This window comes from Triticum aestivum, chromosome 4A (genome assembly GCF_018294505.1).
Source record: "Triticum aestivum cultivar Chinese Spring chromosome 4A, IWGSC CS RefSeq v2.1, whole genome shotgun sequence".
Classification (NCBI taxonomy): Eukaryota; Viridiplantae; Streptophyta; class Magnoliopsida; order Poales; family Poaceae; genus Triticum; species Triticum aestivum.
The window spans coordinates 14,411,515-14,483,603 of record NC_057803.1 but is presented as its reverse complement, the minus strand read 5'-3'; positions in this window follow the sequence as shown (position 1 = coordinate 14,483,603).

Here is a 72,089-nt window from a genome sequence, read left to right as displayed (position 1 = left end):
CCAAAATACTTGACTTCCATTTGTCCAAAAATGGATGTACCTATATACTAAAACATGTCTAGATACATATATATTTTGACAAATAGAAGGCATGTATTGTGCAACGGAGGGAGTAGAATGGATGCAAGTTTTTGTATTGGGAAGAAGAGTACATCCATATATTGATAGAGCGCAATTTAGTAGATGTTCTATCACTTTTAGCTAGCACAGAGGCTAGAGATGAGATTGGTGCACTTGTTGATACTCCTACTAGAATAGAGGCTAGACATGAGACTAGATGCGAGGAAGCAACGTCTACTTCTTTACACTCGAAGAAGAAAGAAGCACGCAAGATCGAGCCTCCGCAGATCAACAATGAATGCATCGAGAAGGCACTAATCCAACTTACAGGAGTAGTAAAATGTATTCTTGTGGTTCTTGTTTTCTTTGGTCTTGCTTTTCTAGTCAAAATTATCGTTGGAGTTCGTGAAAATGGAGGTATGTTTGGGGTCGTGCATTGGAGTTGGCCTTACAAGTGGGACCGTAGTTAAGGAAACCGACTATTGGCAAACCCCCACCTCGCCCACTGCGCGATGGCTGAAGTTAGAGAAACGACGAGGTTGAAGAGATTGGTCTAGCTCGGACTCCAAGAAATAATATGGTGTTAGATGGATGTCGTGGTGGTGGCGTGTGCCATACTCCTGGACGTGAATGCTTGTTCTGGCACATGCCACCCTACTACTCCTACTACTTACTCCTACTATATAGTACTAGTATTGAGGATTCGAGGTGCTGGTTACGTACAGTGAACATATTAACATATGGCTACAGTAAAAACACCAGCCCGACGCGCGAAGCATGTGAAGCTAGTACAAATAGTGTACTATTATTGTTGATTGGCCTCATCCGATAACCTGTTGCAATGCATGTACAATAATGTATTCGGAAAATATATTTTTGCCTGGTTGCACCACTCACTCAGAGAAGCGACTCAAAAGCCATTCATAAATTTAGTAAGTTTATCACAGGCATATCATTTTATTACATACAACATGTCATCAACCCACATCGACAACGAGGATACATTATAAATACTAAAGTATTCACCACACAACAAATAACAAGCAATGAAATGAACTTCAACTCAACCAATCCTCGGTGTTGGAAACGCGTGCTTTGAACCACAAGTGATTCTCTGGGACGGGCCATCGATTGTCGATCTGGAAACCAACGCAGGACTGATCATCCAGGCTGAAGTGGCCTACTATATCAGTACCAGGGTAAGGAACCACCCAAATGTCCGAGGTATAGACACAGTTGCTTCTCATAAATGGTACTATTAACGTTCTGTCAATAGCAGTTGGATCGCCTTTCACCATCATCGGATAGTTTTGTCCAAGGAAGAGCGAGTTTTCTCCAAGACTATCAATTCTGTACTAGGGAGAAGGAGTTGGCGCTAGAACACTAGTATCCATCCTGAATACCATGCAACGGGAGTTGGAATAGGTCCGGAGAGTGCGACCATGGGAGACTACACCTGCTTGCTTATAAGTAACATCATCAGTGGGCTGTATACACACAAGAAGAGGTGATCCATCGGAATTAGTTGCCAGGCGCCACAAAGTATATGGGCGCTGCTCGTCCTCATGCTCGTGATCATCACCATCGTCATCTCCCCCTTGGTTATAAAAAAATTATAGTATAGGTGGTGGGATGTTCACAGGACCTTGGAAACACAAGAAGAAGGTTAATTAGTAAAGGGAAACTTGCTAACCCACATGCATGTGGATGAAACAATTATAATTATGATGGAAGACAAACGTACCGAAACTACAAGGATCCCATGCAAAAACAGTGCCACGAGTGGTGGCAGCAAACACAAGGCCCTCGTATTGAATTGCATCACAGTACTCATCCGTGTACAGAAACTGATTTTTGAGCAATATCCATCGAGTCGAACCACCAAGGACGGCAACAAGCTTGTCGAAGATAGCAACAGCTTGATAGTTGTTGTAATTCCAAGAGCGGTTGGGAACTCGACAAATTGCTATCTTCCGTAGAAGACAGTCACCATGATCGTATTTGAACGTGGGTAAAATACCGGTGTGCTCAACCTTTGGGCAGTCTACTGAGATTTTTGGAAGTGGAACCCGGTCATGAGTGTACACATTCACAAGTTCCCACTCACAGTTGGACCCAATGTAAACAACCCAATCTCCATTTGCGCTCGCCCAAGCCTTGCCCTCAAGCGATGGCATCTTAACATCATACGTATCATTATCAAGCAGCATCAACTGGCACAGGGCGAGGCCTCCGTCGTACCGGCACCAGTCATCAGGGTCACGGCGAAGAAGATAGGGGAGATCAAACCGCTCCTTGACTCTTGGGTTCTTTGTAATGATGTTATTAGTTGAGTTGAGAATGGGCTTGAGCGAACCTGCCATGCTAGCCGAGGTGATGACGTCGCATCGATCAATGAGTTCCTCCACCAGGTCATCTTTCAGATCAGGGCAAGAATAACGGGGTCGTTTCCGGCCTGTTCCCTCCATGGAGAAGACGATCGAACAATGGCAGAAGAAAGGGTGAAGGGCTGAAGGAAAATGGAGGAGGGAGAGGAAGAGCGTGCGGCAACAGTTCCAAATCGAGAGGGAAAGGCGAAGAGTCGATGGACAGTTGTGAGTTTTCCATGGTTCACGAAGAGGCGCCCCGGCCTACATGTCTGTTCGGAAATACTCCTACTACTCGCTGTCGTCTCTCTGATATGTTGGAACAGGACCACATGTCAACGAAACATGGTGTGTAATTTCTCGTGCAAAATGCGATCTGGCCGCGTTGGCCCGAGGTGCCGCATTAGTTATCGACTTTTATTTTTTTAATGGCGTGCCGATCAGTTTTGAAGCACGATTAACTGGTATTGTACGCAGAGAAAATATAAACTACTCTACCACTACTCCACCTCCAGTACTAGTAGTATAAAAAAGATATATAGGCTGGAGCTTGAGCGCTTTCTTGCTAAGGGCTGCCCACTTGCTTCTCACACTACCACCCTCTCTCCAGATCTAAAAAAGACGGCCCCTCTCTCCCTCCTCACCGGTGGTCACAGATCCGCCGGGGAAGAGAAGGACGTGCAGCGTTGACGCACTCGTCGGCGGCGAGCGAGGTCACGCACTGACGACAAGGCCGTCCTCTCAGACCTAGCGCCCGCGCGGGATGGCCTCCGTCTCCAAGCTCGCTGCCGTAGTGTGTGTGGAGGACGACAACCATGAGCAAAGCCACTTCCCGCCGACCCTCAGGTATGCTACCTCTTTTAGAACCATAACCTTGTTCTATTGCCCCATCTGCCATGTCGTTGCATGTGAAGGTTTTTCCACTCCACCATCTTCCCAATTTGCTATCCTCTGCTCTGCTGGCCACGCAGACGAAAACCATAATTTGCACCATTAAAGGAAACCCTACTTCATGCAGACTAATCCATGTCTGGGTTGAATAAGGAAATGAAGGGAGACTGTACTGTCCAAGAGAGTAGGCAATGAACCCGCATCTAGGTTGAAAAGGGGAAAAATCAGTAGCTAAGATATGAGTCTCGTGTCTCTTGGTTGAAGAAGGGTAGAAAGGCATGACAACGCAATAAAGAATGACCAGGTCGATCGATTTGTTGTCCTCGCATAGGAAAAAGGTGGCTAAAGAGAACAAAAATGGGACGTAATCCACATATGCTGCCTGGATATTTGTTGCTCTGGGCAACCATACCTCCCTCACCACTCTGTGTTCGTGGAGGTACATCGTACTAGTGCGCCCACTGTCCAAATGGGCCTCCCATGCTCTTATTGCCACTATTTTTGCTGTTAGTATAACGCCAGCAGTCAAGTCAAGCAATGCTACTGCTAAAGTGATGCCACATTTACTAATGCCGCTCTCAGTCTAATGCCACCGATAAATTTAAGCAATGCCATTTAATGTCACTAGATAATTTTAGGGTTAGCTGTTGATTGTGGATGTATTAAAGATTTTCAGCTAAGGCATTCTAATGCTGTTGCACAGCCAGTATACCAACGATGAAACTTGTTACTACCTTCAGATTTTTGCACTATTAATGCTTATAGATTACATACCTCACTTTCATGAGATAATTTAATTTTTTTGTACAGTGTCACCAAAATGCCAAGGCGCTGATGTCATTTTATTTTGGTTAAATTGCACAAACAATTATGAAGACAAGAGGAAAGGTCAAGAGTGGGCACCTCCTCCTCCGGCTGTTCTCTTGATTCGTTCAATCAAGTTTTTATGTTTGATCAATTATCAAGATTGGGATAGCAAATTTAAAGGTCCCCCCCGAGTTCGAAATGATATTTACCTTGGAGGTACATGGTTTGCAATTTTTTTATGCTGTCATTAGTTAATAATGCTAGTTACCTTCAGACTTTTGTATTTGGTTTAATGCTCATGCACAGCTAGTATACCAATGCTGAAACTTGTTACCTTTACATTTTGTATTGTTAATTCTTATAGAAACCTTCCAGTGCTAGAGTTTATTGAAATATGTTCAGTAAAACCATTGTACTGTACCCTGTACTAAACTAACTACTCTACTGTTGCACTAGCCACTGGATTAGTGTATATTTGTAGTATTCGAATGGTGTTGCATTAGCGTATGGACATAAATAAAGTGTGGCAAGCTTTCCCAGATATGTGCTCAAGAAAACTACTACCTGTTTTTCTAAATACTAGACGTTTGGGTACTTTAAACTGAGCCGCGAAAACGTCTTATATTAAGGAACAAATGGTGTAGAGTTCACTCAAATTATCCCGGTAAAGCTAGTCACACCTTTGTTAAAATTAATGTTCATTATGTTATCGGAGGAGGTTTGTATGTTTGTCTGTAATGCCTGTCGACTACATACCTGACATCATGATTTAATGTTAAGTCATTTCCTTTTGTACAGTGTCACTGAATTGTCAAGGCGGTGATGGCATTTTATTTTAGTAGAACTGCACAAAATTTTCTTAAAAGAAGAGGAAAGGTGAGGAATGGCTTAGTTTTTCAGAAAAAACTAGGTATGCCTTCATGACATCAGCCGATGTTGCTTTATTTATTCCTTCAGACAGGTGGTTAGAAACAGTCTTGCTACTGGAATGCTTATATTTGTGAGTCTATGCTTCAACTAGTGCCACTTCTAGAGTAATCACACTTTCAATATCTATGCAAACAGGGATGCTCAATTTTAGTGGAACTGCACAAAAAGTCCAACTAGTTCAACATTAGGAGCATGTTTTTTTCAAAATCTTTATATCCAATTGGTGGCACTATGAGCTGTCATTACGAAGGTACATGGTTTACTACTATCTTGCTACTCTTTTTGTACTGTCATTAGATAGTAATACTAGTGGTTTGCATGTGAATTTATTGGCAGGGTGGACCTATATTGGAGGTGTAGGACATGATTCAATGATTGGATGCTCAATTTCGGTTGTATCGATTTCACCTCTTCCATCACTACGAACATAGATATCCTTGGTCTGATGAAGAATAGGCGCTATATTTCTGCTCTGAACCATCAAATCAATTTAGTATGAAATTTTCTAGGGCAAAACATAACTGTATCAGATTGTCCAGTGCAGAACATGACAGATGCTAAGCGGAAGAGACATGTTTAAACCTAAAATACAAGGTGTGGTATATGTTTACTAGCTGCTTGATATTTGTGCAGATAGAGATGTCTGCCCGTTGCCATTTGGCAAACAAATAAAGTGTCCGCAATTTTGGTTGAACTGCACAAGAGACTAGTATAGTCACTGCATGCAGTGCCATTTGAAAATAGACATAGAAAGATTGGATAGTCACTTCATGGACTGCAGAAAAGTAGTACTATGCTATTTATTGGCCTACACTAGGTGCTTCATTGCTTTGGTCTGATTATACAATGGGCATCATTTTGCCTGAGTTAAAGTTTGTATTCCAAAAATAGTCTCGCGATGTGATCGAGAGTAGACCAAATCATATTGCAGTGGATGTTCCTCCATCATGTGTGGTTCATTCTCATGGTTCCAGCTATTGGTGAAACCACTTACGTTTGCAAGAGGAATTGTAGACTTCACAAACAAATTTGTCTTTCAGTCTGTACTGAATGTTGTCCAAGAGAAGCATCCTTGTTAGTAGGAAGAACAGATGTTTTTTCTAGATCTTTGCTTTTGGAGCTACATATTTGTATATGATCTTTGAATCATTGAGATGCATTAACATGTTGATCTTATGTAGGGGAATCGTACTAGTTAGTTTTAGTTGCGACGCAAGATCCGAAGTGACTGATCTTTGCTTTTGGAGCTACATATTTGTATATGATCTGTGAATCATTGAGATGCATTAACAGTTACTTATTTCTGTTCGCTCAATGTTTACAAGTTACTGATCGATCACTAGCTAGCCTACAAATGCGCTCCTGGCAGTTTTATTTGCGACGCAAGATGCAAAGTGGCAGTTTTTTGAATAAAAATGCCTACCTCTGAAGAAACTGACAAGCTACACTATCGATCTTACATGGATAAATAGCGGATCACGCACGTACTACCTCATTTCCGGTTTGTAGGGCTCAATTCAAGAAACGACCTAGTCGATCCTACATGAATAAATAGCGGATCACGCATGTACTAGTACCTCCTTTCCGGTTTGCAGGGCTTAATTCAAACCTCTCACCAACCAAGGTACTCCCTCCGTCCGGGTTTATTAGTCCCGTGAGCAAAGCGGCAAGACCAAGGCATGGCAATAATTAATGGCATGCAGAAGTTTAAGACTAATTAATTCCAGCATTTTAAATGGCTGCATGCGTGCCCTCGGCTGCGACTCGTTGCATGCTGCTTCGTGTACTGCCTGCGAGCGATTCTGAGTGCCTACATGCAGTCGGCCGTAATTAAGGCAGCTAACTGATGCGAAAAAAGATATGCTTTAATTGTTGCTGGCTTTTTAAATCCGTGGAATCATTATTGACAAGGAGGGAGATGATTCGAGTGCACTCGTTTGACCGCCATGCCGGCGTGCGACCCAGATGGGACGGGACGACACAGTTATAATTTCAGTTTCTCTAGTTTTCCACGACAAGCTGGCGCGCTAAGCCATTATGCATTGAATTCCGATGGCTGTCGCGCTACCTTCCGCCTATAAGTACTATTTCCCGGCCTTCTCCGGTGCCACCGTGACCGAACTCTCCATATCCTCATAAGCCCCCACCGGCCCGACGTCTCGCCACGTCCGCCATGACCCCGCCCGTCCACGGTAAACGACGCCGGAGGCAGTCACCACCGGAACTAGTGTTCGGGTTTTCACCGAAAGGCAGACGGAGGGAGGAGGAATTCTATATGTCTTTAGATGGCAATGTGGAGATCGAGGAGTTGTTGGAGCGTGACCGCATGGCGAAGGAGCAGGAGTTGTTGGAGCGCGACCACCTGGCGGAGGAGCAGCGTATCGCCGATTTGCGCCGCCAGCGGGACATGGAGCTGTAGCGCACCGACGCTCTGACTCGCGAGCAGAGCGCCCGCAACTGGGCCGACTACTTAGAGGTCGGCGCCCGGCAAATAGCCCTTGAGGCTGTCGGGCACGCACGCGTTCGCGACGTTGATTTTTACTACCAGCTCATCAAGTGGGTTTGCCGCTTGGAAGCCGAAGCTTCGGTGGACCATGCCGGCATGGAAAGGGCCAACGCGCGCGAGCAACGCGCCCTATCGCACCTCTTGCAAGTCTGAGGCGAGGCGCACGATGCCGGTGCCGGCGTTTAGCATGTAAGACAGATGGCGACCGACATCGTCTAGTTAGCTAAGAGTAAGTTAGTACTTGTATGCTACTAGAGTATTAGTGGGAGTAGATAGTTAACTTGGCTATGATGGTTGTCAACGTGGAAGTTCAGTACTCTATATGTGGATCAGACTTGTTACTTTGCTCTGAATGTTGAACTTTCCGTTTGAACGTATGGAATGGGCTGTTATTTTTTTAAATGGGTTTTATTTGTCCTCCACGGGTTTAGAGGCTGACTTGTGGGCCTAGAAAGTTGACGCGTACACAATCAGGAGATGATTGTACATGGAGAAGATGACAGCAGGGACCCGCCAAGGTCATGGCAGTACGCAAGCAAGTGCCTCCTCATTTCAAGCCAATATAAAAATGGCTCCTCCTAGTGGGTTTCTGACATCTGGGTCCCATGCCATTGTCAACGTAGTCAATAAACAAGAGAATTGCACAACGAGCGGCTGACACCAGGGACCCAGTAGCTTGCCCAGATATTTTTGTTTTGGGTTAATTTGATAAATGCCACTCCAAATCTGGTGTATCCGAGAAATGTCACTGCAATTTCCAAACTTTGAAACTGCCATTTCATGCCATTTCTAGTGGCATTTTTCGAAGTCTGGAGTGGCGTTTTGCAAAGTTTGCAAACTGCAGTGGGCGTTTTCAAAGTTGCAAAAATTGCAGTGGCATTTTTCAAGTTTGGAAATTGCACGATGGCATTTTTATGAATCGCCATAATTGGAGTGGCATTTATCTAATTTGTTTTGAGACGGAAGCAGGGGTGTCAACTGGGCTGTGCGGGACACTCTGGCCTGTCTAGACAACCTTTCTTTTATGTTTACTTACAGACCAGCCAAGTAGTTTTTTTCTTTCTGAAAATGGCTAGCCCAGTTTTTTTGTGATTTGTCAAGTAAGTCGCTTTATCAGGCCCGTTGGGCTGCAAATCTTTCAAGACGAGCGAGCTTCATTTGGCTAGCCGAGAAAATGGCCTATCAGTAATGAGAAATGGGGATGTACATTTTTAAAACACATCAAACCGCAATTCGTTTCAAATATCTTTTTTTTCATTTCGAGATTTTAATGCATTGATTTTATGCGTGGACAATTTTATTGGATTTTATATTGATATACATTTTATTTTTAAAATCAGTCTGAATGTGGCTTGAAATTTCGGGATTAAAAACAGTTCAGACCGGCACCCGACATATGCAAAATTTCGTATAATTTTTAACCGTAGGCCACAATCATGGGTTGTAATGCTTAAAAAAAGAATATGGGCTCCATAAAAACCCATAAGATATTAGCAAATGGGCTGTAATTATTTGGAAATAATGGCCAGATGGGTGCTTTGCTTGTTTTCCACAGATTTGAGCTTTCCATCACAGATGGCCCTGTTATATTGTTGGATGTCCATGCCAACCGGGCCGTCGCTGCTTTCTTTCAATCTCTACCCTTCCTGCTCCAACCGCTCAAACAAGCGCCGGTGGGATGCCTGCTCCCCTACTTCCCCAACCGGGCCGACTGTTTCTGCCGCGCAGCCTCACCGCCCCACCGTACTCCCATCGCTAGCCTAGCCATCCCTCTACTCACCCACACCTGCTGTTATTCTCCGGCAACGGCAGACGAACCAGTAAACCCTCGTACAGTCGTCCTCCCCTCCACGTGGGAAGCAAAAACAACTGCCGAGTCTTCCCTGCCTCCGTGTCGTTCCCTTCCTAGGCCTCATCGTCGTCCACCACCCTGGTGCTCTCGGCATGGCGTGGTCGACGTGGTCAATGACCGACATGCATCTGAAGTGGACTGTACGTGGAGAGGCTGACAGCTGGGTCCACGGCCGAACGCAAGGAAATGCCTCCTTATTACGCGTAAAATAATGATTCCTCCACCTGACATCTGGGACCCACCGAAAGGGCCTCTGTATTTCACGAAAAAAAACGTTACCGCCGCTGACAGCTCGGACCCACCAGCTATATCTTTGCACGGAAGGAAGTACCTCCTTATTACGCACAAAAAAATGAATACTCGCCCTGCTAGCTGGGACCAGTATAGTGGGCCTACTAAGTTGACGGGGACGAAGGGCTTGTCAACTTAGTCAATATGCATGATTCTAGCTTGGACTGACCGTGACGATGTCCATCAACAGCCATAGTGGCTTCTTTAACCTCTGGTCGTCTTGCCCCAGTCTCCAAAGCAGCGCCGGTCGGGCCGCCTGCTCCTGCTCCCGTGGCCAGCTGTGCTACCCGGAGGCCTCACCGCCCCCATACTACTTCCCCACGCTGGCCAGGCCATCCCTCCACTCCACTCACCCACACCCCTGTTAATTTTGCGGCGACAGTAGCGCAGCCGAACTAGTGAACCCTCGTACTCCTCTCCGCGTGGCATCCACTGCTGCGTCTTCCCCGACTCCGCGTCGTCCCCTTCCTAGGCCTTGTCGTTGTCCCACGCGGTGGTGCTCTCGCACCGGCGTGGTCAATGTGGTCAACGACCGAATTCCATCGGAAGAATACTGTACGTGGAGTGGCTGACAGCTGGGTCCACGGCAGCCACAAGGAAGTGCCTCCTTATACGCGGAAAATAATTATTCCTCCACCTGGCAGCGGGGACCCACCGGATGCCCACCAGTATTTCGTTAAAAAAACGTTTGCCCCTGACTGCTGGGACCCACCCGACGGGCCACCGTATTTCGTGAAAAAAAACGTTCCCCTGCTTATCAGCTCGGACCACCGGAAGTGCCTCCTTATTACGCACAAAAAAATGAATACCCCTGCTAGCTGGGACCCACCTTGGTGGGAGGCTGACTTGTGGACCTACTAAGTAGACGGGGACGGAGGCATTGTCAACTTAATCAATATAAACGATTCTAGCTCCAGTGACCGTACGATGTCCATGGCCAACGGCCATAGTGCTTCTTCAACCTCCGGTCTTCTTGCTCAGCCGCCCCAAAGCAGAGCCGGTCGTGCCGCATGCTCCTTCCCCCTTGGGCCGGATGTGCTGCCGGCGGAGGCCTCACCGCCCCCTACTATTCCCACCACTGGCCAGGCCCTGCGGCGACGGCAGCCTCACACCGCAGCCGAACCAGGTAACCCTCGTACTCCTTTCCGCGCGGGCTTCCACTGCCGCGTCTTCCCCGGCTCCATGTCATCCCCTTTCCCTAGGCCTCGCGTCATCCACGCCCTCGTGCTCTCGGCACGGCGTGGTCAACATGGTCAAGGAACGACTTCCATGGACGTGGCCTGTACGTGGAGAGGCTGACAGCTGGGTCCACGCCACAGCAAGGAAGTGCCTCTTATTACGCGGAAAATAATGATTCTCCACCTGACAGCTAGGACCCAGCGGACGGGCCACTGTATTTCGCAAAAAAATTGTTTCCCCCTGACTGCTGGGACCCACCAGCTACATCTTCGCATGGAAGGAAGTGTGTCCGGGCAAAAAAACGATTCGCCCCCCTGACTCCTGGGACCCACCAGCTACATCTTCGCAGGCAAGGAAGTGCCTGACAGTCGGGGACCCACCTGGTCGAAGCGTACGTAGCGTTGTCATTCTGGTCGCGAACGTGTACGTACATATATACTGGTGGATGTAGAGGCGCGCATGTGTCGTAGTAGAGGCACGTACATGTCGTAGTAGAGGCGCGCACGTAGCATGTACACATACGTACAATGGCCAGGGTGCAAGAAAGAAAATACGGCCATGTATGTGTACATACGGGTGGGGTCTCGAACGCCTACTCGCGCATATGTACGGGCCAGGGCTCGTGTATATGGCTGGGTCGGAACGGAGAAACAGTGTCGTCGTGTTCATGGGGAGGCAACGGAATGGCGTCGTGTTCATCAGGAGGCAACGGGACGCGTGGAAGCCAACCGGCTGGGTCGGAACGGAATGTGTGGTCGTGTTCATCGGGAGGGCTTGGATGGAATAGCGATGGAAACGAGGCCTGGCGTACCGGACAACAGAGGAAACGGACCTCCTACGTTCGGAACGGGGGTCCTGTTGATCCGGAGGGGTCTGGCGTACCGCCAAAATGAAGGAAATGGACCTCCTACGGTCGAAACGGGGGTCCTATTAATCGGGAGGGGTGTGGCGTACCGCAAAACGGACGAAACGGACCTCCTACGGTCGAAACGGGGGTCCTGTTAATCGGGAGGGTGTCGCGTACCGCAAAAACGGACGAAACAGACCCTCCTACGGTCGAAACGGCGGTCCTGTTCATCGGGAGGGGTGGGCCTACCGCAAAACGGATGAAACGGACCTCTTACGGTTGAAACGGGGGTCCTGTTCATCGGGAGGGGTGTGGCGTACCACAAAAACGGGACTCCACGGGATACTGTTCATCTCCACCATCGACCTCCTCCAGCGTCCACGGGCTACCGTCGACCTCGGTCCAGCCTCCACGGGCTCCTGTTCATCAAGCCTCCACTGCGCGTTACTTCCACCGGCTACTGTTCAACCACCCCTCCACGGGCACCCCTCCATCGTCTACTGTTCATCCAGCCCTCCACACCACGGGGTCCTGTTCAACCACCCCTCCACGGGTACCCTCCACCATCTACTGTTCATCCAGCCCTCCACCACACCACGGGGTCCTGTTCATCTAGAGGCAACGCCACCGCTCACTGTTCATCCAAACCACCCCGCTCGGGTTTCAGTTAGAGCCCAACACCTCGCTCGGGTTCAGTTGTAGCAGTAGTGAAGGAATCGCTCGATCGGGTTCAGTTAACAGCCATCGATCGAATCGCTCGGGTTCAATAACATGTAGCATGCGGTGCAATTGGCTCGGGTTCAGTTAGAGCCCAACACCTCGCTCGGTTTCAGTTAGAGCCAACGACTCGCACCACACGCGTACGTGTACGAGAGAAACGCGCATCGCTCCGCCCTCGGACCTCCCACCATAAACCGGGAAACTCCCCCGAAATTTTCCTGCGCCTCGTTCTACGACGGTTCTTTTCTTGTCATGGATGGCCCAAAGAATGTCATGCAAACTGAGTCTCCGGCCCGCCCAGGACGAAAAGCCCATTTTCTGTCATGATTTTTTGTGATACAAGTAGGAGCCCACCACAATCTATGATGATACCGGGTTTTGTCAAATTATCGTCATAGAAGTGTCATATGTATGACAGAAAAAAATTCGTTCGGCCCAAAATGCCACGGATGTGTCTTTTTTTTGTAGTGATAGCCCCTCCGATGAAGTGTGAGTAGTTTACTGCAGACCTACGGGTCCATAGTTAGTAGCTAGATGGCTTCTTCTCTCTTTTGGATCTCAATACAATGTTCTCCCCCTCTCTTGTGGAGATCTATTCGATGTAATCTTCTTTTGCGGTGTGTTTGTTGAGAACGATGAATTGTGGGTTTATGATCAAGTCTATCTATGAATAATATTTGAATCTTCTCTGAATTCTTTTATGTATGATTGGTTATCTTTGCAAGTCTCTTCGAATTATCAATTTGGTTTGGCCTACTAGATTGATCTTTCTTGCAATGGGAGAAGTGCTTAGCTTTTGGGTTCAATCTTGCGGTGTCCTTTCCCAGTAACAGTAGGGGCAGCAAGGAACGTATTGTATTGTTGTCATCGAGGATAACAAGATGGGGTTTTCTTCATATTGCATGAGTCTATCCTTCTACATCATGTCATCTTGCTTTAAGGTGTTACTCTGTTTTTAACTTAATACTCTAGATGCATGTTGGGATAGCGGTCGATGAGTGGAGTAATAGTAGTAGATGCAAGCAGGAGTCGGTCTACTTGTCTCGGACGTGATGCCTATATACATGATCATACCTAGATATTTCTCATAACTATGCTCAATTCTGTCAATTGCTCAACAGTAATTTGTTCACCCACCATAGAATACTTTTGCTCTCGAGAGAAGCCACTAGTGAAACCTATGGCCCCGAGTCTATCTTTATCAAATTAATCTCCTACTACTTAGTTATTTCCTTTGCTATTTACTTTGCCTTTTATTTTACTTTGCATATTTATCATAAAAAATACCAAAAATATTATCTTATCATATCTATCAGATCTCACTCTCGTAAGTGGCCCTTATAGGGATTGACAACCCCTATTTGCGTTGGTTGCGAGGATTAATTTGTTTGTGCAGGTACAAGGGACTCGCGCGTAGCCTCCTACTGGATTGATACCTTGGTTCTCAAAAACCGATGGAAATACTTACGCTACTTTGCTGCATCATCCCTTCCTCTTCAGGGAAAACCAACGCAGGTGCTCAAGACGATAGCAAGAAGGATTTCTGGCGCAAAAGAATTTAATGCTATGATTGAAGAAAATTGCTTAAGATTGATGATTTGGCTAGGAACATTGATAGAATTGCTCCTTGATGTTGATTCTTTTGAAACTTAAATCTATTCCACCTAAGCATTGATATCAATGAGTCTCTCAAAGCCATCAGAATTTCCATTGATGAGTGCAAAGAAAGAACTGCTAGGATGCGTGCTAAGAAAGATGCCTTTATAAGAGCGTGTTCTTCTAGTTCCTATGTAAATAAGATGAAGATCTAAAATTTATTGATGTGTCCCCTATTAAATCTTGTTTTTGAAATATGAATCTTTTATAATAATGGGACTGAATATGATCCACCTTTACGTAGAAGGGTTCCAAGAATTCATAATTGTTGATCTGATGCTAAATTTGATAAAAGTGGGGTTGAAGAAATTAAACCCTAGATGTTGCTAAACCCACTATTATGGATTTCAAGGAATTAACTATGAAAATTGCTTCTTTGACTGATTGTATTTCCTTGTTGCAGTCCGTGCTAAATTCTCCTCACGCTTATAGTCAAAATAAAAGCATTTACTTAAACATATCGTTGATGCCTTGATGCAATCTTATGAAAGAAAAACTTGAAATTTGAAGTTTCTATCCCTAGAAACTTTATGATGAGTGGGAACCAACTATAAAATTAAAATTAAAGATCAATGAATGCTATGCTTTATGTGATTTGCGTGCTAGTGTTTCCATGATTCCAAAGACTTTGTGTGATTTGTTAGGTTTCCGTGATTTTGATGATTGCTCTCTAAACTTGCACCTTGCGGATGTCCACTATTAAGAAACCTATGGAAGAATTAATGATGTTCTTATTGTTGCAAATAGGAATTATGTGCCCGTAGATTTTATTGTTCTTGACAAGATTGCAATCCTTCATGTCCTATTATTCTTGGTAGACCTTTCCTTAGAACGATTGGTGCAATTATTGATATGAAGGAAGGAAATATTAGATTCCAATTTCCATTAAGGAAAGGCATGGAACACATTCCTAGAAAGAAAATTAAATACCTTATGAATCTATTATGATAGCCAGTTATGGATTGCCTACCAAAGATGGCAATACCTAGATCTATTCTTGCTTGTTATGCCTAGCTAGGGCGTTAAACGATAGCGCTTGTTGGGAGGCAACCCAATTTTATTCTTATTCCTTGATTTTTTCTCCTGTTTAGTAATAAGTAATTATCAAGCCTCTGTTTTGGTTGTGTTTTTTGTGTTTAATTAGTGTTTGTGCCAAGTAGAACCGTTGGGAAGACTTGGGGAAAGTCTTGTTGAACTTGCTGTAAAAAACAGAAACTTTAGCGCTCACGAGAACTGCTGTAGTTTTTATTTGGAAAGTTCTATCTAGTTAATTCTTTTTGAAGATGATTAATAGATAAATTCCACACGTCCAGCAATTTATTTTAGAATTTTTGGAGTTCCAGATCGTGCGCTAGCTACATATTACTACAGACTGTTCTGTTTTTGACAGATTCTGTTTTTCGTGTGTTGTTTGCATATTTTGATGAATCTATGGCTAGTAAAATAGTTTATAAACCATAGAGAAGTTGGAATAAAGTAGGTATAACACAAATATAACTAAATAATGAGTTCATTACAGTACCTTGAAGTGGTCTTTTATTTTCTTTCGCTAATGGAGCTCACGAGATTTTCTACTTAAGTTTTGTGTTGTGAAGTTTTCAAGTTTTGGGTAAAGATTTGATGGATTATGGAACAAGGAGTGGCAAGAGCCTAAGCTTGGGGATGCCCATGGCACCCCCTAGATAATTAAGGACACCTAAAAGCCAAAGCTTGGGGATGCCCCGGAAGGCATCCCCTCTTTCGTCTACTTCTATCGATAACTTTACTTGGAGCTATATTTTTATTCGCCACATGATATGTGTTTTACTTGGGAGCGTCTTGTATGGATTTGAGTACTTTGCTTGTTAGTTTACCACAATCATCCTTTCTGTACACACCTTTTGAGAGGAGCCATACATGATTTGGAATTTGTTAGAATACTCTATGTGCTTCGCTTATATCTTTTGAGTTATATAGTTTTGCTCTAGTACTTCACTTATATCTTTTAGAGCACGGTGGTGGATTTGTTTTAGAGAAACTATTGATCTCTCATGCTTCACTTAGATTATTTGAGAGTCTTAATAGGCATGGTAATTTCTTAAAATCCTTAATATGCTAGGTATTCAAAGTTTAAGTAAAATTTCTTAAGAGTGTTTTGAATACTAAGAGAAGTTGATGCTTGATGATTGTTTTGAATATGGAGGTAATAATATCAAAGTCGTGCTTAGGTGAGTATTGTGAAATGAGAAGATACTTGTGTTAAGTTTGCAAGTCCCGTAGCATGCACGTATGGGTAAACGTTATGCAACAAATTTGAAACATGAGGTGTTATTTGATTGTCTTCCTTATGAGTGGCGGTCGGGGACGAGCGATGGTCTTTTCTTACCATCTATCCCCTAGGAGCATGTGCATAGTACCGAGGTTTTTGATGACTTGTAGATTTTTGCAATAAGTATGTGAGTTCTTTATGACTAATGTTGAGTCCATGGATTATACGCACTCTCACCCTTCCATCCTTGCTAGCCTCTTCAGTACCGTGCATTGCCCTTTCTCACATTGAGAGTTGGCGCAAACTTCGTCGGTGCATCCAAACCCCGTGATATGATACGCTCTTTCACACATAAACCTCCTTATTTCTTCCTCAAAACAGCCACCATACCTATCTATTATGGCATTTCCATAGCCATTCCAAGATATATTGACATGCAACTTTCCATCATTCCGTTCATCATGACACATTCATCATTGTCATATTGCTTAGCATGATCATGTAGTTGACATGGTATTTGTGGCAAAGCCACCATTCATAATTCTTTCATACATGTCACTCTTGGTCCATTGCATATCCCGGTACACCGCCGGAGGCATTCATATAGAGTCATATTTTGTTCTAGTATCGAGTTGTAATCATTGAGTTGTAAATAAATAAAAGTGTGATGATCATCATTTTCTAGAGCATTGTCCCAAGTGAGGAATAAATAAAAAAAGGCCATAAAAAAGGGAGAAGGCCCAAAAAAGAGAAAGGCCATAAAAAGAGAAGGCCCAAAAAAGAAAAAAATGAGAGAAAAGAGAGAAGGGACAATGGTACTATCCTTTGCCACACTTGTGCTTCAAAGTAGCACCTTAATCTTCATGTTAGAGAGTCTCTTGTTTTGTCACTTTCATATACTAGTGGGAATTTTTCATTATAGAACTTGGCTTGTATATTCCAACAATGGGCCTCCTCAAGTGCCCTAGGTCTTCATGAGCAAGCAAGTTGGATGCACACCCACTAGTTTCTTTTCTTGAGCTTTCATACATTTATAGCTCTAGTGCATCCGTTGCATGGCAATCCCTACTCCTTGCATTAACATCAATCAGTGGGCATCTCCATAGCCCATTGATTAGCCTCATTGATGTGAGACTTTCTCCTTTTTTGTCTTCTCCACATAACCCCCCTCATTATATTCTATTCCACCATAGTGCTATGTCCATGGCTTGCGCTCATATATTGCGTGAAAGTTTATAGGTTTGAGATTACTAAAGTATGAAACAATTTCTTGGCTTGTCATAGGGGTTGTGCATGATGAGAGCATTCTCGTGGGATGAAAATGAAACATGACTAAACCATATGATTTTGTAGGGATGAACCTTTCTTTGGCCATGTTATTTGAGAAGACATAATTGCTTAGTTAGTATGCTTGAAGTATTATTATTTTTATGTCAATATGAACTTTTGTCTTGAATCTTTCGGATCTGAATATTCGTACCACAATTAAGAAGAATTACATTAAAATTATGCCAAGTAGCACTCCGCATCAAAAATTCTGTTTTTATCATTTACCTACTCGAGGACGAGCAGGAATTAAGCTTGGGGATGCTTGATACGTCTCCAACGTATCTATTTGATTGCTCCATGCTATATTATCTATTGTTTTGGACATTATTGGGAATTATTATCCACTTTTATATTATTTTTGGGACTAACATATTAACCGGAGGCCCAGCCCAGAATTTACTGTTTTTTGCATGTTTTTAGGGTTTCGAAGAAAAGGAATATCAAACGGAATGAAACCTTCGGGAACGTGATTTTCTCAACGAACAAGACTAGGGAGACTTGGACCCTACGTCAAGAAAGGAAACAGGAGGCCACGAGGTAGGGGCGCGCCTACCCCCCCCCCCCCCAGGCGCGCCCACCACCCTCGTGGCCCCCCTGTTGCTCCACCGACGTACTCCTTCCTCCTATATATACCTACGTACTCCCAAACGACCAGATACGGAGCCAAAAACCCTAATTCCACCGCCGCAACTTTCTGTATCCACAAGATCCCATCTTGGGGCCTGTTCCGGAGCTCCGCCGGAGGGGGCATCAATCACGGAGGGCTTCTACAGCAACACCATAGCCCCTACGATGAAGTGTCAGTAGTTTACCTCAGACCTACGGGTCCATAGTTAGTACATAGATGGCTTGTTCTCTCTTTTTGAATCTCAATACAATGTTCTCCCCTCTCTCACGGAGATCTATTCGATGTAATCTTCTTTTTGCGGTGTGTTTCTTGAGACGATGAATTGTGGGTTTATGATCAAGTCTATCTATGAATAATATTTGAATCTTCTCTGAATTCTTTTATGTATGATTGGTTATCTTTGCAAGTCTCTTCGAATTATCAGTTTGGTTTGGCCTACTAGATTGATCTTTCTTGCAATGGGAGAAGTGCTTAGCTTTGGGTTCAATCTTGCGGTGTCCTTTCCCAGTGACAGTAGGGGCAGCAAGGCACGTATTGTATTGTTCCCATCGAGGATAACAAGATGGGGTTTTTTTCATACTGCATGAGTCTATCCCTCTACATCATGTCATCTTGCTTAAGGCGTTACTCTGTTTTTAACTTAATACTCTAGATGCATGCTGGATAGCGGTCGATGAGTGGAGTAATAGTAGTAGATGCAGGCAGGAGTCGGCCTACTTGTCTCGGACATGATGCCTGTATACATGTTCATACCTAGATATTCTCATAACTATGCTCAATTCTGTCAACTGCTCAACAGTAATTTGTTCACCCACTATAGAATACTTATGCTCTCGAGAGAAGCCACTAGTGAAACCTATGGCCCTCGGGTCTATCTTTATCATATTAATCTCCTACTACTTAGTTATTTCCGTTGCTATTTACTTTGCCTTTATTTTACTTTGCATCTTTATCATTAAAATACCAAAAATATTATCTTATCATATCTATCAGATCTCACTCTCGTAAGTGGCCTTATAGGGATTGACAACCCCTATTTGCGTTGGTTGCGAGGATTTATTTGTTTTCTGCAGGTACGAGGGCCTCGCGCGTAGCCTCCTACTGGATTGATACCTTGGTTCTAAAAAACTGGCGGAAATACTTATGCTACTTTCTGCATCATCCCTTCCTCTTCGGGGAAAACCAACGCAGTGCTCAAGAGGTAGCACCTATCTCCGTGGTTCCCCTCCCTACCGCCAGCGCCAAACTTACCCGAAGTGTGGATGTAGTCGGCGAGCTCCGCTGGAGGTCGGAGGCATGGGTGCTGAGGCATCGACTCCGCTCGATGCTCCTGAGGTGCCGCCCCCGGGAGTCCGCGACTCTTGCCCTGGGGTGACAGCTGAGGGGGCGACGCAATCCGCTCCTCCTGAGGCTGCAGCCTCTAAGGTCTCAGATGGTCATCATGAGGCGGAGCCAGTGGGCTCCCCTCAGCCCAGCACTCCTGAGGTCGTCTCCTCAGGTGCCCGACCAGTCGCGCCCTGCGCTGGTGGCCGCGTCCAAGGCTTCGGCAGGCTCCGTCTGGACTTTGAGGTGCTCTGCAAGAGGAAGGGGTCTCCAAAGCTGCAGCAGTGACGCCTTCCGGCCGTTGAAGCAGACGAAGTATATCGCCATAGATGAGTGAGTACCTTGTCTTCATAATTTCTCGAGTGCTGCTTCTCCTCCTGACTGTGGCTCCTTAGGGTCCCTTCTGCTAAGGCGGCAGAGTCTCCTGGGAAGCAACCTTCTCCTGTCTCGAATTCCCCGCTGGCCTTGAGCGCCTGGAGCCTGTGCCTTTGCCGTCTCTCCTTCGTGGCCTCACCTAGGGTGCGGCAAGTGTGCCAAAGGCTCCTCCTCTGGTTGTGGACAGCGGCTGGATGACCTCGATCCTGGCTCCTTCTTCTAGCAATGGGCCTCAACCCATCCGAGCCCCTACCAAAGCCTGGTCGGTGTCCTGGGAGGCGCGAGCCCCCAGCCCCCTGCCAAAAAGGGGTGAGCCACTTCGGATCCCGTCAGCTACCCCCGCTGCGGCGGACGGACCCGATTGCACGCTTAAGTTTGCGCACGAGCGGAGTGTCGTCCGCCACGAGCTCTTTCAGGAGGCAATGGCGCGATGAGCCGTCTCGGCGGAGAACTCATGGACATCGACGCTTGCCTTGAAGAAGAAGGTGTCCAGCTGGTGGAGGAGTGGCATCACCTGAAGAAGCTATCAACCTCAGGCGCCTCTAGCGCGAGCACGCCGATGCGAAGGCCGAGGCATCCCTGGCAACCTCATGAGAGGCTAGCGCCTGGGTCTTGGAGGAGGCCATGGAGGTGGACAATCATCATGCGACGGCCGAGGAGCGCAGGCAGGAGCTCCAGGCCTTGAACGCCTCCCTGGAGCGGCAGGTGGAGGCGTGCAGAGTTGCCCTGGCGTCGATGAAGGGTGCTTCGTCCAATGAGGAGGAGATCTAGAGGCGCGAGGAAGCACTGATGTTGGAGGCCACAGAGCGCAGCCTTGAACATGAGCGGTTGGAGATGAGGGAGCGCCAAGTCGCCCAAGCAGAGGATGCTGTCAGTGCGCGCGAGGCCAGGGCCCAGGAGGAGGTCGACCGCAGGGTGGCCGAGGCTCGCGCAGAGCTTGCTGGCAGGTACGACCTGAAGTTGAAGCTCATGGAAGCCGATGGTGTGGGCAGGACCGCTGCCCTCAATTCAGGGCTGGCTGAGGCGGAGCAGCGCAAGAAAGCCGCCGCAGCCGTCCTGATCTCAGTGCAGGCCGAGCTGGCCTCCGCCCGTGCCGAGCTGCTCTCTCTTCAGCAGCGGGTTTCCAGCGCTGAGTCCCTCGCGCAGCAAAGCATATAAATAAAGTACAGCAAGATGGCCCAATCCTTTTTGTAGCCAAGGACAAGCCTGGACAATTTCTTATATAGAGAAAAGCGCTCCCGAGGACACATGGGAATTATCGTCAAGCTAGTTTTCATCACGATCATATGATTCGCGTTCGGTACTTTGATAATTTGATATGTGGGTGGACCTGTGCTTGGGTGTTGTCCTTACTTGGACAAGCATCCCACTTATGATTAACCCCATTGCAAGCATCCGCAACTACAACAGAAGTATTAAGGTAAACCTAACCATAGCATGAAACATATGGATCCAAATCAGCCCCTTACGAAGCAACGCATAAACTAGGGTTTAAGCTTCTGTCACTCTAGCAACCCATCATCTACTTATTACTTCCCAATGCCTCCCTCTAGGCCCAAACAATGGTAAAGTGTTATGTAGTCGACGTTCACATGACACCACTAGAGGGATAACAACATACATCTCATCAAAATATCGAACGAATACCTAATTCACATGACTACTAATAGCAAGACTTCTCCCATGTCCTTAGGAACAAACGTACCTACTCACAAAGCATGTTCATGTTCATAATTAGAGGGGTATTAATATGCATAATGGATCTGAACATATGATCTTCCACCAAGTAAACCAACTAGCATCAACTACAAGGAGTAATCAACACTACTAGCAACCCACATGTACCAATCTGAGGTTTGGATACAAAGATTGGATACAAGGGATGAACTAGGGTTTGAGATGAGATGGTGCTGGTGAAGATGTTGATGGAGATTGACCCCCTCCCGATGAGAGGATCGTTGGTGATGACGATGGTGATGATTTCCCCCTCTCGAAGGGATGTTTCCCTGGTAGAACAACTCCACCGGAGCCCTAGATTGGTTCCGCCAAGGTTCCGCCTCGTGGCGGCGGAGTCTCGTCCCGAAAGCTTGCTTATGATTTTTTTCCTCGATGAGAGACTCTATATAGCAGAAGATGGGCATCGGAGGACCACCAGGGGCCCACGAGGTAGGGGGCGCGCCCCCACCCTCGTGGCTAGTGGGTGGCCCCCCTTTGGTACTTCTTGCGCTCAGTATTTTTATATATTCTGGAAATAACTTCCATGAAGTTTCAGGACATTTGAGCTGTGCAGAATAGGTCTCTAATATTTCCTCCTTTTCCGGCCCAGAATCCCAGCTGCCAGCATTCTCCCTCTTTATGTAAACCTTGTAAAATAAGATAGAATAGGCGTAAGTATTGTGACATAATGTGTAATAACAGCCCATAAATGCAATATATATTGATATAAAAGCATGATGCAAAATGGACGTATCAACTCCCCCAAGCTTAGACCTCGCTTGTCCTCAAGCGAAAGCCGAAATCAAAAAATATATCCACATGTTTAGAGATAGAGGTGTCGTTAAAAATAAAATACGGACATGAGGGCATCATGATCATTATTAGAACAGCAATATAATATATATATATATATATATATATATATATATAGGGTCACGCTATTCGTCACCTTGGGTGAGGAATAGTTATTCTTCACCCTCTCTCTATTCTGACATCAATGCACCATATTTTTACGTTTCGTAAATTATGTCTTATTTCATACATAAAAAGAGAACTTAAGAAAATATGTACTCGCCTTAAAAAATATTTTATGTTAAGTAAAATTACGAATATAAAAACATAGTGTAAAACATACATAAAATGTGATTTTTTTGGTCTTATAACCTATATTTTTGTTTTTATACAAAATTTTACATGTTGAATCAATATGCATGTAACTATTTATATTCTAAACGTAATTTATGTATAAAGCGATAGTAAGATTACCTCGGGCGAAGAATAACTTATTTTGCACCCTGGGTGATGAATAGTAACACTATATATATATGTATATATTGTCATATGATCTCTTATGCTAAAGTAACAATTCAATCACAATTTCAAGTATGAATCATAAACTTCATTGAGAACCAACAAACTCTAATCTGAGTCAGAGGAAATTGCAATTTATCATAGCGTAGGAAATAGTCAATATAAGAGATTTTCAGCAAGTCCACATGCTCAACCAGCTTTTAGTCTTTCACAATTGCTAACACTCACGCAATATTTATGGGTATGAAGTTTTAATCGGACACAGAGAAAGATAGGGGATTATAGTTTTGCCTCCCAACATTTTACCTTAAGGGTAATGTCGACAATAATAGTTCATGAAGACTCACATCCAATTAGCTATATATATCAGGATCTTTCCAACATATTGTGCTTGCCAAAGGATAAAATGTAAAAAGGAAAGGTGAAGATCAACATGACTCTTATGTAAGGTAGAAGATAAAAGTAAAAGATAGGCCCTTAGCAGAGGGAAGCAGAGGTTGTCATGCGCTTTTATGGTTGGATGCACAAAATCTTAATGCAAAAGAACGTCACTTTATATTGCCACTTGTGATATGGACCTTTATTATGCATCCCGTCGCTTTTATTTCTTCCATATCACAAGATCGTATAAAGCTTATTTTCTCCGCACTAATAAGTCATACATATTTAGAGAGCAATTTTTATTGCTTGCACCAATGACAACTTACTTGAAGGATCTTACTCAATCCATAGGTAGGTATGGTGGACTCTCAAGGCAAAAGTAGGTTTAGGGATATTTGGAAGCACAAGTAGTATCTCTACTTGGTGCAAAGAAATTGGCTAGCATGAGAGGGAAAGGCAAGCTCAACATGTTGGATGATCCATGACAATATAATTTATCTCGGATGTAAGGAAACATAACCCATTATGTTGTCTTCCATGTCCAACATCAACTCTTAGCATGTCATACTTTAATGAGTGCTCACAATCATAAAAGATGTCCAAGATAGTATGTTTATATGTGAACTTCTCTTTCTTTATTACTTCCTATTCATTGAAACGATGACCAAAACTATGTTTGTCAACTCTCAACAACTTTTATTCATCATACTCTTTATATGTGATCTCATTACTTTCCATAAGATCCATATGATCTCTTTGTTTCTTTTCATTTCTTCTCTTTATTTATTCAATTCCCTCAAGATCATAGCAAAATAATCAGGCCCTTGACTCAACACTAATCTTTATTATATAGCTCACGGACTCGATTACATAGAGGGATCATAAAGCAAAACTCATAACTAGATCATACTAAAACTTTATTCTACTAGATCAAGATATTATCAAAAGGATCGAACTAAGAAAAACGGTAAAGATAAAAGTTGTGATGGTGATACCATACCGGGGCACTCCCCCAAGCTTGGCAGTTGCCAAGGGGAGCGCCCATACCAGATACTCAGTTCTTCTTTGTTGGTGAAGAAGGTGGAGTTGTTGATGATGTAGGCTTGTCGTCCCTCTTCCAAGGCATAGGCTCACCATCATAGAAGGATGATCGAGTCTCCTGAATCCTCAAATCTATAGCCGAACTCATCCTCTTGAATCTATATTCATACTCATAGTTTTGATTTTCCAGGTCATAGATCCGGGCTTGGAGGTGCTCGATTTTCTCATGGAGCTTGAAGATGGCCTCCCCGATGCCCTTGACGTCCAGCTTGTGGTTGTTGGTGAACTCCGTGATCATAATGTGATTGGAGTCGAGTCCACGCTCCACCATCTCCTGACACTTGAAAACTTGTTGCTCCAATGCCTCGAGCCTTGCCTTCGTGCTTCCGGTCTTCCTTGGTCCCTCAACATCGCGTATGTGCAACAACCCCTCATGCATCTCAATGGTTTGAGGGTGTTGCAGCACCTCCGCGAGGTAGAGGTTGATGACCTTCTCGAAGAACTTGTCCTTGGGGGCACTTGAATATGACATGATGACCTAGATCTATCAGAAAAACAGCTCAAAGCAAAGACAATAGATATTTGCGTGATACGGTGGTCAAAACCTTCGGGAGATTATATAATGAATTTTTACCGACTAAAAGAAGTATCATGCAAGAAAACGAAGTCCGGAGAACACACGAGGTGCCCACGAGGTAGGGGGCGCGCCTAGGGGGTAGGGCGCGCCCTCCACCCTCGTGGAAGCCTCGCGCCATTTCCGGTCTTCTTCTTATTTTCCTATTATTCTAAATATTCCAAAACGGAGAAAAAGTGCCATTAGAACTGTTTTGGAGTCGGTTTACTTATCGTACCATATACCTATTCCTTTTCGGAGTCTGAAACGTTCTGGAAAGTGTCCCTTCTATATTCCTCCGGGGTTACGGTTTCAATTATATTAGTTTCAACATTTATAGGATTACCTGAGATATAATGTTTGATTCTTTGACCGTTCACCACCCTCAGATTTTTGCCTTCAAAGTTGTTGATTTTTATGGCACCGGAACGATAGACCTCCTCGATAACGTAAGGACCTTCCCATTTAGAGAGGAGTTTGCCAGCAAAAAATCTTAAACGAGAGTTGTATAGCAATACATAATCACCTACATTGAACTCACGCTTTTGTATCCTTTTATCATGCCATGTTTTAACTTTTTCTTTAAACAGTTTGGCATTCTCATAGGCTTGGGTTCTCCATTCATCAAGTGAGCTAATGTCAATAACCTCTTCTCACCAGCAAGTTTGAAGTCATAGTTGAGCTCTTTAATAGCTCAGTATGCCATATGTTCTAATTCGAGAGGTAAGTGACAAGCTTTACCATAAACCATTTTATAAGGAGACACACCCATAGGATTTTTATATGCAGTTCTATAAAGCCCATAATGCATCATCAAGTTTCTTGGACCAATTCTTTCTAGATCTATTAAAAGTCTTTTGCAAAATTAATTTGAGCTCTCTATTACTCAATTCTACTTGACCACTAGACTGTGGGTGATAAGGAGATGCAATTTTTTGATTGACGTCATACTTAGCAAGCATTTTATGAAAGGCACCATGAATAAAATGTGAACCACCATCAGTCATTAAATATCTAAGGACTCCAAACCTCGGGAAAATAACTTCTTTAAGCATCTTAATAGAGGTGTTATGATTAGCACTACTAGTTGGAATAGCTTCTACCCACTTAGTAACGTAATCAACAGCGACTAAAATATGTGTATACCCGTTAGAGGAAGGAAAAGGTCCCATATAATCAAAGCCCCAACCATCAAATGGTTCAATAAAAAGTGAATAATTCATAGGCATTTCTTGATGTCTACTAATATTACCAATTCTTTGACATTCATCACAAGACAAGACAAACTTACGGGCATCGTTGAAGAGAGTAGGCCAATAAAAACCGGATTGCAATACCTTATGTGCAGTTCTATCTCCAGCATGGTGTCCTCCATAAGCCTCGGAGTGACACTTGCATAGGATATGTTCCTATTTCATGCTCAGGTACACAACGTCTAATAATACCATCTACTCCTTCTTTATAAAGATGTGGGTCATCCCAAAAGTAATGTCTCAAATCATAGAAGAACTTTTTATTTTGATGGTATGTGAAACTAGGTGGTATAAATTTAGCAACAATATAATTAGCATAATCAGCATACCATGGAGCAGTTCGAGAAGCATTTATGACATTTAATTGTTCATCAGGAAAGCTATCATCAATAGGTAGTGGGTCATCAATAACACTTTATAACCTAGACAAGTTGTCTTCAACGGGGTTCTCAGCTCCCTTTCTATCAATAATATGCAAATCAAATTCTTGTAGCAAGAGAACCCATCTAATAAGTCTAGGTTTAGCATCTTTCTTTTCCATAAGGTATTTAATAGCAGCATGATCAGTGTGAATAGTTACTTTAGAATCAACAATATAAGGTTTGAACTTATCACACACAAAAACAACTGCTAAAAATTCTTTTTCGGTGGTAGCATAATTTCTCTGGGCATTGTCTAGAGTTTTACTAGCATATTGAATAACATTTAATTTCTTATCAACTCTTTGCCCTAGAACAGCACCTATAGCATAATCACTAGCATCACACATAATTTCAAAGGGTAAATTCCAATTAGGTGGCTGAACAATAGGTGCAGAAATTAATGCTTTCTTAAGTATTTGAAATGCTTCTACACAATCATCATCAAAGACAAAAGTAATATCTTTTTGTAATAGATTAGTCAGGGTCCAAGAAATTTTTGAGAAGTCCTTAATGAACCTCGTATAAAAACCGGCATGACTGAGGAAGCTTCTTATACATTTAATGTTCTTGGGATATGGCATCTTTTCAATAGCATCAACTTTAGCTTTATCAACTTCAATACCTCTCTCACAAATTTTATGCCCCAAGACAATTCCTTCATTAACCATAAAGTGGCATTTCTCCCAATTCAGAACAAAATTAGTTTCTTCACATCTCTGCAAAACTCGATCAACGTTGCTCAAGCAATCATCAAAAGTGGATCCATAAGCGGAGAAATCGTCCATGAAAACCTCACATATCTTTTCACAAAAGTCAGACAATATATCCATCATGCATCTTTGAAAGGTAGCAGGTGCATTAGATAAACCAAAAGGCATACGTCTATAAGCAAAAGTACTGATAGGGCAAGTAAAAGTGGTCTTTGCTTGATCATCAGCTGACATGGGTATTTGAGAGAAACCAGAGTAACCATCTAGAAAGCAAAAATGTGTATGTTTGGATAATCTTTCTAGCATTTGATCAATAAAAGGTAAGGGGTAATGATCTTTTTTAGTAGCCTTATTTAATTTGCGGAAATCAATTACCATTCTATAACCTGTAATAATTCTTTGCGGGATCAAATCATCTTTATCATTAGGAACAACAGTAATACCTCCCTTCTTAGGGACACAATGGACAGGACTTACCCACTGACTATCAGCAATGGGATAAATTATACCTGCCTCAAGGAGCTTTAATATTTCCTTTCTTACCACCTCTTTCATCTTAGGATTCAGCTGTCGTTGGTGATCAATAACTGGTTTGGCGTCTTTCTCCAAATTTATTTTGTGTTGACATAGAGTGGGACTAATGCCCTTAAGATCATCAAGAGTATATCCAATAGCAGCATGATGCTTCTTCAGAGTTTTCAATAATTTTTCTTCTTCATGCTCTGAAAGGTTAGCACTAATAATAATAGGATATATCTTCTTTTCATCAAGATAAGCATATTTAAGAGTATCAGGTAATGGTTTAAGCTCAAACACGGGATCACCCTTGGGTGGAGGAGGATCCCCTAGGATTTCAACAGGAAAATTGTGTTTCAGAATGGGTCCTTGTTTAAAGAATATTTCATCTATTTCCCTTCTTTCATTCATAAACATATCATTCTCATGGTCTAGCAAATATTGTTCTAAAGGATCATTAGGAGGCACAACAATAGAAGCAAGACCAATATTTCATCGTTGCTAGGAAATTCTTCATCGTGGGGTTGTCTACGACATTTAGAAAAACTAAACTCATGAGACATATCATCCAAACCAATAGTAACAACATCCTTCTTGCAATCTATCTTAGCATTAACAGTATTCAAGAAGGGTCTACCAAATATAATGGGACAAAAGCTATCTTGAGGGGAACCAAGAACAAGAAAATCAGCAGGATATTTAACTTTCCCCCACAAGACTTCAACATCTCTAACAATCCCAACTCGTGAAATAGTGTCTCTATTGGCAAGCTTAATTGTGACATCAATCTCTTCTATCTCAGCAGGTGCAATATCATGCATAATTTCTTTGTATAAGGAATGATGTATTGCACTTGCACTAGCACCCATATCACATAAGCCATGATAGCAATGATCTTCTATTTTAACAGAAATAACAGGCATGCCTACAACAGGTCTATGTTTATTTTTAGTATCAGGCCTAGCAATTCTAGCAGCTTCATCACAGAAGTAAATAACATGCCCATCAATATTATCGGCCAAGAGATCTTTAACCATACCAATATTAGGTTCAAATTTAACTTGCACAGGGGGTTTGTGTGTCCTAATATTACTTTTGTTTACTACAGTTGAAACTCTAGCATGATCCTTTATTCTAACAGGGAAAGGTGGTTTCTCAACATAAGCAGTAGGAACAATAGGATCGTTATAAATGCTAGTCCTTACTTCAACTTGAATAGGTGCAACTACTTTTACTTCAATGAGAGGATTATATTTAAAACACTTCTCCTTAGGGAGATCAACATGAGTAGCAAACGATTCACAGAAAGAAGCTACTATCTCAGAGTCAAGTCCATATTTAGTGCTAAATTTACGGAAAACATCAGTATCCATAAAAGATTTAACACAATCAAACTTGGGTGTTATACCTGACTCCTTAGCTTTGTCGAAATCCCAATCTTCAGAGTTGCGTTTAATTCTCTCCATTAAATTCCATTTGAATTCAGTAGTCTTCATCATAACGGAACCAGTACAAGAAGTACCGAGCATGGAGCGATTGTTGTCAGAAAGCTGAGCATAAAAATTTTGAATAATAATTTCTCTTGAGAACTCATGATTGGGGAATGAATATAACATTGACGTAAGCCTCCCCCAAGCTTGAGTGATGCTTTCTCCTTCGCAAGGCCAAAAATTATATATATAATTACGATCACGATGAACAAGATGCATAGGATAAAACTTCTGGTGAAATTCCAATTTCAATTGCTTATAGTCCCATGATCCCATATCATCACATAGCCTATACCATGTCAATGCATCCCCCTTCAAATATAAAGGGAAGACCTTCTTCTTGATAACATCATCGGGCATACCTGCAAGCTTAAATAATCCACAAACTTCATCCACATAGATTAAGTGTAAGTCGGGATGCAATGTTCCATCTCCTGCAAAAGGATTAGCTAGCAGTTTCCCTATCATACCCGAAGGAATTTCAAAGTAAACATTTTCAGTAGGTTTAGTAGGTTGAGGAGAAACTATTTGCTCTACCGGTCGGGTGAAGATACCCCGAACAAGACCCTCAAAGGATTACTTTCCATTGTAACAAGTGACAGTAAATTTCAGCACACTATATAAATTTTTCCTTACCAAATTCCACCTACCAAAGGCGCTTCACTCCCCGGCAATGGCGACCGAAAAGAGTCTTGATGACCCACAAGTATAGGGGATCTATCGTAGTCCTTTTGATAAGTAAGATTGTCGAACCCAACGAGGAGCAGAAGGAAATGATAAGCGGTTTTCAGCAAGGTATTCTCTGCAAGCATTGAAATTATCAGTAACAGATAGTTTTGTGATAAGGTAATTCGTAACGAGTAACAAGTAACAAGTGTAAATAAAGTGCAGCAAGATGGCTCAATCCTTTTTGTAGCAAAGGACAAGCCTGGACAATTTCTTATATAGAGAAAAGCGCTCCCGAGGACACATGGGAATTATTGTCAAGCTAGTTTTCATCACGATCATATGATTCGCATTCGGTACTTTGATAATTTGATATGTGGGTGGACCTATGCTTGGGTGCTGTCCTTACTTGGACAAGCATCCCACTTATGATTAACCCCCATTGAAAGCATCCACAACTACAACATAAGTATTAAGGTAAACCTAACCATAGCATGAAACATATGGATCCAAATCAGCCCCTTACGAAGCAACGCATGAACTAGAGTTTAAGCTTCTGTCACTCTAGCAACCCATCATATACTTATTACTTCCCAATGCCTCCCTCTAGGACCAAACAATGGTGAAGTGTCATGTAGTCGACGTTCACATGACATCACTAGAGAGATGACAACATACATCTCATCAAAATATCGAACGAATACCAAATTCACATGACTACTAATAGCAAGACTTCTCCCATGTCCTCAGGAACAAACGTAACTACTCTCAAAGCATATTCATGTTCATAATCAGAGGGGTATTAATATGCAATAATGGATCTGAACAGATGATCTTCAACCAAGTAAACCAACTAGCATCAACTACAAGGAGTAATCAACACTACTAGCAACCCACATGTACCAATCTGAGGTTTGGATACAAAGATTGGATACAAGAGATGAACTAGGGTTTGAGATGAGATGGTGCTGGTGAAGATGTTGATGGAGATTGACCCCCTCCCAATGAGAGGATCGTTGGTGATGACGATGGTGATGATTTCCCCCTCCCGGAGGGAAGTTTCCCTGACAGAACAGCTCCGCCGAAGCCCTAGATTGGTTCCGCCAAGGTTCCACCTCGTGGCGGTGGAGTCTCGTCCCGAAAGCTTGCTTATAATTTTTTTCCTCGACGAAAGACTCCATATAGCAGAAGATGGGCATCGGAGGGCCACCAGGGGGCCCGCGAGGTAGGGGGTGCGCCCAAGGGGGTAGGGCGCGCCCCCCACCCTCGTGGCTGGTGGGTGGTCCCCCTCTAGTACTTCTTGTGCTCAGTATTTTTTATATATTCTGGAAATAACTTCCGTGAAGTTTCAGGATGTTTGGAGTTGTGCAGAATAGGTCTCTAATATTTGCTCCTATTCTAGCCCAGAATCCCAGCTGCCGGCATTCTCCCTCTTTATGTAAACCTTGTAAAATAAGAGAGAATAGGCATAAGTATTGTGACATAATGTGTAATAACAACCCATAATGCAATAAATATTGATATAAAAGCATGATGCAAAATGGACGTATCATACTGCGCGAGCACGCCCCCATGCTTCAGGACCTCAGGACGAAGGCCAACCAGGCGCTTGGTACCATCTGCGATGAGCATGCCCCTCATCCCGACGTCGTGGATTACGCCAGCCAACTTCGCTTCTTCATGGATGTTGTGACGGGCTTGGAGAACCGTGCTGAGAGGGCTCGCGAGCTTGTGGACGAAAAGAGCTGAGGCCTTCTCGAGCGCGCATTCTCCCGCATCTTCAGCCATCTCCTGAACACCTATCCTGACTTTGATTTTGCCGCCGCCATTACCCCAGTGCCCGCGGTCATCCGGGGTAACCTCGCGCACTAGGTGGATGATAATGTGGACACTCTGGTTAAGGCCTTTGCTTCTGATGACGATGCAGTGGTGGTCGTGGCGGATGAGGGCTACGTAGTTGATGGCGGCACGACTGATGGCGGTGTGGCTGATGGCGGTGCGGCTGATGGCGGTGTAGACAGCGATAGTGACGACGCCAGCAGCCTGTCCGGAAGCGATTCAGGGGGCGAGCCGAGCGATATGTCTGGTTGAGCGAAATGGTGTATGAGCATTTTGGAGAGGGGAAGCCCCTCATGTAAATAGACTACTACTTCATTCCTTAGGCTAGGCTTAAAGCATGCTTTTGGGTGCTCGCGACACCCCTTGCAGGCTTGATGTCGTAACTTACTTTGGTTTAGCCGAGCTTCAAACTGGTTTGGCTGTTGTGAACGTGCATTCGTTCTAAGAGGAGCCCCTCACGAGCTTGCGAGGTTTTGGTTTCCTGAGAGGTCCACCGGTCCACCCAAGAGGGTCTTGCGAGAAGCGAGCGCCAGTGATGGCAAGGGGTGCGCGTAGCATGCGTATGCCACTGCCAGCCCCTGCCCGCGAGGAGCTTGGAAGGGGGGAGGTAGCGAACGCGAACCTCAAACAAAACACGAATCCAAAAACTCACGAAATCAACACGAATGAAAAAGGATGCCCCCCCCACGATTGCCAATGGAAATGCAACTTCAAATTCAAGATCAAAAGCTGCGAGTATGAGCTACAGAAAAGAGGTCAAAAGCAAATGGCCACGTTCGGCACCTAGCAAGTCTTCTTGTCTTCGAGTCTTCTCACCAGCGCGGAGCTAAGTGCTTTCATAGGCCGTGAGCATAGTCATTGGGGGACAGTGTCGATAACCAGCGCGGAGCATGGTGCTTCCACTAGGACGTGGGCGGGAGCCCCCGAGGCCCGAGGGCGGCAGTCCGGAGACTCCGGGGCGTGTACAGCCCCACTCATTATTACATGGGAGTGTCACGAGCGGAGACGTTCACAGGCGTTAGCCTTACTAAATATCGCTAGGCGAGGGCCCCGCCTTGCGCTGCCCTCGACCATCGTTGGGGCGTCTAGAAACCAGGACGATACCAAGGGGCAAAGGGGATGCTAGTGGCGCTCTCGGCGACCACGGGCCCTCTGTTGGTGGGAAGGCTCGCTAGTGCCTCCCCAGTAGAGGACCTACCTCCGGGAGACACCTTGCTCCATACGATGGGGGAGGGGCCTTGCTCCCGGCTCCTCCCCCGCAGCCCCCAATGCACTTCCCCTAGTGAGCGGGGGCTACCGTGCTAGGGCCGTCGTCCACCGTTGTGACCTGATTCACTTGTGACCCATGGTTAGCGTAAGCCTGCTCCTGAGAGATTAGTGGTACCGTGTAGCTGCTATCACCGGCTGATGTCTACTACCCTTCTTCTTGTAGACGTTGTTGGGCCTCCAAGTGTAGAGGTTTGTAGGACAGTAGCAAATTTCCCTCAAGTGGATGACCTAAGGTTTATCAATCCGTGGGAGGTGTACGATGAAGATGGTCTCTCACAAACAACCCTGCAACCAAATAACAAAGAGTCTCTTGTGTCCCCAACGCACCCAATACAATGGTAAATTGTATAGGTGCACTAGTTTAGCAAAGAGATGGTGATACAAGTGCAATATGGATGGTAGATAAAGGTTTTTGTAATCTGGAAATATAAAAACAACAAGGTAACTAATGATAAAAGTGAGCACAAACGGTATTGCAATGCGTTGAAACAAGGCCTAGGGTTCACACTTTCACTAGTGCAAGTCATCTCAACAATAATAACATAACTGGATCATATAAATATCCCTCAACATGCAACAAAGAGTCACTCCAAAGTCACTAATAGCGGAGAACAAACGAAGAGATTATTTTAGGGTACGAAACCACCTCAAAGTTATCCTTTTTGATCGATCTATTCAAGAGTCCGTAGTAAAATAACATGAAGCTATTCTTTCCGTTCAATCTATCATAGAGTTCGTACTAGAATAACACCTTAAGACACAAATCAACCAAAATCCTAATGTCACCTAGATACTCCAATGTCACCTCAAGTATCCGTGGGTATGATTATACGATATGCGTCACACAATCTTAGATTCATCTATTCAACCAACACAAACAACTTCAAAGAGTGCCCCAAAGTTTCTACCGGAGAGTCAAGACGAAAACTTGTGCCAAACGCTATGCATAAGTTCACGAGGTCACGGAACTCGCAAGTTGATCACCAAAACATACATCAAGTGGATCACATGATATCCCATTGTGTAGCGACCAGACCTCAAACAGTCTGATCTCTGTGCTCTGGTGTCATCCCTGGATCAGTAATGCTGACACCACACAGTACTCGGAGGATTTATAACAGAGTAGCATTCACACACTTATTACATCGAGTGTCCCCATAGAGAACTTATTACAATAAATATGGCTTAAGGCCATCCAATAATGATAACAGCGGAAGGCTTGGAAGATAAGTGAGTCCATCAACTCCAACGGCATCACTGAGTATAGAACCACGACCTAAAACTCCTTAATCATTGTCTAAAAAGTCTGCAACATTAACGTTGCAGCCCGAAACGGGTCAGCACATGGAATATGCTGGCAATGTAACACATCGAGAGTAATGGAATGAAACAGCTATACTATATGCATATTTGGCTGGTGGAAAGCTCTATGGTTACAGTTTTGCATAAAGCCAAATTTTCCCTACTTCAAAGGAATAGATTTATTTAACTATCATGGTGGTTGTTAAACATCGAGAATGGTTAACAGCATTCTGAATCCAAATTAAACATCATCTTTAAACATAACCCAACAAAATTAATTTAGAGTAACATGTTGAGATTCACAGGATAATCCAGGTACTAGATACTCAAGATGTCCATAACCGGGGACACATCTAATCATGATTAGTTTATTACACTCTGCAGAGGTTTGCGCACTTTTCCCCACAAGACTCGATTGCCTCCGTTTGGTTTCTCGCACTACATAGTTTTTGAGAAGACGGATGACCGAGACATAGTCTTTCAGAAGCGCTAGCACCTTACGATCGGGTAGACCGTACCACCTACATCCCCTACATCTGCTAGTCTACCACTGTAAGAGTTCGCACAACTTAGTCAACTATGCTAGAGCCCATAATAGCTTGTGGCTGCACACGGAAGTTTCTAGTATGTGGCGGTCCAAAAGAAAACAGGCAAGTCTTGGAATACCCACGTGCCTCAATCCACCCAGATGTGTGTTTAAGTTGCCACCTTATATAAACCATTAATTAACAATCTCACATCTGTTATGGATATCACTCACCCAATCCACGTCTACTAGCATAGCATGGCGTAACAAGCAAACGTAGAAGTAACTCCCAAAGGTTTGGTAATAACAGGTAATAGGTACTACCTCATCTACTTCCCATCCCACAATTTAATTAGATCCTAATCATGCAATGTGTGAGGATTGATCTAATGCAATAAAACTAGGTAGTAGAAAAGGTATGATCAAAGTGTTACTTGCCTTGCTGATGATCCGGGAAACCTAGCGATTCGAAATAACAAGCGGCGCACTCCGGGTATTCTATCGCAATAAAACAAGCATACAATAAGTACTCACCTAATGTAGGGGTAAAACTCAAATAAGATATCTAACCAGAAGGTTCAACTTAAGAACTCCGGTTGGCAAAAAGAATCAAATCGAACGAAGCAACGAAAGTCAAACGGCGAAAGAAAACAACTTCGTTCTTGTAATCTAGATCTAAAGCAAATTTACAGTAGCAAAATCTTGTTTAAGTTGGTTAAATGGATAGAGGGTTTCGAGACAAATCTCTAGGCGCTTGAATCGCCTAATTCCGATAAACGAGCGAAAAGTTATACTAAAACGAAAATCGGATCAGGAATCGCAATCAGAAAAATCGTGGATTTAATCCGAGAAAAAGAAACACGAAGAACGCTCGCTAGAACGAACGAACGGACGAACACTCGCTATTTAAATAAACCGGAAAAATCGATCTATTTAAAAAAACTGAATCTAAAAAAACCGACGAAAACCGATCTATATATATATATATTTTAAAAACGTTGGCACAGAAGTCGAGGCGGCGGCGAACCTAGGCGGCGGCGGCGCGGGGGCTGGGGCACGGTGGCTAGGGTTTGGCTGGGGCTGGGGCTGGGCCTCCCCCGGCTTATAAAGGCCTCCTCGGGCCGGAGTCCTAATCGGACACGGCCCGTAGGTCCGTTCATTTTTTTAAATAATAATATTTCTCTCGGAAGAAAAATAAAAAGAAATACTAAACGGACTCCAAAAATTTCAAAATAAATTTTCACGGGCTTCTAAAATCAAGGCGCACATGGTGAACATTTATTTGGGACCTAAATGCAACTTTGAAAAACGCACATTTTTTCCTAAATTCAAATAAAACACCGAAAAACTCCGAAATAAAAATCTTATTTGATTTTATTATTAAATCCTCAATATTTCTTTATTTTGTGAAAGTCTTTTTATTCCCTCTCTCATATTTTAGTAGTAGAAATAATTGATGATAAAATAAATAAAATCAAATGATCCTATTCTCAAAATTTGAGAAAACTCAAATATGAAAATAACGAAATCCCCGACTCTCTCTGTGGGTCATTAAGTTGCGTAGAATTTCTAGGATCAACCAAAATGCAAAATAAAATATGATATGCAATGATGATCTAATGTATAACATTCCAAATTGAAAATTTGGGATGTTACAAACCTACCCCCTTAAGATGAATCTCGCCCTCGAGATTCGGGTTGGCTAGAAAATAGGTGAGGGTGGTCCTTGAGCAAATCTTCCTCTCGCTCCCAGGTGGCTTCATCCTCTGTGTGGTGGCTCCATTGAACTTTGCAAAACTTCATAACCTTGCTGCGGGTAACTCGGCTGGCAAACTCGAGGATCTTAATTGGTTTCTCCTCGTAGGTCAAATCGTTATCCAACTGAATAGTTTCCAATGGCACTGTGTCTCTCAAAGGTATGTCAGCCATCTCCGCGTGGCACTTCTTTAACTGAGAAACGTGGAACACATCATGAACTCCTGACAATCCTTCGGGCAATTCCAACTTGTAGGCAACTTCTCCCATACGTTCCAAAACTCGATATGGTCCTACAAATCGTGGCGCTAACTTCCCTTTAACTCCAAAACGCTTTGTTCCCCGAAGTGGAGATACTCGAAGATAAGCTCTATCTCCAACTTCATAAACTGTCTCCTTGCGTCTAGAATCTGCATAACTCTTCTGCTTGGACTGGGCTATCTTGAGCCTATCACGAATCAACTTCACCTTCTATTCAGACTCTTTAATCAAGTCCGGTCCAAACAACTGGCGGTCTCCAACTTCGTCCCACGACAACGGTGTCCTGCACCTTCTTCCGTACAAGGCTTCGAAAGGGGCCATCCTTAAACTGGTTTGGTAACTGTTGTTTTAAGAGAACTCTGCATATGGAAAATTATCGTCCCAACTAGATCCATAATCTAGCGCACAAGCTCTCAGCATATCCTCCAAGATCTGATTAACTCTCTCAGTCTGTCCATCTCTCTATGGATGAAAAGTTGTACTGAATTCTAGCCTGGTTCCCAAAGTTTCGTGCAACTGCTTCCAGAACTTTGAGGTAAACTGGGTTCCTCTATCTGATACGATACTCCTTGGAACTCCATGCAGACATACGATCCTGGTCATGTATATCTTTGCCAACTTAGCACTGGTGTAAGTGGTCTTTACTGGGATGAAATGAGCTACTTTCGTCAATCGATCAACTACAACCCAAATCGAGTCATAGCCTGAACGAGTCCTGGGCAATCCCGTGATAAAATTCATGCCTAGCTTATCCCACTTCCATTCGGGTATCGGCAATGGTTGTAACAATCCTGCTGGCTTCGGATGCTCTGCCTTTACTCTCTGACATACATCACAAACTGCTACATACTCCGCAACATCCTTCTTCATTCCGGTCCACCAGAAAATATCCTTCAAATCCAAATACATCTTTATAACACCCTCGATGCGACTATATCTCCCACGTGTCGAGGCACGACTTAGAGCCATAATCGCATTGAAGGCATATGTCGCAAGTTAGACAATCTTCAAAACATCCCATGTAATATAAATAATAAAAGGGGAGATAACATAGTTGGCTTACACTCGCCACGTCAATCAAGTACATAAATAACATTATATCATCCAAACACTCATGGACCGACTACGGTGCCAAAATAAAAGATAACCTAACATGCGACAACGGTCCCGATCACCCCCAACTGGGCACCACTACTGATCATCAGGAAAGGAAACATAGTAACGTTGAGAGTCTTCGTCGAACTCCCACTTGAGCTCAAGCGCGTCACTTGGAGCGGAATCATCAGGCCCTGCATCTGGTGTAAATTGAGCCACAGGGACTCAGCAATCTCGCACCCTCGCGATCAAGACTATTTAAGCTTATAGGTATGGCAAGGTAAATATGTGGAGCTGCAGCAAGCGACTAGCAAAAATATGGTGGCTAACTTATTCGCAAAAGAGAGCGAGAATAGGAGGCAAAGCGCGAGCGAGAAACTAGAGAACAACCTGCGCAAACATTACTCCAACACCGTGTCCGCTTCCCGGACTCCGCCGAGAAGAGGCCATCACGGTAACACACCCAGTTGATTCATTTTAATTAAGTTAAGGTTCAAGTTATCTACAACCGGACATTAACAAATTCCCATCTGCCCATAACCACGGGCACGGCTTTCAAAAGTTCAAATCCCTGCAGGGGAGTCCCAACTTAGCCCATGACAAGCTCTCACGGCCAACGAAGGAATAGACCTCCTCCCAAGACGTTCTGATCAGACTCGGTCTCTCGGTTCTTCAAGACACTTCGACAGGTTAAAACAAGACCAGCAACACCGCCCGAATGTGCCGACAAATCCCGATAGGAGCTGCACATATCTCTTTCTCAGGGCACACTCAGATGAGCGCTCCATACAACTAAAACCAAACCTCGAGTTTCCCGAGGGGGCACTGCACAGGACTCTAGTTTGGACCAACACTCAGAGGAGCACTGGCCCGGGGGGTTAAAATAAGATGACCCTCGGGCTCCAGAAACCCAAGGGAAAAGAGGCTAGGTGGCAAATGGTAAAACCAAGGTTGGGCATTGCTGGAAAAGCTTAAATCAAGGTGAACTATCAAGGGGTTCCCATTATAACCCAACCGCGTAAGGAACGCAAAATCCGGGAACATAAGACCGATATGACGGAAACTAGGGGAGCAAGAGTGGAACAAAACACTAGGCGAGAGGCCGAGCCTTCCACCCTTTAGAAAGTATATAGATGCATTAAGATAACATAGCAATATAATGATATCCCAACAAGTAAATAAATGTTCCAACAAGGAACGGCCTCCAATCTTCACCTACAACTAGAAACGCTATAAGAGGGGCTGAGCAAAGCGGTAACAAAGCCAATCAACGGTTTGCTAGGACATGGTGGGTTAGAGGTTTGACATGGCAATTTGGGAGGCTTGAAAGCAAGTGGTAGGCATCGTAGCAATGTCATAGCAAAAGAGCGAGCAAACTAGCATAGCAAAGATAGTAGTGATTTCGAGGATATGATCATCTTGCCTGCACAGTTGTCAGGGTTGACTGGATCCTCGAAAGCAAACTCAACGGGCTCCTCGTTAGTGAACTCGTCTCCCGGCTCTAACCAAACAAGACAAACAAGCAAAAAGGACACAATCAACCACGTGCAAGACTCAAACAATATGTTGCAATAATGATATGCTATGCGGGATGCAAAATGCAAGATATGACAGGAAATGCAAGAACCTGGCCTCAACTTGGAAATCCAAGCATGCCACTGGAAAGATGAGATGAAATCGCTTGAAAACGATATAAAGAACACCCGAATCGGAGTTACGGTTTGGAAATGGCAAGCGATTCAAAAATGACACCGGTCTGCGATTTACAGGAAGTAGCCATCTAAATGCAATGAGATGAACATGCTACAGCACCCAAACAAGATGAAAAAAATACATGGCAGGGATTCATACAAGATTCTTAACAAAAGTCTAGCACTGAGCTATGGCCAATTCATCGATTAACAGGTTCAAACAAGCATGGCAAAAATGCATATGGCAAACAAATCTCAGACTTAGTGAAATTAACACTTGTCTGGAATTTCAGATCAGGTAGCACTCTTCGGAGCAACAAAACTATATGCTCCAGGAACTAAACATGGCAAAGTAAAGCGTGGCATGGAGCTACTCAAAGAGCTTAACAAAAGTCCCTTAGTGACCTTGAGCCAAAAGGGATCAGAAAATATACTAACAAGCACGTGAACATCGCAAAAACATAATCAGTTTTCAGACTATATCTCAAGTAGGCATGTTTACGAGCTAGATGCACTCACTACGGTGCAAGTCATGAAAAACTAAGCATACATCTATCAAGAAGGCACAAAATGCAAGCTAGACATGACAAGAACAATAGCATAGCATGCACGGATCAACTACAACATCACCGGCAAAATTGCAAACAAGTTGACAATCTGCCCAGAGTCACAAAGTAGCAAAAGTAGAGCTCGATTGACTCAATCTAGTTTGCTCCATCATTGCAAACAAAGACATGGATGGATAGAGCACTACAAGATTAACAAAACATCCTTACTGATCATCCTCAAAAGAGGCACAGATCACTAGGAAACAACATGAACATATGGCAACATGAGATAAACAGATCAAGGACTTAGTGGAATTGCTAAATCCCTGAAAACAGAATTACCGAGTGCCTCACTTTGCAAGATTGCACTAGTCACCACACACATCACAAAAATACATGGGATGCACCTCTGGAAAGATGCCAAAACCCTTAACAAAACATATGTAGAACTCATGGGCATAGCATGCACACAATAATCATGGCAAAAATGACAAAAACCTAAACGGAGCAGCAGATCTGACAATTATCTCAAGTAGCCCTCTTCTAACAGCATTTCGGGAATCAAGATGAACTCAAATGAAAATGATGCAATGGAATGAAATGATATACTCTCTGAGATGAACATTTTGATATGCTATATGCATGAATCAGAGTTATGGGTGCAAAGTTACAAGGCTATGAACAGGAGCACATGGATATGAGAATCCGAGGACTTAGCGAAAAAAAATCAACCTAGGGTTACTGTTCACCGGATCTGGATCTCGGTGAAAAACACTGTTCTCCGGCGGCGCGCCGTTCGAGGTTCGTCGGAGGAGGCGGACGGACTTGGCGTGCTCGGTGGTGTGCGACTGGAGCGGCGGCGGCTCGGGTCGGGCGAGGCGGCGCGGCGCGGTGGCGGCGGCTGGTGGTGGCGCCGGCGGGCGGAGGTGGCGGGGCCGGCGAGGAGCTTCGGGAGGCTATGGCAAGGGGCGAGGCAAGGGGCGGCGCGGAAAGGGGCGGCTACGGCGAGGCAAGGGGCAGCGCGGTGAGCGGCGTCCGGGAGGAGAAGGGCGGCGGGCGGATTCGGAGGGGGTCTTTAAATAGGCATAGAGGGAGCTAGGAGAGTACAAATGAGGTGCGGTTTTCGGCCACGCGATCGTGATCGAACGCTCTAGATGATGGAGCAGAGTTAGGTGGGTTTTGGGCCAAAATGGAGGGGTGTTGGGCTGCAACACACATGAGGCCTTTTCGGTCCCTCGGTTAACCGTTGGAGTATCAAATGAAGTCCAAATGGCACGAAACTTGACAGGCGGTCTACCGGTAGTAAACCAAGGCTGCTTGGCAAGTTTCGGTCCAATCCGGAAATGTTTAATCCCCACACACGAAAGAAAGGTAGAAATGACCATCGGAGGAGAACGAAGCGCCGGAATGCGAAATGGACAACGGGGAAAAAGCTCGAATGCATGAGATGAACACGTATGCAAATGCAATGCACATGATGACATGATATGAGATGCTTGACATGACAACAACACACGGGGACAAAAACCCGAACCCGAGAAAATAAATTAACTTAACGCCGGAAATGGCAAGAGTTGGAGTACAAATTGGGAAAGTTACATCCGGGGTGTTACAACACTCCACCACTACGAAAGGATCTCGTCCCGAGATCTAGGACTGAAAGAACGCCGGGTACTCAGAACGGAGGTGATCCTCGCGTTCCCAGGTAGCTTCACGGTCGGAATGGTGTGACCACTTGACTTTGAGAAATTTGATTGACTTATTGCAAGTCTTGCGTTCAGTCTCTACAAGAATAGCAACTGGGTGCTCACGATAGGAGAGATCTTCTTGGAGCTCAATGTCCTCGAAGTTGATGGTGCGGTCAGGAGTCTTGAAGCACTTTCGAAGCTGAGAGACATGGAACACGTCATGAACATTTGCAAAGTTTGAAGGAAGCTCGAGTTGATAGGCGAGGTCGCCTCTCTTGCTGACAATCTTGAAAGGTCCCACGTATCTAGGGGCAAGATTCCCTTTGATACCGAAGCGACAAGTACCTTTCATAGGAGAGACACCGAGGTAAACATGATCTCCGATCTCGAAAGCCAAATCATGGTGCTTACTATCATAGGAGCTCTTCTGACGGGATTGGGCTGCTTTGAGGTTATCACGAATGACTTTGCACATTTCTTCTGCCTCTGTGATTAAGTCATTACCCAGCAGCTGACGTTCACCGGTTTCAGACCAGTTGAGAGGGGTATGGCACTTCCTGCCATACAGAATTTCAAATGGGGCCTTGCCCGAACTTGCTTGAAAACTGTTGTTGTAGGAGAATTCAGCATAAGGAAGACAATCATGCCACTTCATGCCGAAGGAGATCACACAAGCCCTGAGCATATCTTCAAGAATCTGGTTGACACGCTCGACTTGACCACTAGTTTGAGGATGGAAAGTTGTGCTGAAGCGGATGCTGGTGCCCATGGCCTTCTGAAAAGAATCCCAAAACTTCGAGGTAAAGATGCTGCCACGGTCTGAAGAGATCACTTGAGGAATACCGTGCATAGAGACAATTCGAGAGGTATAGAGTTCCGCCAATTGAGCTGCAGTGATCGACTCTTTGATAGGCAGAAAATGAGCCACTTTGGTGAGTTTGTCGATGACAACGAATATAGCATCATTGCCACGCTTGTACTTTGGAAACCCAGTCACGAAGTCCATTTCAATGTGGTCAAACTTCCATTCTGGAATGGCAAGAGGTTGGAGGAGACCTGCTGGCCTTTGGTGTTCTGCCTTCACTCTTCTGCAGACATCACATTCATTCACGAATTGAGCAATCTCGCGCTTCATTCGAGTCCACCAATAAGCTTGCTTGAGGTCCTGATACATCTTTGTGCTCCCAGGGTGGATGGAGAGGAGAGAATTGTGAGCCTCGTTCATGATCACTTTATGGAGGTCACCTTTGGGTACAACAATACGATCCTCGAAGAAGAGAGTATCCTTGTCATCAAGGCGGTAGCACTTGTATTTGGGTTGATTCTTGGCAATCCCAATCTTCACCTTTTTCACCATAGCATCAAGAAGCTGAGCTTGGCGAATCTGGTCTTCCAAGGTAGGAGAGACTTGAAGGTTGGCGAGGAAACCTTGAGGAACAACTTGCAGATTAAGTATGCGGAAAGCTTCACAAAGCTCGGGTTGATAAGGCTTAAGAATCAGACTGTTGGAGTAAGCTTTCCTGCTCAATGCGTCAGCAATCACATTGGCCTTGCCTGGAGTATACTCGATACTCGGATTATACTGTTGAATCATTTCGACCCATTGAGTTTGCCTGAGGTTGAGATTAGGCTGAGTGAAGATGTACTTGAGACTCTTGTGATCAGTGAAAATGTCCACTTTTCTTCCTAATAGAAGATGTCTCCAAGTCAAAAGAGCATGCACAACTGCCGCCAACTCGAGATCATGAGTGGGGTAGTTTTTCTCATTAGGCTTCAATTGGCGAGATGTATAAGCAACAACTTTCTTCTCTTGCATCAAAACTGCGCCAAGACCTTGGAGAGAGGCATCACAAAAGACCTCGTACGGCTTGGATTCATCAGGTGGAGTGAGAACTGGAGCAGTGATCAATTTCTCTTTCAAAGTGTTGAAAGCAATGTCACACTCCGGAGACCAAACGTACTTGACGTGCTTCTGGAGAAGATTTGAGAGAGGCTTCGCGATCTTAGAAAAGTTTTCAACAAATCTCCGGCAATAACTTGTGAGACCGAGGAAGCTACGGAGTTGCTTCATGTTCTGAGGAGGTTCCCAATTCACAGCTGCAGACACCTTCTCAGGATTCACGGCAATACCCTTGGCAGAGATGATATGACCAAGATAAAGAACCTCATCGAGCCAAAATTCGCACTTGGAGAACTTGGCGTAGAACTGATGTTCCCTGAGCTTATCGAGTACCAAACGCAAGTGCTTGGCATGATCTTCCTTGTTTTTCGAGAAAACCAGAATGTCGTCGAGATAGACCAAAACGAAGTCATTGGTGTAGGTGTTGAAGATGAAGTTCATCATGCGGGAGAACGTCGGAGGAGTGTTGGCAAGGCCAAAAGACATGACTGTGTATTCATATGAACCAAAACTTGTCCTGAAAGCCGTCTTGGGAATATCTTGCTCACGGATTCGAATCTGATGATAACCCATACGGAGATCAAGCTTGGAGAATAATTGAGCACCTTTAAGTTGTTCAAACAGCTCATTGATGTTGGGAAGTGGTTATTTGTTCTTGATGGTCTTATTGTTCACTGGACGGTAATCAACACAAAGTCGGTCTGTTCCATCCTTCTTCTTCACAAAAAGAACACCACAACCCCACGGAGAAGAACTAGGCCGGATGAGACCCATTTTCTCTTTAATATCGAGTTGCTTCTTTAGCTCCTTCAACTCTTTAGGTCCGAGCTTGTAAGGACGTTTGCACACAGGTTCCGTGCCAGGCTCAAGATCAATAACGAATTCAACTGGCCGGTGCGGAGGCATTCCTGGAAGCTCTTCTGGAAAGACGTCTTGATATTCGCAAACGACTGGAATTTGCGAGATGGCATCCAATTCACCCTTCTCATTGAGAGAAAACAGACGGATGGTATCATCACGAGCGGCAAAGACAATTACATCCTCAAACGAATGAGTCAATTAAATCTGCCTGGCAGCACAATCAAGATGTGCCTTGTGCTTAGAAAGCCAATCCATTCCAAGAATAAGATCAATATCCGAGTTACCAAGAACAATTGGGGAAGGAAGGAACTTGTAGTCACCCAAGGTGATAGTAACCTCCGGGACGCAGGTGTTAGCTGTCATCTGCTTGCCCGGTGACACAATTTGCAAGGAACTTTGCAGATACTGATAATCGCACTCATACTTTGATGCAAAAGGTTTGGAAATGAAGCAATGTGATGCACCAGTGTCAAAAAGAACTTTAGCTGGAATATCATTAACATGAAGGTTACCCATGATGACATCTGACGAATCCTCTGCCTGAGCTGCATTCATCAAGTTGACCTTGGCATGCTTGGGGTTATGCTTGACCACAGCTGTACTTGCTGATCTGACAGGAGGAGGAGGAGGAGGAAGACGCCTCTGGTTGAAACACTTGTTGGCATAGTGACCCTCTGTTGGCACTTGTTGCGCGTGACCTCTGAAAGCGGACGGTGGTACGGAGCACTCGATCTTGGAGCTTGAGACGAAGTCTTGTTCTGAAAGCCAGGGTTGGGTGGGTGGGAAGATCCACTGCCACCTTTGCTCTTCTGCTGATACGGCTAACGGAACAGAGGAGGAGGAAGCCAATACTTCTGCTACTTGGCCACTTGAGTAGAGGAAGAAGGAGTAACATCTCTGACTCGCTTCTTGGAAGCATCACACCTCAACTGAGCAGCCTCTTGCTTCAGTGCCATGTTGTAGAACTCATCGTATCTCAAGGGCTCGAAGAGAACAAGAGCGAGTTGAATTTCTTCTCTGAGACCACCCCTGAACTGATATATCATGCTCTTCTCATCAGGGACGTCCTGCTTAGCAAAGCGGGCAAGCTTCTGGAACAACTTGTTGTAGTCATAGACAGACAAAGAGCCTTGCTTCAGGTTGCGGAATTCCTCACGCTTGCTTTCAACCACGCTCTGGGGAATATGATGAGCTCGGAAATCTCGACGGAAATCATCCCAAGTGATAACACGTCCACCTCTGGAATCCTTGTACTGCTGGAACCATTCTGGAGCTTGATCTTTGAGTTGGAAGGAAGCGAACTTGACAAATTCCTCAGGCCTGACGTTACTGCACTCGAAATGCTTGCACAGATCCACTAGCCAATCGTCAGCATCGGTTGCCTCAACACAATTGCTGAAAGTTTTTGGCCCGTTAGCAAGGAACTGGTTGAGTGTAGCAAAGTGATTCTGATTGTTTCCTTGATTCCCTTGGTTGCCTTGATTTCGCTCTTGAAGAATTTGCATGATCAACTGTGTGTTTGCATTGGTTGGGCCATCATAGCTTGCCATGCCTCCGGAGGAGGTGGAGGTGGCGGCAGATTAGGATTCAGAGTTGTGCGCGTTGGAGGAGCCATCCTCAAGAGGTTGACCACCCATTAGCACATGATAGACAAATATTGAAGCTGAAACCAACGGAATGAAAATTGCAACATATAGTCTTCACATCCGAACAAAATGAACGAATGCATTCCTCTTGAAATGGTCACATATCCATAAATTGAGAAGCCACTTAGAATTAAGGTAGAGAAATAAATCAACAAGGTACAGATCAAGAACGAATACTCGGTAAGAAATCCCAATCTCAAACCAAATATCCGTGGAAGAAGAACTAGAGCTACTAGAATTCCCACCTATGAAACTGCCAAACCTTTCCGGTTATGCAATCAGGTGTTGGGGATACAGGTGAAGCATAATATCTCACCCAAACTAGCAAATCCTACATCTAGCTGTATCCATCCTTCAACGCATAACCAAGAAAACTTCGGAAACCATCTACCTCAACCTTCGAAAAGCATCCGTTATACAAGTTATGGTGATACTCCCGAACTCCCGCCCTAGTACTGGGTGGCGTCGAGGTTATCTCACCAACGAACTGCATAAAAGAGATTTTCGATGTCGGCGTACTAAACTCAGGTATTCCAGAACTGCAACGATAAAATTATGATGACAACACCTCAGAGCTCAACTCCCCGGGACACTTCCACTAAACCCCTGACAGGAGGCACCAAGACAATGTTCTCATCATAAAACCATCGGAACGATTCCAAGATACCCGCGTGATCCTAAAATTTTTTTTGGTGAAATTTGAGAAGAGAAGAGTCAAAACTCTACGTCAGGATGCCTTACCAGAGCGATGAGGAGACTGGGAAGTAAAAAGAATTCCTAAACTCTCCGATATATAATTCCTAAATGACTCAAAACATTTTTCTATACACAACTCGGCCGCTAAAATGATCAAGCAATGGGGCTCCTAAGGTCGGGGAAGGCTCTGATTACCAACTTATAACACCCTCGATGCGACTATATCTCCCACGTGTCGAGGCACGACTTAGAGGCATAATCGCATTGAAGGCATATGTCGCAAGTTAGACAATCTTCACAACATCCCATGTAATATAAATAATAAAAGGGGAGATAACATAGTTGGCTTACACTTGCCACGTCAATCAAGTACGTAAATAACATTATATCATCCAAACACTCATGGCCCGACTATGGCGCCAAAATAAAAGATAACCCAACAAGCGACAACGGTCCCGATCACCCCCAACTGGGCACCACTACTGATCGTCAGGAAAGGAAACATAGTAACATTGAGAGTCTTCGTCGAACTCCCACTTGAGCTCAAGCGCGTCACCTAGAGCGGAATCATCAGGCCCTGCATCTGGTGTAATAGTAATCTGTGAGCCACAGGGACTCAGCAATCTCGCACCCTCGCGATCAAGACTATTTAAGCTTATAGGTATGGCAAGGTAAATATGTGGAGCTGCAGCAAGCGACTAGCAAAAATATGGTGGCTAACTTATTCGCAAAAGAGAGCGAGAAGAGGAGGCAAAGCGCGAGCGAGAAACTAGAGAACAACCTGCGCAAACATTACTCCAACACCGTGTCCGCTTCCCGGACTCCGCCGAGAAGAGGCCATCACGGTAACACACCCAGTTGATTCATTTTAATTAAGTTAAGGTTCAAGTTATCTACAACCGGACATTAACAAATTCCCATCTGCCCATAACCGCGGGCACGGCTTTCGAAAGTTCAAATCCCTGCAGGGGAGTCCCAACTTAGCCCATGACAAGCTCTCATGGTCAACGAAGGAATAGACCTCCTCCCAAGACGTTCCGATCAGACTCGGTATCTCGGTTCTTCAAGACACTTCAACAGGTTAAAACAAGACCAGCAACACCGCCCGAATGTGCTGACAAATCCCGATAGGAGCTGCACATATCTCTTTCTCAGGGCACACTCAGATGAGCGCTCCATACAACTAAAACCAAACCTCGAGTTTCCCCAAGGGGGCGCTGCACAGGACTCTAGTTTGGACCAACACTCAGAGGAGCACTGGCCCGGGGGGGGGGGGGGGTTAAAATAAGATGACCCTTGGGCTCCGGAAACCCAAGGGAAAAGAGGCTAGGTGGCAAATGGTAAAACCAAGGTTGGGCATTGCTGGAAAAGCTTTAATCAAGGAGAACTATCAAGGGGTTCCCATTGTAACCCAACTGCGTAAGGAACGCAAAATCCGGGAACATAACACCGATATGACGGAAACTAGGGCGGCAAGAGTGGAACAAAACACTAGACGAGAGGCCGAGCCTTCCACCCTTTACCAAGTATATAGATGCATTAAGATAACATAGCAATATAATGATATCCCAACAAGTAAATAAATGTTCCAACAAGGAAGGGCCTCCAATCTTCACCTGCAACTAGCAACGCTATAAGAGGGGCTGAGCAAAGCGGTAACAAAGCCAATCAACGGTTTTCTAGGACATGGTGGGTTATAGGTTTGACATGGCAATTTGGGAGGCTTGAAAGCAAGTGGTAGGCATCGTAGCAATGGCATAGAAAAAGAGCGAGCAAACTAGCATAGCAAAGATAGTAGTGATTTCGAGGGTATGATCATCTTGCCTGCACAGTTGTTAGAGTTGACTGGATGCTCGAAAGCAAACTCAACGGGCTCCTTGTTAGCGAACTCGTCTCCCGGCTCTATCCAAACAAGACAAACAAGCAACAAGGACACAATCAACCACGTGCAAGACTCAAACAATATGATGCAATGATGATATGCTATGCGGGATGCGATGCAGGATGCAAAATGCAAGATATGACAGGAAATGCAAGAACCTGGCCTCAACTTGGAAATCCAAGCATGCCACTGGAAAGATGAGATGAAATCGCTTGAAAACGATATAAAGAACACCGGAATCGGAGTTAGGGTTTGGAAATGGCAAGCGATTCAAAAATGACACCGGTCTGCGATTTACATCAAGTAGCCATCTAAATGCAATGAGATGAACATGCTACATCACCCAAACAAGATGACAAAATACATGGCAGGGATGCATACAAGATTCTTAACAAAAGTCTAGCACTGAGCTACGGCCAATTCATCCATTAACAGGTTCAAACAAGCATGGCAAAAATGCATATGGCAAACAGATCTCAGACTTAGTGAAATTAACACTTGTCTGGAATTTCAGATCAGGTAGCACTCTTCGGAGCAACAAAACTATATGCTACAGGAACTGAACATGTCAAAGTAAAGCATGGAATGGAGCTACTCAAAGAGCTTAACAAAAGTCCCTTAGTGACCTTGACCCAAAAGGGATCAGAAAATATACTAACAAGCACGTGAACATCGCAAAAACATAATCAGTTTTCAGACTTAGTGAGAACTGACACATGCTGAAATATATCTCAAGTAGGCATGTTTACGAGCTTGATGCACTCACTACGGTGCAAGTCATGGAAAACTAAGCATACATCTATCAAGAAGGCACAAAATGCAAGCTAGACATGGCAAGAACAATAGCTAAATCCCTGAACATATGGCAACATGAGATAAACAGATCAAGGACTTAGTGGAATTGCTAAATCCCTGAAACAGAATTACCGAGTGCCTCACTTTGCAAGCTTGCACTAGTCACCACACACATCACAAAAATACATGGGATGCACCTCTGGAAAGATGACAAAACCCTTAATAAAACATATGTAGAACTCATGGGCATAGCATGCACACAATAATCATGGAAAAAATGGCAAAAACCTAAACGGAGCAGCAGATCTGACAATTATCTCAAGTAGCCCTCTTCTAACAGCATTTTGGGAATCAAGATGAACTCAAATTAAAATGATGCAATGGAATGAAATGATGTACTCTCTGAGATGAACATTTTGGTATGCTATATGCATGAATCAGAGTTATGGGTGCAAAGTTACGAGGCTACGAACAGGAGCACATGGATCTGAGAATCCGAGGACTTAGCGGAAAAAAATCAACCTAGGGTTACTGTTCACCGAATCTGGATCTCGGTGAAAAACACTGTTCACCGGCGGCGCGCCATTCGAGGTTCGTCGGAGGAGGCGGCCGGACTTGGCGGGCTCGGTGGTGCGCGACCGGAGCGGCGGCGGCTCGGGTCGGGCGAGGCGGCGCGGCGCGGTGGCGGCGACTGGTGGTGGCGCCGGCAGGCGGAGGCGGCGGGGCCAGCGAGGAGCTTCGGGCGGCTATGGCGCCACGGCGGCGCGGCGGCGCCTGACAGCGGGGCAAGGGGCGGCGCGGCGAGCGGCGTCCGGGAGGAGAAGGGCGCGGGCGGCGCGGCTCCTCTGGGCCGCGGGGGCCAGCTGCGGGCCTCCCGGGCCGGAGCGGTGGGCGGCGGCGCAGGCCACGTGGCGGGCGGTGGTTGGCGGATGGCGGATGTCCGGCGCGGTGCGGACAATGTCCGGCCGCGCGGAGACGATTTTAGGGTTTTCGGGGGAGAGGAAGATCCGGATTCGGAGGGGGTCTTTAAATAGGCATAGAGGGAGCTAGGAGAGTCCAAATGAGGTGCGGTTTTCGGCCGCGCGATCGTGATCGAACGCTCTAGAGGTGGGTTTTGGGACAAAATGGAGGGGTGTTGGGCTGCAACACACACGAGGCCTTTTCGGTCCCTCGGTTAACCGTTGGAGTATCAAACGAAGTCCAAATGGCACGAAACTTGACAGTCGGTCTACCGGTAGTAAACCAAGGCTGCTTGGCAAGTTTTGGTCCAATCCGGAAATGTTTAATCCCCACACACGAAAGAAAGGTAGAAATGACCACCGGAGGAAAACCAAGCGCCGGAATGTGAAACGGACAATGGGGAAAAAGCTCGAATGCATGAGATGAACACGTATGCAAATGCAATGCACATGATGACATGATATGAGATGCATGACACGACAACAACACATGGAGACAAAAACCCGAACCCGAGAAAATAAATTAACTGAATGCTGGAAACGGCAAGAGTTGGAGTACAAATTGGGAAAGTTACATCTGGGGTGTTACAAACTTGGTATTACCTGGGTGAATCGAATATGGTGAATCATGTGCCTCTTGCAATATCAACTTCGTGATCTCCGGGTCATTGGGCACGTAAACACGGTCTTCAAACCATAGGGTGTCATGCTCATCTTCACGAAATCCTTTAGCTTTTCCTTTACTAAGTTTCTCCTTTATAGCGGCAATCTCTTTGTCAGTTTTCTGAGCTTCCCTGATTTTATCCATCAAAGTTGACTGAATCTCCAATGCTGCTACATAGCCTCTCGGAACTATTTCCAAACACATAGTTCACGAAGATTTTCTGATAACTCCTTGGGTATTTCTCCCGTCATTAATGTATTGACATGGCTCTTATGGCTTAATGCGTCAGCTACTACATTAGCCTTTCCGGGGTGATAATGCAATTTCATATCATAATCCTTGATAAGCTCCAACCATCTCCTTTGTCTGAGATTTAACTCCTTCTATGTGAAAATGTACTTCAAACTCTTATGATCCGTGTACACCTCACAATGATTTCCAATGAGGAAATGTCTCCATGTTTTCAAAGCATGCACTACGGCTACTAACTCCAAATCATCCGTAGCATAATTTAACTCATGAGGCTTCAGTTGTCTTGAGGCATATGAAACAACTCTCCCTTCCTGCATAAGCACTGCTCCAAGTCCTCGATGTGAAGCGTCGCAATACACCTCATAATCTTTGGTCTGGTCTGGCAAAATCAATACTGGTGAGGTAACTAAGCGTTTCTTCAACTCCTCGAAACTAGCCTCACATTCCTCCGTCCATATGAACTTGGTATCCTTCTTTAACAACTCTGTCATAGGCTTCGCAATCTTTGAGAAATTCTCAATAAATCGCCGGTACTATCCTGCGAGTCCAAGAAAACTCCAGATCTCTCCAACTGTTCTTGGGGCTTCCCACTTAGTCACGGTATGTACTTTGGTAGGATCTACTGCTATACCTTCTCCAGATATAACGTGTCCGAGGAATCCTACTTCTTTCAACCAAAACTCACATTTGCTGAACTTGGCATATAATTGATGTTCTCTGAGCTTTCCAAGTACCAAACGCAAATGCTCCTTATGCTCCTCTTCATTCTTCGAATAAACCAGGATATCATCAATGAACACTACGATGAACTTATCAAAGAACTCCATAAACACTTTTTTCATCATGTTCATAAAATAGGCAGGTGCGTTAGTCAGACCAAATGACATAACGGTATACTCATACAGCCCATACCTGGTGGTAAAAGCTGTCTTCGGAATATCATGTTCTCGAATCTTCAACTGGTGGTATCCTGATCGCAGATCGATCTTGGAAAATACCTTAGCTCCTTGCAATCGATCAAACAGATCATTGATCATTGGTAGTGGGTACTTGTTCTTGATCGTTACTTCATTCAATCCTCGATAATCAACAACCATCCTTAACGATCCATCCTTCTTCTCCACTAGAAGTACTAGCGATCCCCAAGGCGAAGAACTTGGGCGAATATATCCCTTATCCAGTAACTCCTTAATCTTCTTCTTAATTTCCACCAAATCCTTTGCTGGCATCCTATATGGTCTCTTTGATATTGGCCCTGTGCCTGGCAATAGCTCAATCAAAAACTCAATATCTCTATCCGGTGGCATGCCTGGCAACTCCTCTAGAAATACATCAGGAAAATCCCTTACTACTGGTACTTGCTCCTGTACAACTCCTGTTAGGCAATTTACTTGAGTCCTCTTTGGCACATGTCGGGATACATACTTGATCCTTCTCCCTTCTAGGGTGATAAGAAAAATTGACTTACTAGCACATTCTATATTCCCTTCATACTTTGATAACAAATCCATGCCTAATATCACATCCAATCCTTGAGATTCCAATACTATTAGGTCTGAAGGAAAAACATAGTTACCAATCCTTAATGGTAACCGATCACACCATAGACTAGCCACATACTCTACTCCGGGCGAGGTTACTAACATGGGTGACCTAAGGGCTTGGGTTGGTAGGTTATACTTATCCACAAATCCCCTTGAGATGTATGAATGCGATGCACCAGTATCAAAAAGAATGAGTGCAGTAAATGACTTAACCAAAAACTTACCTATTACTGCATCGGGCTGAGCTTCAACCTCCTCCACGCTAACGTGGTTCACCTGTCCCCTGTTGAAAGGGTTCGGCTTCTTTCCAGAACTTCCATTGCCATTTTGGCCTTCAGGACATTCATTGGCATAATGTCCGGTCTTCGAACACTTAAAGCAAGTGACTTGGCTCAAGTCTTTCTTGGCTGGGGTTGATGGGTTGGTGCGGTTCTGGCCGTTGCTTCCTCCATTGCCATTACCATTCTTGGTGCCATTGTGATTGTGCGAGCTACCTCCTCCATGGGTATGCTAAAAATGTCCTCCCGGTCTAGGGGTAAAACATGGCTTCTGCTGAGCTCCTGAAGTGTACCTTCCTTGTCCATACTTCCTCCTGCGTTTCTCAATTTGCTGCTGCTTGCCTTCAATCATAAGAGCACGATCTACCAACTCCTGGTAGTTGTTGAAGGTGGCTACCATCAACTGCATGCTCAACTATCATTCAGTCCTTCCAGAAACTTCTCCTGCTTTGCTGCATCAGTCGCGACGTCATCTGGGGCATAACATGCTAACTTACTAAAATCCTACACATACTGGCCAACTGTCCTTCCTCCTTGGCGCAAGTTGCGAAACTCACGCTTCTTCATGGCCATAGCTCGTGCTGAAACATGTGTAGTACGAAAAGCCTGCTGAAACTGGTCCCATGTGACAGTGTCAACTGGGAAAGTGATTGTGAAATTCTCCCACCATGATGCTGCAGGTCCTTCTAGCCGATGTGCGGCAAACTTCACCTTCTCTGCATCCGTACATCCTGCTGTGGTCAACTCCCTAGCTTTCTTGCGGAGCCAATCATCTGCTACTATCGGCTCGGTGCTACTGGAAAACACCGGCGGATTCAGCCTAAGAAAACAGGCTAAGTGGTCAACAGGTGGTGGTGGTGGTGGGTTGTTATTGTTCCCCTGATTCTGATTCTGGACTAGCAACTACATCAATGTGTTCTGCAGCTGGATCAACTGGGTGAGCTCCTGTGGAAAGGTAAATCCGGGGTCACGTCTCAGAGGCATCTGAGGGTTTAGAAAAGATGAGATATAAGAATAGAGGGGGTCTAAAGAGAAAACACTACCCATATGCACATGAGGCAAAAGCAAACAATTCACTTCAATCAATCAAACAAGGGCATACAATCGATCTATCTATCGCAAAAAGTGCTCGGACTACTATATTTACATGGTGGACTACTACTACTGATGAGGTGGTCTACTAGAAATATTCTTCGGTTGCAGACTCCATGATATCTGCTCCAGCTTCATCAACATAGTCATAATCGCTACTATCTGGTTTCGAGTCGGTGCCGTCGATGATGATGTAGTCTTCCGGGCTAATCTCCTTGGTTTCTTCGTCTTCCTCTACTGGCGTAGGGTCTCCCATAAATATTCCAATCTTCTTGATCAGTTCGTCATTCTTCTCCACCAATACTTCAATTTCCTCTTCATAATATTCACGTGTAGCCTTGAGTTCTTCCTCCAGTTCCTTGATTCTAATCTTAGCCTTCTTCAGATCTATCATGTCGGCGCACATATGGTTCTCCTGTCGTCGAATGTGCTGGTTTAACTCCTAGATAAAAGCTGCGATTGATATATCCTTCCTGGTGTTGATCATCTCCCAGTGCTCATCTCGGCGCCCACAAATCTGGTAAATATTATCCTTGAGATCCTTGTGGTAGACTTCTCCAATGCGTCACATGGCGATGTGAGCTGCCATGCTCTTTCCTAGACTCCAAGTTGGTGCATCAAAAGAAAACTCTATGGGCTCAGTGACTGGCATGAATGTCCTTCCTGGAACTTGAACTTGAATCATCCAGCGCTCTTCTTCAGGTAAAGTGGCGTTGTAGGTTCCCGTGAAGCTTGGTACTCCTATGTTCAGGTATCTAGTGACTTCCTTCAAGTGTCGTCCAAAGGGTGTATCTTCATCCGGTTGTGTGAACTTGTTCCTTGCATCCGCCATCCTAAAGAGTAGAAAAGATAAGAAGTCAGAAGAGAAGAGAGTGAGTAGTGATCTAGGTCTTTTAGCTTAGTGGTCGTGTCCTACAGTCAGCATGTGCTCTGATACCATCTCTGTAGCGACCAGACCTCAAACAGTCTGATCTCTGTGCTCCGGTGTCATCCCTGGATCAGTAATGCTGACACCACACAGTACTCGAAGGATTTATAACAGAGTAGCAATCACACACTTATTACATCGAGTATCTCCATAGAGAATTTATTACAATAAATATGGCTTAAGGCCATCTAATAACGATAACAGCGGAAGGCTTGGAAGATAAGTGAGTCCATCAACTCCAACGGCATCACTGAGTATAGAACCACGACCTAAAACTCCTTAATCGTCGTCTGAAAAGTCTGCAACATTAATGTTGTAGCTTGAAACGGGTCAGCACATGGAATATGCTGGCAATGTAACACATAGAGATTAATGGAATGAAACAGCTATACTATATGCATATTTGGCTGGTGGAAAGCTCTATGGTTACAGTTTTGCGTAAAGCCAATTTTTCCCTACTTCAAAGGAATAGATTTAATTAACTATCATGGTGGTTGTTAAACATCGAGAATGGTTGACAGCATTCTCAATCCCAATTAAACATCATCTTTAAACATAACCCAACAAAATTAATTTAGAGTAACATGTTGAGATTCACAGGATAATCCAAGTACTAGATACTCAAGATGTCCATAACCGGGGACATGGCTAATCATGATTAGTTTATTACACTGTGCCAGAGGTTTGCGCACTTTTCCCCACAAGACTCGATCGCCTCCGTTTGGTTTCTCGCACTACATGGTGTTTGAGAAGACGGATGACCGAGACGTAGTCTTTCAGAAGCGCTAGCACCTTACGATCGGGTAGACCGTACCACCTACATCCCCTACATCTGCTAGTCTACCACTGTAAGAGTTCGCACAACTTAGTCAACTATGCTAGAGCCCATAATAGCTTGTGGCTGCACACGGAAGTTTCTAGTATGAATAGTCTCATGATCCCTTTGAGCCTGGGTGGCGGTCCAAAAGAAAACAGGCAAGTCCTGGAATACCCAGGTGCCTCAATCCACCCAGATGTGTGTTTAAGTTGCCACCTTAGATAAACCATTAATTAACAATCTCACATCTGTCATGGATATCACTCACCCAATCCACGTCAACTAGCATAGCATGGCATAACAAGAAAACGTAGAAGTAACTCCCAAAGGTTTGGTAATAACAGGTAATAGGTACTACCTCATCTACTTCCCATCCCATAATTTAATTAGATCCTAATCATGCAATGTGTGAGGATTGATCTAATGCAATAAAACTGGGTAGTAGAAAAGGTATGATCAAAGTGTTACTTGCCTTGCTGATGATCCGGGAAACCTAGCGATTCGAAGTAACAAGCGGCGCACTCCGGGTATTTTATCACAATCAAACAAGCATACAATAAGTACTCATCTAATGCACGGGTAAAACTCAAATAAGAGATCTAACCAGAAGGTTCAACTTAAGAACTCCGGTTGGTAAAAAGAATCAAATCGAACGAAGCAACGAAAGTCAAACGGCGAAAGAAAACAACTTCGTTCTAGTAATCTGGATCTAAAGAAAATTTTACGGTAGCAAAATCTTGTTTAAGTTGGTTAAACGGATAGAGGGTTTCGAGACGAATCTCTAGGCGCTTGAATCGCCTGATTCCGATAAACGTGCGAAAAGTTATACTAAAACAAAAATCGGATCAGGAATCGTGATCAGAAAAATCGCGGATTTAATCCGAGAAAAAGAAAAATGACGAACGCTCGCTAGAACGAACGAACGGACGAACGCTCGCTATTTAAATAAACCGGAAAAACCGATCTATTTAAAAAAACCGAATCTAAAAAAACCCGACGAAAACCGATATATTTAAAAAAAACGTTGGCACGGAAGTCGAGGCGGCGGCGGCGCGGGGGCTGGGGCGCGGCAGCTAGGGTTTGGCTGGGGCCGGGCTGGGCCTCCCCCGGCTTATGAAGGCCCCCTCGGGCCGGAGTCCTAGTCGGACACGGCCCGTAGGTTGGTTCGTTTTTTTAAATAATATTCCGCTCGGAAGAAAAGTAAAAAGAAATACTAAACGGACTCCAAAAATTCTGAAATAAATTTTCACGGGCTTCTAAAATCAAGCCGCACAAGGTGAACATTTATTTGGGACCTTAATACAATTTTGAAAAACGCACATTTTTCCTAAATTCAAATAAAACACTGAAAAAGTCCGAAATAAAAATCTTATTTGATTTTATTATTAAATCCTCAATATTTCTTTATTTTGGGAAAGTCATTTTATTCCCTCTCTCATATTTTTGTAGTAGAAATAATTGATGATAAAATAAATAAAATCAAATGATCCTATTCTCAAATTTTGAGAAAACTCAAATATGAAAATAACGAAATCCCCAACTCTCTCCGTCGGTCATTGAGTTGCGTAGAATTTCTAGGATCAACCAAAATGCAAAATAAAATATGATATGCAATGATGATCTAATGTATAACATTCCAAATTGAAAATTTAGGATGTTACACATTGTCACCATAGCTAAGCACATGCAAGACATACATCAAGTGTTCTCAAATCCTTAAAGACTCAATCCGATAAGATAACTTCAAAGGGAAAACTCAATTCGTCACAAGAGAGTAGAGGGGAGAAACATCATAAGATCCAACTATAATAGCAAAGCATGCGATACATCAAGATCGTTCCGAATCAAGAACACGAGATAGAAAGATCAAACACATAGCTACTGGTACATACCCTCGGCCCTGAGGGTGAATTACTCCCTCCTTGTCATGGAGAGCGCCGGGATGATGAAGATGGCCACTGGAGAGGGATTCCCCCTCCGGCAGGGTGCCGGAACGGGTCTAGATTGGTTTTCGATGGCTACGGAGGCTTCTAGCGGCGGAAATCCCGATCTATTATGTTCCCTGATGTTTTTAGGGTATATGGACATATATAGGTGAAAGAAGTCGGTCAGGGGGGCCACGAGGGGCCCATGAGGTTGGGGGGCGCGCCTCCCTGTCTCATGGCCACCTCGACGCTTCCTTGACGTCTACTCCAAGTCTTCTGGATTGCTTCCATTCCAAAAATAACTATCCCGAAGGTTTCATTCCGTTTGGACTCCGTATGATATTCCTTTTCTTCGAAACACTGAAATAGGCAAGAAAACAGCAATTTGGGCAGGGCCTCCGATTAATAGGTTAGTCCCAAAAATAATAGAGAAGTGTAAAATAAAGCCCATTAACATCCAAAACAGATAATAAAATAGGATGGAACAATCAAAAATTATAGATACGTTGGAGACGTATCACCGGTGTGGTCGGCCAAGCTCCCGGGTGGTTCCTAGAAGGCCTCAGCTTCTAGCGTCTCCTCGTCCCAACCCGGCTCGAGGAACAAACCGGGGTCGTCTTCCAGTATGTACTCCTGGTCCATCATGCGGGGCACATAGGCCTCCAGATCCGTCGCCCCAAAAACCTCGCTGAGGTGCCCCTCGCTCCATGTCGCTTGGCTCGGCACGCCAAGATGTTAGGGAGGCATCCTGCTGGGACCATGGGTGGCGATGCTTACGCCTGCGCCCATTGGGGGAGGCACATGTGTGGTTGGGTGTCCGGCGCCGCTGTTACGCCGGTGCCTAATAACCCACAAGTATAGGGGATCGCAATAGTTTTCGAGGGTAGAGTTTTCAACCCAAATTTATTGATTCGTCACAAGGGGAGACAAAGAATATTCTCAAGTATTAGTAGCTGAGTTGTCAATTCAACCAAACCTGGAAACTTAATATCTGCAGCAAAGTATTTAGTAGCAAAGTAATATGATAGTAGTGGTAACGGTAGCAAAAGGTAACAGTAGCAAAAGTAGTGTTTTTGGTATTTTGTAGTGATGATAGCAATCGCAACGGAAAAGTAAATAAGCGAAGAACAATATATGGAAATCTCATAGGCAATGGATCGGTGATAGAGAATTATGCCAGACGCGGTTCATCATGTAACAGTCATAACCTAGGGTGACACAGAACTAGCTCCAATTCATCAATATAACGTAGGCATGTATTCCGAATATAGTCATACGTGCTTATGGAAAAGAACCTGCATGACATCTTTTGGCCTACCCTCCCGTGGCAGTGGGGTCCTAGCGGAAACTAAGGGATATTAAGGCCTCCTTTTAATAGAGTACTGGACCAAAGCAATAACATATAGTGAATACATGAACTCCTCAAACTACGGTCATCACCGGTAAGTATCCCGATTATTGTCACTTCGGGGTTAACGGATCATAACACATAATAGGTGACTATAGACTTGCAAGATAGGATCAAGAACTCTCATATATTGATGAAAACATAATAGGTTCAGATCTGAAATCATGGCACTTGGGCCCTAGTGACAAGCATTAAGCATAGCAAAGTCATAGCAACATCAATCTCAGAACATAGTGGATACTAGGAATCAAACCCTAACAAAACTAACTCGATTACATGATAAATCTCATCCAACCCATCACTGTCCAGCAAGGCTACGATGGAATTACTCACACACGACGGTGAGCATCATGAAATTGGTGATGGAGGAAGGTTGATGATGACGATGGCGACGGATTCCCCTCTCCGGAGCCCCGAACGAACTCCACATCATCCCTCCCGAGAGGTTTTAGGGCTTGGCAGCGGCTCCGTATTGTAAAACGCGATGAATCCTTCTCTCTGATTTTTTTCTCCCCGAATGCAGATATATAGAGTTGGAGTTGAGGTCGTATGAGCTCCAGGGGGCCCACGAGGTAGGGGGTGCGCCCCCCACCCTCGTGGCTAGGGTGTGGGCCCCCTGGTCTTCATCTTTTGCAAGGATGTTTTATTATTTCCAAATATATGTTCCGTGAAGTTTCAGGTCATTCCGAGAACTTTTGTTTCTCCACATAAATAACACCATGGCAATTCTGCTGAATACAGCGTCAGTCCGGGTTAGTTCCAATCAAATCATGCAAGTTAGAGTCCAAAACAAGGGCAAAAGTGTTTGGAAAAGTAGATACAACGGAGACGTATCTACTCCCCCAAGCTTAAACCTTCGGTTGTTCTCAAGCAATTCAGTTGACAAACTGAAAGTGATAAAGAAAAACTTTTACAAACTCTGTTTGCTCTTGTTGTTGTAAATATGTAAAGCCAGCATTCAAGTTTTCAGCAAATATTATGAATTAACCATATTCACAATAACACAAACATCTCATGTTTACTCATATCAATGACATAATGAACTAGCGAGCAATAATAATAAATCTCGGATGACAACACTTTCTCAAAACAATCATAATATGATATAACAAGATGGTATCTCGCTAGCCCTTTCTCAGACTGCAAAACATAAATGCGGAGCACCTTTAAAGATCAAGGACTGACTAGACATTGTAATTCATGGTAAAAGAGATCCAGTCAAGTCATACTCAATGTAAACTAACAGTAATGAATGCAAATGACAACGGTGCTCTCCAACTGGTGCTTTTTAATAAGAGGATCATGACTCAACATGAAAGTAAATAGATATGCCCTTCGCGGAGGGAAGCAGGGATTTGTAGAGGTGCCAGAGCTCGGTTTGAAATAGATGTGAATAATATTTTGAGCGGTATACTTTCATTGTCAACATAACAACCAATAGATGGCGATATCTTCCATGCTACACACATTATAGGTGGTTCCCAAACAGAATGGTAAAGTTTATACTCCCCCTCCACCAACAAGCATCAATCCATGGCTTGCTCGAAACAATGAGTGCCTACAACTAACAAGAGTCCTAGGGGGAGTTTTGTTTGCAATTATTTTGATTTGATTTGCATTAAGCATGGGACTGGGCATCCCAGTTACCATCCATTTTCTCGTGAGTGGGGAGCGGAGTCCACTCCTCTTGAGAATAACCCGCCTAACATGGAAGATACGAACAACCCTAGTTGATACATGAGCTATTCGAGCATACAAAACAGGATATTTATTTGAAAGTTTAGAGTTTGGCACATACAAATTTACTTGGGACGGCAGGTAGATACAATATATAGGTAGGTATGGTGGACTCATATGGAATAACTTTGGGGTTTATGGGATTGGATGCACAAGCAGTATTCCCGCTTAGTACAGGTGAAGGCTAGCAAAAGACTGGGAAGCGACCAGCTAGAGAGCGACAACAGTCATGAACATGCATTAAAATTAATCTACACCAAATGCAAGCATGAGTAGGATATAATCAACACCGAAGGCTAGCAAAAGGCTATGTTGATTTTGTTTCAACTACATGTGTGAACATGTGCCAAGTCAAGTCACTTAAATCATTCAAAGGAGGATACCACCCTATCATACCACATCACAACCATTTTAATAGCATGTTGGCACGCAAGGTAAACCATTATAAGCTCCTAGCTAATCAAGCATGGCACAAGAAACTATGATCTCTAGTTGTCATTGCAAACATGTTTATTCATAATAGGCTGAATCAGGAACGATGAACTAATCATATTTACAAAAACAAGAGAGGTCGAGTTCATACCAGCTTTTCTCATCTCAGTCAGTCCATCATATATCGTCATAATTGCCTTTCACTTGCACGACCGAATAGTGTGAATAATAATAATAATAATAATAATAGTGCACGTGCATTGGACTAAGCTGGAATCTGCAAGCATTCAATAAACAAGAGAAGACAAAGCAATATGGGCTCTTTTGTCAAATCAACAATAATGCATATAAGAGCTACTTCAACAATTTAATTATGGTCTTCTCCTATCGACCCCCAAAGAAAAGAAAGAAATAAAACTATTTACATGGGAAAGCTCCCAACAAGCAAAAGAAGAACAGGAAATCTTTTTGGGTTTTCTTTTTAATTACTACTACAAGCATGGAAATTAAAACTAGTTAAAAGCTACAACTAAATTTTTTTGGTTTTTCTTAAGCTTTATTAAACACACAAGAAGAAAGCATAAAAGGAAAATAAACTAGCATGGATATTACAATGAAAAAGTATGAGCACCAACATCTAGCAATGAGTATGTGAACATGAATATAATGTCGGTGAGAAATACGTACTCCCCCAAGCTTAGGCTTTTGGCCTAAGTTGGTCTATGACCACGGTTGGCCTGGCGGATATCCATAGTAATAGTTGGGGTCGTACTGCGAAGAAGAAGACTCTAACTGCCACTGGTTGGCAATCATTTCCGCATCCCAATGGTAATTAGACTGTCGTGGAGGATCAACTTGTGGTTCCGACTCTGGCTCTGTGGCTGATGTAGGGTTCCGATAGGCGTGAATAGCTTCTAACGGAACAAGGTACTGGCCTACAGATAAATCAAACAAGGAAGGAGCAGGCAGGGTAATAGTCTCAGGATGATGTTTATGAAAGAACAATTTGTATTTAAGCTCCCCTTCCATATTCTTAACAATAAAGTCGTGTGCCACCATACTCTTATAATCTAAATAAACAGGAGGCAGCAATTTTTCTTCCTTCTCATAATGCCTAATAGGTATGTTAAAATGTGCTGCTAGGCGCGAAGCATAGATGCCACCAAAGATGGGGCCCTTTGTACGGTTCAGACTTAACTGTTTAGCAATAATACCGCCCATACTAATAGAGTTATCACAAAATAAACCATGGAACAAAATAATAATATCAGGAACACTAAGGTTTCCACAGTTTCCGCGACCAATTAAGCAACAACTAGCAAATATTGCAAAGTAGCGTAAAACAAGAAAATGTATGCTAGTGATTCGTGCATCGGAAACCTTCCTCGTTTCCCCTACAGTAATGGTATCAATAAACCCATCCACATCGCCGCGATGTGGTTCCTCTATCATGCCCTTGAAAGGGATCAAAGAAACCCAAAAAAATCATAAAGTGACATCTCCTTATGCTCATCATATAAATAAAATTCCACCATAGGTGGTGAGCTCCTAGCATGGAAATGAAAGTTTTGCACAAAGATATTGGTGAGTAAGAGATACTGTGCACATTGGTCGTGAAGGAAGGCGGTGAGGCCTCCATTCTCAGCCAATTCATAAAAATCATCATAAATCCTGGCTGCTCTCAAGAAATCATTGGAAGGCCATTCACACGGTCAAACCTCTGTGGTGCGAGGCAGATTATACTTGGGCTTCTCTGCTTTTTCATTTTGCTTTTCCTTCGAGCTTCGGCTCGATGAGCCCCTCAAAAATCTCTTCATTATTTTCTGAAAAATTCTGAAATTTTTAGTAACTTCAAAATAAAAGTAAACCAAACTCAACAAAATTGATAACAACTACTCCTACAAGTGCCTAGAGCCTATATCATGCATCAAAACTACTTTTGACCTTATAAATTTTACATGCAAGCTCAAGAACAGAGTCACCTAAGCAACACAAATTTGCAATGAATAAAGCATTATAACAGAAACTAATTGGACCAATGGAGGAGTCACATACCAAGGAACAATCCCCCCAAGCAGTTTTGCGAGAGGTGCTTTGAGCAAGGAGATCGAAAATCGCAGCAAAATGATCTAGAACTCGTGCTCGAGCTGGATATTCGTGTTTGTGGGAGGAAGAAGTGTGTGGGTGCAGGAATAAGTGGAGGGGAGCCACCGTGGGCCCACGAGGCAGGGGGCGCGCCCTCCCCCCTCGTGGCCAGGTGGATGCCCCCCGTGCTGTGTTCTCAGTGCCAAATATTCTCAAATATTCCATAAAAATCATATTTAAATTTCAGGGCATTTGGAGAACTTTTATTTTTGGGGTATTTTTATATTGCACGGATAATTCAGATAACAAACAGAAAATACTTTTTTATTTTATTTAATATAAATGACAGAAAGTAAAAGGAGGGTACAGAAGGTTGTGCGTTCTAGTTTCATCCATCTCATGCTCATCAAAAGGAATCCACTAACAAGGTTGATCAAGTCTTGTTAACGAACTCATTCCGAATAACATGGAACCGGAGAAATTTCGAATAACACTAAGTTACCTCAACAGGGATATGCACATCCCCAACAATAAGAATATCATATTTCTTCTTGACAGTAGGAAGAGGAAATTAAAAACCTCCAAATATAATCGATGGAATTTTTCCAATAGAGTTGATACTATGAAGTTGAGGTTGTTTCATCGGAAAGTGTACCGTATGCTCATTACCATTAACATGAAAAGTGACATTGCCTTTGTTACAATCAATAACAGCCCCTGCAATATTCAAAAAGGGTCTTCCAAGAATAACAGACATACTATCGTCCTCGGGAATATCAAGAATAACAAAGTCCGTTAAAATAGTAACATTTGCAACTAAAATAGGCACATCATCACAAATACTGACAGGTATAGCAGTTGATTTATCAGCCATTTGCAAAGATATTTCAGTAGGTGTCAACTTATTCAAATCAAGTCTACGATATAAAGAGAGAGGCATAACACTGACACCGGCTCCAAGATCACATAAAGCAGTTTTAACATAATTTCTTTTAATGGAGCATGGTATAGTGGGTACTCCTGGATCTCCAAGTTTCTTTGGTATTCCACCTTTAAAAGTATAATTAGCAAGCATGGTGGAAATTTCAGCTTTCGGTATCTTTCTTTTATTAGTAACAATATCTTTCATGTACTTAGCATAATGATTCATTTTAAGCATATCAGTTAATCGCATACACAAAAAGATAGGTCTAATCATTTCAGAAAAGCGCTCAAACTCCTCATCATCCTTTTTCTTGGATGGTTTGGGAGGAAAAGGCATGGGTTTTTGAACCCAAGTCTCTCTTTCCTTTCTGTGTTTCCTAGCAACAAAGTCCTTCTTATCATAACGTTGATTCTTTCATTGTGGGTTATCAAGATCAAGAGTAGGTTCAATTTCTATATCATTATCATTAGTAGGTTGAGCATCATCCTGAACCTTATCATTAACATTATCACTAGTTTCAGGTTCATTACCAGATTGTGTTTCAGCATCAGAAATAGAAATATCATTTGGATTCTCAGGTATTTCAGCAATAGATTCACTAAAAGCATGCAAAGTCCTATCATTTTTCTTTTTCTTCTTTTCAGAAGGACTAGGTGCATCTATATTATTTCTCTGAGAATCTTGCTCAATTCTCTTAGGGTGGCCTTTAGGATACAGAGGTTCCTGAGTCATTCTACCAGTTCTAGTAGCCACTCTAACAGCATAATCATTATTCTTACTATTCAATTCATTGAGCAAATCATTTTGAGCCTTAAGTACTTGTTCTAATTGAGTGGTAACCATAGAAGCATTTTTACTAATAAGTTTAAGTTCACCTTTGACATTAGCCATATAATCACCCAAGTGTTCAAGCATATTTGAATTGTATTTCGATTATCTACCAAAATAAGCATTGAAGTCTTCTTGCTTAACCATAAATGTATCAAACTCATCTAAGCATGGGCTAGCAAACTTAGTAAATGGGATTTCAGCTTTATCATATCCATAGAGAGAATTTACCTTTACTACCTGTGTCGGGTTATCAAGACCATTAGTTTCTTCAATAGGTAATTGATTAAGATCATATGTTTCTTCAACAGGAGGTAAATTAAAACCGTGTATTTCTTCAATATGAGGTAAATTCTTAACATCTTCAGCTTTAATACCCTTTTATTTCATGGATATCTTTGCCTCTTGCATATCTTCAGGACTAAGAAATAGAACACCTCTTTTCTTCGGAGTTGGTTTAGGATTAGGCTTAGGAAGTGTCCAATTATTTTCATTTGTCTACATATTATTCAATAGAATTTCAGCTTCATCTGGTGTTCTTTCCCTGAAAACAGAACCAGCACAACTATCCAGGTAATCTCTGGAAGCATCGGTTAGTCCATTATAAAAGATATCAAGTATTTCATTTTTCTTAAGAGGATGATCGGGAAAAGCATTAAGTAATTGGAGATGCCTCCCCCAAGCTTGTGGGAGACTCTCTTCTCCAATTTGCACAAAATTATATATATCTCTCAAAGCAACTTGTTTCTTATGAGCAGGGAAATATTTAGCAGAGAAGTAATAAATCATATCCTGGGGACTACGAACACAGCCAGGATCAAGAGAATTAAACCATATCTTAGCATCACCCTTTAATGAGAATGGAAATATTTTAAGGATATAAAGGTAGAGAGTTTTCTCATCTTTAGTGAACAGGTTGGCTGTATCATTTAATTTAGTAAGATGTGCCACAACAGTTTCAGATTCATAGCCATAAAAAGGATCGGATTCAACCAAAGTAATTATATCAGGATCAACAGAGAATTCATAATACTTATCAGTAACACAGATAGGTGAAGTAGCAAAAGGAGGGTCAGGTTTCATTCTAGCATTAAGAGATTGCTGCTTCCATTTAGCTAATAACCTCTTGAGCTCGTATCTATCTTTGGAAGGTAAAATAGCTAAAGCAGCTTCCTTTTCAAAAACATAACCCTCAGGAATAACAGGCGATTCATATTTATTAGGGGAAGAGTCTTCATCATCACTTTCATCAATATTATCAGTTTCAATAATTTCATTCTCTCTAACCCTAACAAGTTGTTCATCAAGAAATTCACCAAGTGGCACGGTAGTATCAAGCATAGAAGTAGTTTTTTCATAAGTATCATGCATAGCAGAAGTGGCATCATCAATAACATGTGACATATCAGAACAAATAGCAGAAGCTGGTTTAGGTGTCACAAGCTTACTCAAAACAGAAGGTGAATCAAGTGCAGAGCTAGATGGCAGTTCCTTACCTCCCCTCGTAGTTGAGGGATAAATCTTGGTTTTTGGATCTCTCAAGTTCTTCATAATGATAAGCAGATATAAATCCCAAGTGACTCAAAGAATAGAGCTATGCTCCCCGGCAACGGCGCCAGAAAATAGTCTTGATAACCCACAAGTATATGGGATCGCAATAGTTTTCGAGGGTAGAGTATTCAACCTGAGGGAGTCCTGGATTAGGGGGTGTCCGGATGGACGGACTATACCTTCGGCCGGACTCCTGGACTATGAAGATACAAGATTGAAGACTTCGTCCCGTGTCCGGAAGGGACTTTCCTTAGCGTGGAAGGCAAGCTTGGCGATATGGATATGTAGATCTCCTACCATTGTAGCCGACTCAGTGTAACCCTAGCCCTCTCCGGTGTCTATATAAACCGGAGAGTTTTATTCCGTAGGACGAACAACAATCATACCATCGGCTAGCTTGTAGGGTTTAGCCTCTCTGATCTCGTGGTAGATCTACTCTTGTACTACCCATATCATCAATATTAATCATGCATGACGTAGGGTTTTACCTCCATCAAGAGGGCCTGAACCTAGGTAAAACATCGTGTCCCCTGCCTCCTGTTACCATCCGGCCTAGACGCACAGTTTGGGACCCCCTACCCAAGATCCACCGGTTTTGACACCGACATTGGTGCTTTCATTGAGAGTTCCTCTGTGTCATCACTTTTAGGCCTAATGGCTTCTCCGATCATCAATAGCGATGCGATCCAGGGTAAGACTTTTCTCCCTGGACAGATCTTCGTATTCGGCGGCTTTGCACTACGGGCCAATTTGCTTGGTCATCTGGAGCAGATCAAAAGCTACACCCCTGGCCATCAGGTCAGATTTGGAAGTTTGAACTACACGGCCGACATCCGCGGAGACTTGATCTTCGATGGATTCGAGCCACATCTGAGCGCGCCGCACTGTCACGATGGGCATGATTTAGCTCTGCCGCCGAACAGTGCCCTGGAGGCCTCACATGTGTTCGCTCCGACCCCTAGCTCGGAGCCGATCACACCAATCGATGATCGGTGGTTAGACACCGCCTCGGGGGCTGCAATCTCTACGGTGATCGAGCCGAACACCATCCCTATTTTCTGCGAAGCCCGTGACTCCAAGGAGCCGTACTCCTCTCCAGACCGCAAGCCCTCCGCGCCCCGACCGATCGAACCCGATTGGGCGCCGATCATGGAGTTCACCGCCGCGGACATATTTCAGCACTCGCCCTGCTTTGGCGATATTCTGAATTCACTAAAGTCTCTCTCTTTATCTGGAGAGCCCTGGCCGGACTATGCTCAACAAAGTTGGGATGCGGATGATGTAGAAATTCAAATCCCACCCACCACCCACTTCGTGGACACTATCGATAATTTAAACGACATGCTCGACTTCGACTCCGAAGACATCGACGGCATGGACGACGATGTAGGAGATGAACACGAACCAATGGCTATAAGGCACTGGACATCCACCTCATCTCATGATGTATACATGGTGGACACACCCAAAGGAAGCAACGAGGAGGAACACAGGGATGCAACAAGGGATCATTCACTCGAAAAGCAATCAAAGCGGCAACGTAAGCGCCGCTCCAAGCCCCGCCTCGACAGAGATAGCAGGCATACAGACCCAGCCATAGAGCAGGACGAGCCGATGGACGACGAACATGCCTTCGAGAAAGCGTCCGAACAGGGAAACTTGGATAAACAAGCTGAACACCCTGTCCCCGGCGAAAACAACAGTTTGGACGACCTTACGCCTGATAAACTCATGGATCAGAAGAACCTCCACAAAAGGCTCGTCGCCACTGCGCATAGCCTGAAAAAGCAGAAGCGGAAGCTCAAAACTGCAGAAGATGCACTCAGAATTAGATGGAGCAAAGTACGCAACACCGCAGACAAATATGCCGGCAGTCGCTGCACAAAAAGCTATCCAAAGCGAAAGCTACTGCCTGAATTTGACAAGGAGGCCTTAGAGCCCCCACAGTCAAAAAATAGGAAAGCCATCCGGTCAGATGGACGACCGCATGGCCAGCATGGAGCGGCAAGCGGCGCCACACACAAGCCGGCACGCGATCTACCAAAGGATCCACATTAAAAAGATGGCCTAGCCAGATCTATATACGGGCCAAGAAAGCAAGCTCTAGTAAGCAATGCAACACAACAAATATCCAAACATCATGGCACACCCAAATACAGGGGTGCCGCACACCCCCAATGTTTCACCGATGAGGTGCTGGACCATGAATTTCCAGCGGGATTCAAGCCCGTAAACATAGAGGCGTACGACGGAACAACAGACCCTGGGGTCTGGATAGAGGATTATATCCTCCACATACACATGGCCAGAGGAGATGACCTCCATGCCATAAAGTACTTACCCCTCAAGCTTAAAGGGCCAGCCCGGCATTGGCTCAAAAGCCTTCCCGAAAACACCATGGGAAGTTGGGAAGAGCTTGAGGATGCTTTCTGGGCAAATTTTCAGGGACCTATGTCCGCCCTCCGGATGCAGACGATCTCAGTCACATAACTCAATAGCCCAGAGAGTCAACCCGGAAATTTTGGAACAGATTTCTTACTAAAAAGAATCAGATAGTCGACTGTCCGGATGCCGAAGCCCTAGCAGCTTTTAAGCACAACGTTCGAGACAAATGGCTCGCCAAACACCTCGGCCAAGAAAAGCCAAGAACAATGGCCGCATTAACAAGCCTCATGACCCGCTTTTGCGCAAGAGAGGACAGCTGGTTGGCAAGATGTAGCACCAGCGACCCAAGTACATTTGAAGTTAGGGATGGAAACGGAAAACCCCGACGCAGCAAGGACCAGCGCCGGAATAAGGGAAACAGCCCAAAGAGCACGGCGGTCAACGCCGGATTCAAAAGCTTGCGGAAGAATCAGAGAAAGCCGCCCCTCAAGGATAACAAGGACGAGCTATCCAACTTAAACAAAATCTTGGACAAGATATGTCAAATACACAGTACTCCCGGGAAGCCTGCGAACCATACCCACAGAGATTGTTGGGTTTTCAAGCAAGCCGGCAAACTCAACGCCGAACATAAGGGGCTCGACACAATAAGTGAGGACGACAACGAACCCCACAAGCAGAGCACTAGAAAACAAAAGGATTTCCCACAAGAAGTCAAAACAGTACACTTACTTCACGTGACGAATAGAACGGCGCCACCAGAGATACGCGCCATACGGCCTATCCCAAAGGAGTCTCGCCAATGGTTGCTAAAACCGATCACCTTCGACCATCAGGATTACTCTAGAAGTATCCGGAATGCAGGCTAGACTGCCTTGGTATTAGATCCAATAATCGGCAGACTCCATTTTACAAATGTCCTGATTGACAGCGGTAGTTGTATAAACCTGTTATACCAGGACACAATCCGCAACATGGGGATAGACCCAACAAAAATTCGCCATAGCAAAACCTCCTTTCAAGGGGTAATGCGAGGCCCGGATGCCCGTTGCATGGGTTCTCTCCGGCTAGAAGTTATGTTCGGCTCCCCCAATAACTTCCGTTGTGAACAGCTAACTTTCCACGTCGCCCCATTCTCAAGTAGCTATCAAGCACTGCTGGGACGCGAAGCTTTCGCCCGCTTTAACGCAATACCGCATTATGCATCTCTTACGCTTGAGATGCCCGGTCCACGAGGCATCATCTCATTAAAGGGAAAACATTGAGTGTTCCTCCCGCGCGGAAAACAGTGCGGCTGCCTTGAGAGCCCCACAATAAAGCGGCTTCACCAGCCAAAGCATCTAAACAGGTCGTCAAGACCACTGACATGGCTAGACGAGTCCGGCATAAACATATAATTGATAAAGGCTTAATAGCCGTATATCCCTGTACTAGGGGCTCCGCGCATATAAAACAAGAGACAATAAAGCTCAACTTTACCCATTTCGATTTATACTTTGTTTACTTGGTATAACTCATGTTTGGCACAATCTTTCTTTAACTAAGTTCCTCTCTTTTACAGATGAACATCGTGCTACACCCGTCCAGGATACGGCACAACGGAGACACATGCGCAGACGTGCAGCAGGGACCCGTTCCAAGATTCTTTTCAGATTAAGACCCTGCGTAAACCTTTTTTACTGTCTCTTGTTGATACACATCCCCTGGTTTCTTGGTATAACCAAGGAGGAGGCTGGCGTTTTGGCATGTGGCCACGTCAGAGTTTTGCGCATACCTGGACACTAGGGGCTTATTACTAAGGGCGTTATCCCGCGCGCCCTCATAAAGACCGAATACCTTAGGGAGTGTTCGGCGTCGCGAGTTTGGCCTTATATGCATCAGCTCCGAATCATGTCTTTGGTCAAATGTTGGGTTTGCCTAGCTCCTGTGTTTTGCTGCCTTACGTTCCGCTCTATCGGCTAAGGCGGCACTAGGAGAACTACTGCGATTGTGCCCCGGTTCGGCCAGGCGAGCACCTCACTAGAGAAAGCCGAAAACTGACTGTCATGATATAGTGTGAGACTGGTCAACCACTTGATGACTCACCAGAATCTTTAGGATGCCTCCGCATTAACGAAGGGCCATTTCCCGGCCAGGCACATACGCGCCCCGAGTTCGGGCGAGCGCAGGCGCCACCAGGGGCTATATAAGTAGCCTCAATGTCAAACTCCTATGGCTAAGTGGAAGTGATAAAGCATCATAGTCCGATTGCCTAGTTCGCTGCGCTATCACCTCCTTTGTAGGACCAAGACGTTGGATCAAGTGTGAAAATGCGCCTTCTACGAACACCCCAGCATTATGTGCATGGGGGCTGAAGCCGACGACTGCCATCTTTCAGATTATATATACGTATATGTTA